This window comes from Ambystoma mexicanum, chromosome 11, assembly GCF_040938575.1.
Source record: "Ambystoma mexicanum isolate Mex_15411 chromosome 11, UKY_AmexF1_1, whole genome shotgun sequence".
NCBI lineage: Eukaryota > Metazoa > Chordata > Amphibia > Caudata > Ambystomatidae > Ambystoma > Ambystoma mexicanum.
Window position 1 is genome coordinate 268,639,045 of NC_090934.1, and position 72,089 is coordinate 268,711,133.

Sequence of the window (72,089 nt, forward strand, 5' to 3'; positions counted from 1 at the left end):
AGTGGTACCACCAGAGTTATCAAATCTCATTAAAGTGCATCAACTGTACGGTTAAAATGTCACACAGATTAATAACGATGAAACCAGCAATAGAGATAGGAAGGAACGCAAGATGGTTGAAACAGTAGGCAGAATACTGGCCCCGTACCCTAGGCACAGTTCTCTGTGGAGATCCCTCCACCTGGGCAACCTGTAAAATAAGATATATCGCACAAGCCCAGTCCATATGTTCAATAGTCTCACTTCTTCCTATTAAGGTTTTTACCCCCCCAATGTACCTGGTGGAGTAGAGCTCTCCGACGATGCGTTGACCGATCCTTCTTGAGTGCCTCCCTTTCAGGCGGGAGCCATGGATCGTCGAAAGGTGTCAGGGAACTTGGCGTTCAGTGTCGGGGAATCAACGGCCCTTCTTGAGTGCCCTCCCTTTAAGGCGGGAGTCACGGGTCGTCGAACGTCCGACGGTGAACAGGTGGAACTACGGCAGTGAAGTGGCAGCTTCGTTCCTAGCGGTGCTCGTCGACGACAGAGCGTTGGCGTCCTGCATGGAAGAGGCGTGCCGGGCACCTCGGTGACGATAGTTCTGGACCGCAAAGAGATGTTGAAGAACTGTGGCCCAGCAAGGGCGTCGAGTCATCGGCGTCTCTGTGGTCCTTAGGTGGCGGGAAACCCACCGGTGGATGCTCCTCGGCGCGTCGACGGTCGGGCCTTCTCCAGCGGGAGACAAGCGGGTGACGATGCAGACGAGAGCGTCCGATGATCAATGGAAGTTCTTAGGCAAACAGGAGCACGGCGGCTCCGGTCGGCGACGGCGGTCATCGACAGTGGCGGACAACAGTCCGGGCGCTTCTCCTTGGAGTTCCGCAGCAGTCCCTGTATCGGGTCGGCAGCCTGTCGAAGGTCTGTCAACCAGGGAGCGTTGGCAAAGATCAGCTGTGCACAATGGTCCCTCGTAGCTCGGGAAGAGGGTGCCTTACCAGGTCCTCTCTGGGTCAGTCCTTGGGAACACAGCAGCCTTCAGATTGCGAGGGAGAGCCACAGCACTCCTTCTCGTCCAGCAGGGGGTTTCAAGGTCAAGCGTCAGTTACTCCAGTTACTCGTCATAGTGGACTTCAGCTTCTGAACACGATTCCTACCATTGAGAGGTCCCCAGATGTACTGTTGATCTCCCATTCATTCCGCTGGGTCACACTCAAGCATCCAATCACGACTACGGGCATTCATGCAGGCAGGCAGCCAATCAGGCACACGAGGTATTCAGGCCATTCACTTCTCTCCAGACACTCACAACAAGTTATGTGTATTGGGACAAGTACCGAGCCATTCAACACTCCAAGCTGCATTCATACCGGTTTCGGGCAGGGTTGTCTCAGTCATTATGTCAACCACCAGATACTAGACACCCACAACACAGAATGCATTTTTCGTCACACACTCTATTCACCCAGGTCCCACCCACAGGAGGTACCCACAACATACATCACCGGGAAGGCTCCAGCTAGTCTGGCTGGGCCTTCACAACAACACCATATATGGTATTTCCACCCAACAGCCAGTCAGGGGGAAGGGACAGAGTCAGGGCTCCCCAGGACTTTGGGAAAACAAGGTAATGGGTAATAGAAAGCAAGAGGCCACCGGGGCCATCTTGTTTTCCATCAGGAATCAACTGTCCCCAATGGCAGGGCTGGGGTATCCCAAAATGGAGGATACTCCGCGCACCTGTCAAATTCAGCATGGAGCTGCCACCAGCCCATACCCTGCTCTGTGGGCCACCCACAGGTGCCCAAAAACATACACTAGGGGTACAGGGTTGTACCCCCACCCATGGGTGCCATAAGGGTATCCCACGGGTCCGTTCACCAAACCAAAAGAAAGAGAGCTGCACCGCCAGGAGTCCCACATGCACTCCTGCGTGGAAAACACGACAGAACACACGATAAAAAGCAGTAAAGGACAAGGATACGGAGGCCCTGTCCCTCCGATGCATTTCCAGCATCACAAACTCGCACGCACTTCACCACATCGCAACAACAACCACACCACACAGACCCACAAGCAACAGCACACAATGGACTCTGAACCCAATAAACCACCAATATGCTCGTTGAACAGTGTTAACCGAACCCGAAGCTGCCAACAGTACTTCACAGCTCCATTGCTCTTCTCCAGACTTTATCCTACTAATACGCCTAACCTACCCCCCCCTTTGTTTCATATCTGCCCGAGCGCCAGGCGACCACTCCAGTGGTTATTGTGCGCAGTACAAATATCCTTTACCAGTAACATTAACATTATTATTATTATTATTATTATTATTATTATTATTATTATTATTATTATTATTATTATTATTATTATTAACAAAGTAGAGAATATAGAAATACCATAGAGAATGGTGGTGGTAAAAAGAAGACTGCCATTCTTTCAGGAAGACTTAGAGAAAGTGACAATGCTTTTATGGACCACAAGCACATATGATGTGGGTCTATTAAAAGTGACAAAAGATGTTAAAATCGAACAAAAACCATGAGCACTTTTGCCACGACAAAAGCAATATCCCATGTCCAGAAAAGCGGATAAAGGTATATTTGAGACCATTTCCGCTTTAATGAAGCAAGGCATATTAGTGGCGTCAGATTCATCATGTAACACAGCTGAGAACCGAGTGAGGAAATCAAAAGGGGGGTTGTGGAGTATTATACAAGACCTTCACCCCCTAAACAAAATAGTTGAAGCTGAGTTTCCTTCAGCTCCAAATCCTGCGACAATATTGTGTAACATCTGATCTAAAGCAATATATTTCACACTTATAGATTTAAAAAATGCATTCTTTTCAATCCCCCTTCATGCATCTTTATTTGCTTCCTTTTTGTATAGAAATACCCTCCTGAAACATACTTGTTTACCCCAGGGGTACTGTGAGTCCCCTTCAATCTTTAACAGAGTCCTTCAGATGGACTTGGGTAATTTCCAACTTTAGAGTGCAGAGTGCAATAATGTAGTACGTGGATGACATTTTGATGTGCAGTTAGACGGAAGGAAGATGCAGAGTAGACTCAGTTAAACTCATGACTATCCTCTCAGAGAAAGGATACAAGTTAGACAAATATAAGTTACAATACTGTCAGGAAGAGGTCTTGTACATAGGACAGTTGATCTCTCACAAGGGGAGAAAAGTCACACCTGAGAGAGCAGAAGCAATCATGAAGACTGTAGTACCTAAAACAGTGAGGGAAATGCAACAGTTTTTAGGCTTATGTAACTACTGCAGGGACTGGGGTTTTGATTGCAGTACATATATTAGGCCACTTTTAAAAGGACTTAAGAAGCACAGGTGGACAAGAGCACAATAACATGGACAGCCAGACGACTGAAGGTTTTGAATAATTAAAAAAGGTAATCAGTACATCTCCTGTGTTAGGGATCCCAGATTATAATGACATATTTTATTTATTTTCCCATTCAAATTGAGAAGTTAGGACAGTAGTCCTCACTCAGAAGATGACATTAGGACATGGACACACACCATTGGTTTACTACAGTGATGAAGGGATACTATCCCTGTGAGCAATCTTTAGCTGCTGATGCATTTGCAATAAAAAATGCTTCAAGCATAACAATGTGGTGTCCAATATTGTTATTTGTAGAGCATGCTTTGTTCACAATTTTAGAGAAACCTAAAAGTATATTGACAACACAAAGAGCCTCAGGGTATGAGGTGATTATTTCCAGCCCTGCGATCAAAATTGTTAGATGTAAGAAAGTAAATCCAGCAACTTTTATAGCAGAATCAGTAGGAGAGGATGATTATGTACATGATTGCACAATGAATACTGAATGTTATAATGATATTCCCCAAGCTAAAGAAAATGTTGGTTTTATTGATGGTTCTTCAATAATTGAACAGACCACTGAGGAAAGACATACTGGATCAGTAGTAGTAGAGCTGAATTGAGAAGGCGAATTCGAGGTAGGGATAAGTATGAGATTATCTTTGAATTTTTCAATACAGGCTGCAGAATTAGTAGCGCTCATCGAAGTGCTGCAGAGATCTGAGGATGAGGAAGTGCCGTGCACTCTGACTCCACCTATGTGACGTCAACTGTACATGCAGATTTGTCATGTTGGAACAGGAGGGGCGTCCTCCATGCATACGGCACTCCAGTACAACATACAGCCAAATTGGATAGGCTTATAGAAGCATCAAGTCTCCCATTGACTCTAGCAGTCATAAAATGTGGAGCACATTCCAAAATAAAGGATTTAATTGCTCACAGAAATAAAGTCACAGATTTAGAGGCTAAAAAGCAGCCTACTAGCCACCCGTATATAGTTTTAAAGTAGACGATGTTAAACACAGGACAGTACGATGCATGTTGGTAAAGGAGGGCTTTAACGTGCTGTCTAACATGCAGTTCATTGAGATACTAGTTGAGCCCCACAAGAACAACAGGACTTATTGAGAAAACAGGGGTGTTCTTTATCCCACACTGAGGCAATTTGGAGACAGGATAACACTGGGAAGCCGGTAATGCCTCTAGCATTATTGAGAGAACCACTGGAGCAGCTTCACTACCCAGCACACAACTCGAGAGAGTCTTTCTGCTACAATTGCAGAAGAATGGTTCTCACCCAATCTGTTAGAACATGTGGCACAGTTCATTGTAAATTGCATTGGAGGGATGTTGGAGAGGGGTGATTCTGTCTTGGAGAAGGTCAATTCCCCTCTACACATAAAAATGTGTTCAACTTGAATCAATGCTAGGACATTCCTTATTGTGTGCAAGTGTATAATGTGAGAAGTGATAATATACAAAGGTGCAAGTAAAGTCATGTGAGATGGTGCTCAGAAGAAATTTCAATCAGTTCCTGGTAAGTCAAGCGCCTCTCCCTAGCCTCGACCTGCTCAGTGCACGCCCCCAGAGCACCCGCAGGCCAGTGGGGATGGCATGTCCTCATCAGTGGGCAGGTGAATGTTGCTCTGACTACATATATTGGGCAACATGCCACATGCAAGTACTATCTGTCCCATCTTTTATTGAATGTACACAAGCACACCTCTGGAGCAGTGCTGGCAGTGGAAATGCACCTTCACAAGACCAAAGGTGTGCTCAGCACACATCCTGGTGCGCGCATGTGAGCTTAAGGCCCTTTATGAACGTGCATGCAATGGATGGGTTTGCCGAATAACTCTGAATAACCGCACCAACTCAGGAAGATGGCAAAGTCCTGTTTTATTAACAATTATCTAAACAGGGAGTTACAACGAGCATCAACGGATGTTCGCCCGATTTCTCTCACCGATATTTTCACAAAACATAGACTTTTTACTAAAAATACGTCAGAGGTGATGCCATACTAAGTGGCAAATAATGAAAAACCTACTAAGGATTGTGATAGGCTTAAGGGCATCTAAGTATCCATTACATAGGACCTAGGAATGTGATTGGCTGACAACTGTCAGGTGGACAATATATGCCTACCTCTAAAACATGTCATCTTCACAACCATTAAGTACACAGTTTTCAATTGGTCTTCAAATGATATGGTCTTGCATTATACAGACCTCTACAATTGGTTGGCACACTTGTGCCATGTCTGGAAAATTCGTTTCACCTAGCAGCACGTAAGCCCAGCCCCAAGTGCAAGGAGGAGGACCTGACTCTATCTCCCCACCCAATTAGCCCAACATCTCTCATCACCCAAGCCTTCTGCCATGAATAATGTCTTTGAACTTGGCCTTGCAAAGTATCCTGGTCTCTGGGAATACATGGGAGTGCGGGCACTCACTATCGTTGTTCTAGGACTCCAAGTTTGACTCTATTTTCATCCTTGGCTCACATGACAGGAGACTACAATTGTATCCATTTTGCAGCTTTTTAAATGTCTTAAATGACTACAACTTGAGATCTTGGTGTTCTTTCCTTGCACCTTAACAAAAGATGATTCATCCTTAGCATGCTCACTCCTTTCAAAAATAGGTAACTGACCTTGGCTGCTTCAGTCTAGACTCCAAGCCAGACAACCTCACCTGGTGGCTTCACGATTTCAGCTTATTCTTGCTGCGACACAATTCTCCCTTCCTACTTCATGGGTCCTGGCTTACCAAATTAGTGATACTGATGTCCAGCTCCTATACAATGGTGGCTTTGTCTGCATTCATCTGCATTCTATTCGCTACGTATAGCCAGCTTCTATGATGACTTAGTCTACCTTGCGTTTCAGCATCTGTACAATTATTGAACGGTCTTCTTTTCACATTTAAAAGTTCACTCGATTCTTTACTTCATCATTAGTTTCTATAGGATCCATCCATACATCATTTTCAGCCAGTATTGTGAGACATCACACATCTCTCTTGTGATGTCACTAGCTTCTCTCTTTCCTCTTTTTCAGATTTGTTCAGGGAGTTCCTCCCTCAGATTGTCATCTCTTCGGGGATACATTCGATAGGGTTGTCTCAATGGGTATTTTCTTTTGAATATAAGCTGCAGTATTGGCACAACTGCTGGTGTAAAACACGGCACGATCCCAGGCTTCCAACATATAGGAGGTAGGGGCGGGATTCCCTGTAGAGGCATGCAGCTGCTCCTCTACACATGTACCTGGTTGTACGTTACCTCCTGTGGTATCTGGGATTTCTGAGTGGAGTCATCAACCATGGGAGTTGGGGGTATCCAGAGTCACATGCAAGGACAAAGAACACTGTTGTCCACCACAATGGACTCCTGATGTGCTTCCTGTAATACCAGCATGTTGATAGACAGTTTCTCCATGCATTTCATATGTCTCTTCACTCAACATGAACTCACATTCCAGTCCTTGCATGTATAGTGAACCACTAAGGGAGTGTGTTATGTCTGATATGGTACATCATGTTCACAGCTCACAGCCAACACTCGTGTCTTTCAGCGTCTGTGCTTGACAGGGCAGCATCCCATAGGGGGTGGTTTGGCCCTGTGCATTGCTCCCATGTATGTTCCCTGATGGGTGGCTGTAGTGTTTCTGGTTGTCATGTGCAGGTCGTATGTGTGGAGTCCATGATGGGTTGATGTCCACGGTAGCCTCTGTACATGCCCCCCAGTTTGCTGCCCAAGGATGTTTACGGATATGTGATGTTGCATTGTGGTACCTGTAGTCCTGTGTGTGTGTGTGGCTTGCCTTATGGAGATATATCACTTGCCCATTTTCTGCAGCATCATGTGTCATGTCATAGTCCTGTGGGTTGCAGTCTGTCATGTGCAAACTCTGTGGGCTGATTGTGCATGTAGATGGCCTAGAGAGGTCATGAAATGTCCTTGTTTGCCCGGCCCCCATATCATACCAATTGCACAGCAATGTTGGTGTTATGGAACTTGTACTCACCCAACATCCAGGTCCGTGGGCCTCTGTGCCTCTCCATGAACCCCGGCAGCATGCTGATCCGCAGGACCATGTCTTCATGGGTAGATCCTGGGAAGCAGGCACAGCAGTGGACATTGAGCGAGTGGTACTGCCTGAGCTTGCGTTATGCCTCCTCTGGTGCCTGGGGTGCCACCAACTCCACATGGGTGAAATTCAGGACGGCCAGTACATTGGGCATGTGTGCCATGGTGTAGGATCTAGCCTTGGTGGCAGTCTCTTGGGCCGGGGTGTTGGGGACTGTGATCGGAAAAGGCTACCTGCGAGATGCCATGCAGCATGCTCCATGCAGCGTGCTCACACTATGCTGGAATTTGCCCGTTGCCAGGAAGTGAAGGGCCAATGCCAGCTTCTCCTGCGGTGGAATGGCTGTGCTGATGTTTATCCTGCTTCCAATGTCTCCCTGGATAAGGGTCAGCAGGTTGGAAATAGTCTCCCTATGAGACGATACAGGGTGAGTATCGGGCTATCTGTTAGGGCCCAGGGTGAGACCCTGACCCGCGGTATGGACGCTCTCCTTGCCCGCCGTCTCCTCCTCACCATCCACCTCCTCCTGCTCTCCTCTGCTGCATGCTCCCTCTGATGTCTTGTCTCCTGCTCCAGCAGGTCAATGTCCAACTGGAGCAGCTGCGTGTTCACCCTCGCACAGACCAGTGACCACATGGTGGTGCTGGGAAGTGTGTTTGGGGTGAGTGTGTCCCTTATGTACCATTCCTGAGTGCATTGCACTTGTGGCCTGTGTTCACTTATCTGTATGCATTTACCTCCAGCGTTCAGCTACAGGTTTTTCTGCCATGCTTTTCCCGGTGTTACCGGCACTATTTGGAGGTGTTACCACCACATTCCAGACTCCTGATACGCCGGTAATACCATTTTGCTGGTAGTTCCATCGCCAGTTGTACCATCGTTGGATATACCGTTGATGGTAATACTGGTGCAGGAATGGCCGGCGGCGGTATTACCGGTGATGGTGTTACCAGCAACAGTGTTAACAGCGACTCATAATTCACTGGTATGGTAAAAGTGGCAGTAACTGGTATTAACACCACTTTTTCCGTATGACGGCTAACTCATAATAAGCCCCAATTAAAAAAAATCATAAAAATGTAACAGTGTTCTTGAAAATAGCCCGTCTTGTAATATGGATGTCCCCAAGCATAATGTGTAACCTATGCATGTCTAAGTTATGACCATTTTCAAGGTTGTGTCACACACTGTTAGGATGCTGTTTGAATCGGGCCATTGTGTTAATAAACAGAGGGGTGGTCATCATTAGATGGAGTAATATACAAATTGGACACTTACTTGTAAAGCTGGCTTGACAAACTGATATCCAGTCATACGTATTCATCATCTTAAATAGTTTATTATGGGCACAAAATAAGATAAAAGAAAAAAGGAAGTGTTCTTATATAGCAAGCTCATCATGCCACCCCTTTTATAGACCGTGGAAGGATGAAGGGCTGAGTGAGACCTGCTGTGGATTCGAATGTGCAAAGGTTGTGCTTAACTTTGAGGTAAGGTCTTTACTCCCGATCTATCCTCCCGGGCAATAGATGTAAGGTTCATTTCTGCTCTGCTGCCCTCCGTAGGAATGCTGGCCATGCTTGATATACTTGTTTGCGGCTTCTTTACCTGAGCATTTCTTCTGCTTTTATATTTTATTATAAACTATGGCAGGACCATTATGGGCGGGTTAAACTACTAGAGTGGTTAACCATATATTTAAAGGGTGATGGGATAACTATGAACTGAGACTTATTTTATCCTGTGACTTTTTGGTGGGTGTGGTGACAGGTTTTGTTTGACTTGTGTTTGCTTCTACACTATTGTATCTGTTGAAGAAGACAAGGCATTGCCTATCACTCATGTCCCCAGGATCCGGCTCCCTCCTCACTTTCCTCACTAACGAGGCTTCCGTTTTCCCATCAGAACCCATATCCACAGATTCTTTTGCTTTCCTCCCCTGCTGGGTGTCACAGACCCCTCCTCTCCTCCTGAGGATAAAGGGGGCGTAGGTACCCAATTCCTGCTTTCCGACCCAATCAACTTGGAGAGACGCCACCCATATGAGAGGGGTGAGAGGGACGTGGGTAGTGTGCCGATGTGTAATGTCGTTTACCCTGCGTAATCTATGCATTCTGCAAGTGAGCCGATCTGCCATTTCATGAAGTTAGTACCTAGGTCAGAGCAGACACTGCTTCAGCCTCTCCTAGTAGCAGTCACTCCTTCCACGTCTCCCCGACTGAAGGCAGTCCTTCTTCATTACGTCTTTTTGCTCGGCTTATTGTGGACATGCACATTGAAAGAGGAAAATCTGTGGGTGCTTTTAAAATCATACACTTATTAAAAAAATAAATCACCAGTGATGTGGGATAGTACGGCTCCTCCCTTTAACAACCTTGGTGTGATGATGTGAACACCCATCTTGCATCATGACAATCTGTTGATTTGCTGGGAACCTCAGAGGCATAGCAATCTAAGGAGCATAGGCCTCTAGTGGCGAGGGCCATTGCGCAAGTGCATGCCATACTCGAGAGGCGGAAGAACACTGTCCATTGTTTTTAAAAGTAAGGATATTTGCCAGAGCCTAAAAACATTCAACGCAAAATTACTCCGAACCTCAGTATTGTGCACTCTGACCTTCACAGTTTGTGCAGTATGCAGTCCTCCTGGCTCAAACAAACAGACAAAAACGAAATGTCGCGTATTTCCCCTCTTGAACAAACCCAAGTCCAGATTGGATCCAGGGAGTGTAACTTTGGACCTGGCAGGGTATGGACCATATAGAAGACCCAGTAGGGTCACCTACACCAGGAAATAGGCTGGAACGACGTCCCTGGGCCACATGACACAAACCATGTAACAAAGCAACAGGAACGTTACTACATCAACCATAATCCCTTTTCCCAACAAATGAAAACCTGGACCAGATTACCAAATCATGCATTTAGATTTAGAACCAGGAGGATAATGGGGAAGACTAGAGTAACCAAAGGGAGTGTTTTCCACCCCACAAAGGGGGTAGTCTTGCAGATCATGCACTACTCATCCATTCAATATCCAAAGTGTCAACAGGAAGCCCCGTCCTCACCCATACAGTTAATGAGCATACAGGCAGCACCCCACATTACCAGGAACACTGGTGAGGTGAGAACCCATGCCTTCTTCACAATTGCCAGCACAAGGCAGACAGAATAACCTGCAGTTATAGCCGCTATTAAAATCAAGTGAAAGGATACCAGCACTGCAACAAACAAAGGAGAATCGTTTTTACCAACAGGAGTAATGCTTAATATGTACCCTACGCTGTTTGACACAGTATGACACCAAAACGAAATTCAGAAAAGAGGAACTTCCCAAACCTGAGACAGAGGAATCAACCAGCAGCTCCTTCCCAGCCAGCAACAAACATAGACTTAAGTTGAATCCGAGATAGTGGCTTCTCCATTGAAAGATTTCCTCTCCTCACTCCCTTACTCTGGACTGCTTTTCTTTTCCCTTTCTGCAGTACTCCCACTATATCTTTATTTAGATCCAACCTCCTAGCTCTCCCCCGTTGTGAAGAACACTTGAATAGCATTCTAAACTACCACATCTCCATGTTCTCCCCTCCTCCTATCTCTCTACAACAACCCTATGGCACTTATTCCTCACCCCTTCATCCTAAAAAGTAGCACTTCTTCCACTATCGCTTTCCTATGCCATGCTCTTCTGTCCTCACCCTGGTTCATGTTTCCACCTCGCCTGCATCACCTGGTCTTTTAGCCACATCCTCTCACACTTGTTAAGGACACTGGTCCACCGCTCTGTAAATCAATGTTACAACTTCAATGTTACTTACTTCCTTACAAAGCCTTCCACCAGAAATTTAAGACAATGTTAAAAACCTGGCTGTTCAATAAATACTAAATAATCATTAAGAATTTTGGATTCTCCATTGTAACGTGAGAATCTCCTATGTAACTATGCATTGTTTATAATATCCTCCGCGTTAACTGTAATGACTGTCTCCCGGTAACCTGAGAATTTATCATGTAACTATGCTCTGATTACATTGTCTTCCGCATAAGCTGTAAATGATGACTGACAACATTATCCTTGTAACCAGAATGTGAATCCTTCTTCACCCAATGCTGTGATACCTCAGAGTTAGGGTGTATATCAAATGTAATAAACAAATAAAATAAATAAATAACAACGTTTTGTAACCAAATATACATTGTTTTCCCTGTAATGTTGATTAAATAAGATAAATAAATTAAATTAATAAAAATAAATGATACAATAAATCAGCGGGAAGCTAGTCAGTTCAAGTACCATATCAGGGCCAGCTCCTATGATGAGTAGAAGGCAGTTTTGTGGTGCACAGAAGAGGAGTTGTGAAATTAAAGGGGAAGAATGTTGCTGGAGCACAGGAAGGTAGCCGAGCTGACTGTAAAACCTGGAGTGGAAGAACAGATTGCAAGACCTATAGATGAGGGGCCAATTGCTGCCACACTATGAGACCTGGAGTGGAGTGGGGAATTGTAACTCCTGCAGAGGAGAGGCTGATTGTAAGAACCTGATAAGAGAGACTGATTGCAAAAACTGGAGACTAAAGACAGAAACCACAAATAGAGAAAAGGAAGGTGACTGAAGCAGAGATCAAACTGCAGGTGAGTAGAGACCTACTCACAGCTCTAGTCAAAAAAGGGCAGAGGAAAAAAGGTGGATGCTTTTGATGAGGGGAATACAGAGATGGGGAAGACAAAGGCTCTGGCCAAGGGGAGGGTAGAGTGGGAAAGGGAATAGGCCCTGAAAAGAGAAAGAAAGGGCAGAGGCCCTGAACATAGAAAAGGAAGAATTACCCCAAATGCTGTAGAGAATGTGTCATGCCTGCTGGTTCCCTTGTCATCACCAGAACCAGGCCATCTGCTACAACACAGGCAAAACGTCTGTCATCTGCCTATAGAATGCCTGCCAGGCCATTCTTCACTCGTTGGGCTCCGGGACACTGCACAGTAACCATGTACTCCAAGGCTCATCGCGGTCACTTGGCACCGGACGCTGCGTATCACATCACGGTCACAATCTAAAGACGCTATTTAAACTGTTCATGTTCACCACTTAGGTTCTTCTGATTGTTGTATCAGCCCGAAGCTCTGTCCGTGAATTACTACGCCGTCTGGCTGCTCCTTGTGATAGTCTATTGCCGACCTTGGCCTTGTTTTTCAGACTTCTCTGTTGTCTCCAACCACGGTAACTGTCATTTCCTGATTTCCTAGGACTCTGGTCTGCAATACGGACAGCCATACACTTTGTAAAATTGTCACGTCTTCTGCCCGCAAGTTGCCCATTGGATTTCTACACAGATTCCTATCCGCACTTTCCGCTCCAAGACTGCACTGACTATACAGTGCGCAGAACTCTTCCGCTCCTACCAGGTGCTGTTCCATGCCGTACTCCACCCCTCAGCACCTGAGGCAATACCGAGCCTCCTACTTGGCCATGTAGTCCCCGCTATCCCTGAATCCACTTCGAGGATCCATTCCAACTGAACTCCTCCTCATTTCCCAATCACCCAACTCAATAAACACTTGAAAACTGTGCACAGGACTTTATGCACGCTTTGCTGCAACTACCAACGTGTGCACCTACCCGACACTAATGCGTCCCTCGTGCTGCCCGGGTCCTAGTCCCTCACTAACCTTCCTTTCTTTCTTTCCCCTAACCCTGCCACCATCCTCTGGACAAGTAATCAGGACCATCATCAAACCTCCCTTACGGTAAGAGAATCATTAGCAGAGGGGCATTATCAAACCCAAGGGCAAAGAGTAAGCGGCCGAGGGTGTTAGACTGACGCCTCTCTATTCTCATTCCATTTTACTTGCCTTCCTAGGGGAGACAAGAATGAGATACATTACCACCCATGAAGGTCTGGATACCCTTACACCCAGGTTAGTTCAGCTTAACTAAGGTTCTGCTTAAATTCTCTTTGAGGATAGTTACCGATGCGTGCCTCTTTATTCCAGCCCCTTTCAATTGATGTACTTCTCTAGCTTTTGTTTGCAGCTAGTGATATGTATCATTGGGAAGTCTTCATTGGTTAAAGAGGTACGGACTGTTCTGGAGTCCGGATCTTCTTCACCAGGGCCACTGAGGTACCCTGTATATCCGCTAGAGGTCTCGAATTTATCCTTGGTCAGTTATTAATTATTCCTTACTTTGAGGTTTGTGATATTTTGACGGAATGAAAGGATAGGGACCCTATACTAGGAGACAGAGAAGGTGATGAGAAGGAGGAGGTGAAAGAAGTAAAGGGGTTAGCCAAAGAAAGAAGAACACTATAACAAACCCCAACCATCTAAACACCTAAATAAAAAGCATTAACTTGAATATCTTTGTTACATCGCTTGTTACAAACTGTGGCAATGGTAAGGGATTTTTTTTTTTTAGAAAAAAACTGTTTTTAGGCTAATATGTATCTCTGTGACGTAAAACAATATATTATAGACATTGATAAATTAATTCAAAAACGCTTACATCATAGGCAAATTCATACCAAACACTTCTTTTCTAAGTTATGATTTCACTGACATGTAATATTTTTCGCCAAAGGCAATATAGTGACTAATCTTCTTCAGGTATACCCTTCTATGCGATCCTGAAAGGTAACCTAATCAGAACAATATTTCTTTCTGAAAATTAAATATAATTACGAGGTTTTAATGGGGTGAATACCATAGTTTTAATTGCATTATTCATTTTGCGATATACAAGCCATGCAGCAGATTATATCATACCTTATGGAGGACATCAGTAAAATCCCAAGAATGACAAGTCTTGTGAAAAAGAAAGTTACATTTTCATCTATTAGATGATAGTTCATCAATAAAGAATGCAATAAATGTATTGCCATATTTAGGATAATAATTGCCAAAGAGAAATTGGGCTTGACTCCATATGGAGTAATATAACGGAAAGTGCCTTATAATAGCATTGCTATATTATTGAACAGAAGAATTCTGGTAACCAGGGTCCAGAGACCAAATAACTAATACATCTACAAGCCTAAATCAATGTCCTGGTGCCTAAACAACTGCAAACTTCAGGGGTCCAAATAATTTGAATGATAATGATGTGTTATTTATATAGCACTTTTGCCAAAGCACTTTTCAGAGAACATATTTACATACACTATCCCCCAGCCGAAGTTGGTACTCATTTATTGACCTCAGAAGGATGAAAAGCTGAGGTGGCCTTGCCGGGGTTCGAACCTGCAGTGAGCATTCAACCTGCTGAGCTATCTTACCCCTCATAAGGGTTAAGGGTGTCACTGATTTTGAAGCCCTCCAATGAATCTGAAAGACAGGGATGCATAAACATGGATCAATAATCAAATGCTCTGTCGCAGCACTCTGCATGGAACCAAGAAATACTCCCAAACCATACGGTGTAGATTGATATCTTTATTTTGGGATTTATTGCAAGAAGGGCCAAATTCAGTGAACATTAGATCCCCCACAACCAAAACGATGGTCAGAATGTTATTCTCCTAGATGGAATCAGGCTTCATTCCCACGCCCATCAACCTTGCCCAAAGATTCTTTGGCTGTTTGCAGGTTCTTAGACCTTCCTGGGCTATGGCTAAACAATCCCAGCTCATATGGTTTACTCACCCCTTCCTGGTATTTCAGGATTTACGGTGACCTGAAACATCCTTCTGTTTTTGATCTAGATGTGAGCTTTCTGGGGTCCTGGACCCAAACACTCAATCAGGCACAAATTCTTTCAAGCAGATGGATCAGTAGATGTAGCTGACAGGTAGAGTTTGAGAGGGGATCCTGGGGTTTGGCCTTGCATTGGCTTCCTCCTTATTCCTCTACCTTCACTTCTCATATCTTACAATAATCTACCTGACCAGGTCTCATTGCCCCTCACAGCTATTGGTCCTGCCTGGGGCCAACAGGGCGCATGGGATCTTTCATTCTCTGGATATCTAAGAGATTGCTCTCTACAGTGCTCCAGATAAGATTTTGAGGAGGGAGTATTGTACTTCCTATTTTTAACCTTTGAGAATAAATGTGATTTCAACGGAGTAAACATTAGTTTTCTTCTTTACAAGAGAGTAAAAGTATATTACATCGAGATGGTGTGCGTAAAAAGTTACAACTGTATGGAAATCATTAGAATTTGCCAGTGGTTCACAATGTGACAAAAACAGAAAGTTCCCCTCCTTTTTAACAAATAAAGCACAGATAAAGCACAGGATCACCCTCTCACAAATGGAACAGATGACAAAAAATACATTGAGCTTCCTTGGTGAACCGTAGAGGCCCTTTTACTCAAGGTAACACATCGTACTATGGATGGGACGGAAAATAACTTCTTACATGAAGCAGTAAGACCGACTCAGGAAGTTGGCAAATAACTGTGTTTTATTCTCAATTGTCTAAAACAGGGAGTACAAAGGACATCAACGGATGTTGCAGAGCATAATCTCAACGCAGTTTGTAAAAAAAACACATTCTTGTACTAAAAGTTCATCATACACGATGTCATACTACGCGGCAAACTAAGAAACCTTATAAGAGATTGTGGTTCTCAAGGGACACATCTAAGTATACTTTCTACATCAGATAGGATCGTGATTGGGTCTCTATGGCCAGGTGCGCATTCATGCCCTTCCTCAGTGCAAGTCATAATGCAAGTCATGCTCAACAGCTATTTGAAACACAACACTTGATTGGCTCTCAAACTATGAGGCTTTTCGTACGGCCTTCTACAATTGGTTGGCATGTTTGTATCCTTCTGGAATATTCAATGCACTAGCAGCACGCAAGCTGGTACCGCAGGTGCTGGTGGGTGAGCCTGACCGTGTCTCCCCACCCAATTAGCCCAACATCTCTCATCACTTAAGCCGTCTGCCATTCACATTGTCTTTGAACTTGTCCTTGTAGTAGCTCCTCGCCTCTGGCAATATAAGGGAGTGCAGGCACTCGCTATCTTCAATCTGGTGCACCATGCTCTTCATCTATTTTCCTCCTCAGCTCACGTGATCAGAGACCAAGAATTTGCTCATATTCTAGCATTTAATAGTCTTTAATGAAGAAACTTGGCACCCATGGTGTTCTCTCCTTGCAACTTAAAATGGGATACTTCGGCATCTCATGTCTACTGTTCTTCACAAGCTGATAACCAGTTCTTGGCTGCTTCCAGCCTTTGACACCAAGGCAGACAGCCTCTTGGTCTTGCTTTGAATTCGAACCTATTATTTGCTGTGACACACATGCATCTTTCAATCCATCTTCCTTTGTGGAGACTCGCTTACTAAATTATGTCATAGAATATCCAGAATTCTATATATATGTTGATGGCACCGCCTGCAGTTTACATTCTACGTATAGCTAGCCTTAAGAATATTTAGTCTACTTGCGTTGCAGCATCTGTACAATTGTAAAATGGCTTGTTTTCCTGCAGTGAACTTCACACGGGCAATCATTCCACACATAAAAACGTACTCGATTCTTTATTTCAACATCAGATTCTCTATCATTTATGCATTTTCTTCTCTGGTCATCTTTTTCAGTGTGTCACGCTTATATCTAGTGAAGTCACCGGCCTCTTTCCTCTCATCTTCATATTCCTTCAGGGATTGTTTCTCTCAGGTCATCATCTCTTCGAGGGTATATCAGATAGAGTCTTCTTAATGGATACCTTGTTTCAAAAACCTTCCTCGGAATTGTCACAGTTGCTGGTATCAATTTTGGTAAAACCTCTGGTCTCCAACATACAGGTAGCAGGGGGCAGGACTTCCTGTACAGGCACTTGGCTCCTCCTCTACACCGGCGTGCAATGTATGGGTGCCGTCTAGTACCACTTACTGTATTGACTCCAAGTTAAGGTTATATGGATGTTTAAACAAGACAAAGCACACTCAAATCAGATAAGGTTTGAGGTGGTAATATTTGACACACTGCTTTTATAACTATAGTGTGAATTAAATGATAACAGTAAAAATGATTTTCCGCAGCAGAAGAGTCTAAAAAGTATGCAACAGGCAACTAAAACATAACTAAACTTGAAAATGAAGACAACACATAAGAAACAAAACAGAGTTGTGTAGAAAAGATGCCTGGCTTCAAACAACAACTTGCATTTGTGGATAACATTCTATATATTAATGTGCATTAACACACCACATGGATGCCTTTAGATGATTAATGTACACAACACAGGAACTCCTAAAACACTTTTGTACAGTGGAAGCAGGCATTCTTGTAAAAAAAAGATACTTCCCAATTGTTACTGTTTTCTATCGTATTACTGTAAGATCCTAAAATGTTATGAAAATACATATGCATGCAAAATAGTTCTCTCCTTCAGCATCTACAGACACAAAACACAACAGAATTTGAACTGAAACCAACCCTCCTTGTCCTACTGTGTGAGCTGTGTGTGCTGAGCCTTTCAGAAACAGCAGAGAATTAATAAACTATTCTATGCATTTCAATTTCATCCATACAGATAAGAATCAAAGAATGTGTTCTGGTTTCTGTCATGTCACCTTCCCTCTGCTCTTAACTGGTGCATAAATGATACGCATGCTAACCTAAAAGGTGTCATGTTTACATGATTGTAATGCATAACAAGTCCCTGTACAACACTTATCTGGAGGTATGGCTCTCTGTCTTTACCTTAGATCCTCATTTGCTATCTGATCTTCTTGCCTCTTTTCCTACCAGTTCTCCTTCCCATACAGATGTTACCCTGTCTTCACTTCTCTGGTGGTTATCACACAGTCTGTGCAGGGGGTCTCCACATTCTGTCACCAGTTCTAACTGCCCTTCTCCTCTGGGATTTATCACTCTCCTTGATGACATAGCTCCAACTTCCTCCATGCCACTTTCTTTACCACCTCCACCTTGTGTATTCCTTCCACCACCTCTGTATCACTCTCTTCAGCTTGTTTTACCTTTTCAGTGTCACTTCCTCCCCCTTTAGGTTATATCCACTGATATTCTCATCTCCTCCTTCTCTTGGTGTTTAACCACTTCCTCCTGAACTTTTCTTCTGACCACTTCCATTTGTCTTCCACACAGTTCTCATGTTCTCACCTCCTCTCCTGATGACCCCCTGATGAACCACTTCCTCTGTCTCCCTGTTAACTTTCACCATCAATTCCTGTCCAACCTCCTGTCAACTGTCTGATGTTACCACATCCTCCTCTATTATCTTGGCTCTCACCCTCTCCTCCTGCTCTTCACTGCTGCCACCTCATCAATCTTCTGTCTCTCCAGCCCCTGCTCCTTCCACCACTCTCCAGTCCCCAGACTTTCCCACACATAAGCCTCCAGTTCTCGCAACGGACACTGTCAAACTGAGGCTGTGTGCTTTTATGCTATGTCCTCTCCTATTCCTGGGTCACATTTTTCAGTGACTGGCTACAGCTGTATCTTGTAAGTGAATGAAGGTGGGGATTGGTTGTTGTCTTGATTGTTGCGCTTGGAACTGCTTTGGGCATATTGGGGTTGACCAAACATATAACTGTCCTGAAATTTTGCAAGTTCGTTTCCCCCGCTGACCTTTCCTGGTGCTGCCTTCACTTAACTGAGGCTTACTGTGCTTCTAGTGTATGAATTAGATGCTGGCAACACACAGTTTAAGCACATAGATACTGTGTTTCTGTTTTCATATTGTGCAGATGATGAAATTGATGAATTGTATCCCCTGCGTGAGAATATGGTGTTGGGGAATTATGCTTTGATAACTTTGCTTGCAGTGGTGTATTCTCAGCATTTGGGAAGCTGCAGATTTCTCACATTGTATTCGTGGAACTTTGGAGCTCACCACATTTCTCACAAACGCTGTGAAATAACTTTGTTCATGTATTGTGTAAAACTGAAATTGTATCTAAAAAAATGGACAGTGATCGGTGGTGTCAAAGGAGAGCCAGCCCCAGGCATACAGACATGGAATGTAACAATTATGCAACAAGTGTTATGCCGAGCAGGAGAATATTCGCATAAGGCGAAGTTGGTGCACACAAGTTACAATACAGACACATAATCGTTCTCATCACCTTGAAAAGTTGCACAGTAAGCTGAGAGCCATTTTGGCTCCCAGGCCTGGGGATATCAGCTCTAGTTAATCACAGTTTACTACCCTACGGGTGGGTAGCAACGGGCAAGAACCAATGGTAAATCCATAACACTGCAACAATGTTATAGTTAGCAAATTGGGGATTGAACAGGCCAGCCACCTGACTTTGAAGAGCCAGTAGAATAAGATGTATAGGTACCAATATAGGTTTTTATTCTCCTGACGGCCTACCCCACATCGCAATCGTTTTCCGGAGAGAGGCCCAAGTAATGTCGGAGCAGTGACGTGTTTCCAAGACAAAAGTGGCATGCACTCCATTTACCGTGTGACATGCTGATATTTTTCAGATATCTTGCATCGATCCCTGTTGGTTTTGGCTGTATTAAACCGCAGTTTGAACTTGCCATTGACTGAGTCCTCTGTGTATTCTGGGGGAGGGTGTTGGGTCCTGCAAGTCTGCAAACATCCACTATCGCTCTGGCATACCTGGGAGTTATCCCCAACAGTGCTCCCAGACCTTTGTATATATGTAATGTTTTTATGCCTTCATTTTGCCCTCCAACCCATTTTCTTGCTGATACAAGGCAGAGGAGTGCACAAAGCAGAGAGAACCTCTCCACTGTGCTTTCCTCCTCAGTGTTGTGTGAGCATTTCTTGTTATGCATTCATGAGATGTTCATGTAGTCAGAAAATGTACGGTTTTCAATGGAATCTGTCTCGCATTAGCACCTGCTAATGAGCATGCAGACTCCATAAGTAAACACTGCCTGCAAAGTGAAATTCACAGGTGGCGTTTACTTTTTTTCAAAGCAGAGGTTAAAAGTAAAGCGTAAAGGTGTTTTTGCTTTGTTTTACTCTTTATTTTTGCACTTAGTCGCGCAAAAGTAAAACATTCCATGTGGAGGACCACACAGCACATAAGTGAAAACGTTTGTGGCTCTCTGCATGCAAGTTACATTTATTTCAAAATGATCCCCCCATCAATTGGACTGCTTTTCACCATTGTTGAAACTTAATGAAGCAGATGAAAAAAGAGCAAAACAGGGGCCAGTGACAGGTTTTCTGTGATTCCACTAAATCTATACCCGGAGTGTTCCCAGTTAAAATTGAATACGAGGAACTTCCCACAAGGAAAGATACACTTATTATATTAGATTATCTCAGGTCAATTTTGACTGATTTTTTTTTACCACAGACCGCTTAGTATGCTCATTAGGTCCTTTCATACGTGATCTCGCTTTTATGAATCCATATGTGTTTCTTCTTGTGGAGCAGATTTGCTATACTAAGGTTTGTTTATAAAAAGTTTTTTGTAAAGATTTCCATGAGTAAAAATTCAACAAACAATTGAATCAAAAAAGACTAACAACAAGCCACTCTGGAACTGAAGGTCTTAGTCAACATCAGTTCCATTTAAACCTACATAACGTCCTCATCTTTTCTGCAAACCCACCCATATTAGGAAAACATAAAAGGAAAGGGAGCATGCAAGACCACACAGAAGGGGTATGGCACACGCCAGTAAACAGATCAAATACGAATCATACATTCAATGAAAGATGACCATATTCAAGATTGACATCTTCACAGAGATCGCTCCACTAATACAACAATTGCTCCATTGCTGAGAAAGTGAGTAGTTCCTAAATCCAGGTCTCAATACCACGGGTGAGTGTTCACTTTGCCTACTTGCAGAATGTATTTCTTCACTATTAGAAAACCTCTAAAACCCCATGTTCTAATAGAAGCTGAGGGAACTGGATTTGGTGAGAAGAGTCCCAGCACCCTAAGGGGAATAGATTTAGGGATGCATAGTTGGAATGTGTCATTCAAAAGGGATCTACGTGATTTTACCGAACCGAAAGGTTCGACCCCCAAAAGTCTGTTTTTTCCTCCAATTTTCCACAAATATATATGTGGGGGGAGACTCCCTAAAGCCCCCCCACCTTACCCCTATACATTTTTCATTTACTTTACCCCCCATGTATATATATGCGGAAAATTGGGGGTCAGACATTTGGGGGTCGAACTTTTGGGAGTAGGTAATTTTGTACAATACCATCCAAAAGATATGTGCAGTAATCCCCTTCTCTCTCTTGCGTGTCTAGCAGCGGTGCTCAGAAAGCAGCTGACATCACAGCATTTCATTAACGCTGCATCCTGACAGAAGCCCAGTATCAGTCATGAATTATGCACTGCGGCATGGAGAGTAATTCTAGATCTACTTTCATCCGGGTCAGGTTGGAGGAGATCTGTCACCATTTTTGTTCAGTGAGTTAATTGCCGGTTTGGCTGTGAAAACCGCGACCCCCTCATGGAAGTACTCAGACGTGGGTTGTCCTGCTTTGTCTTTTACAGCCCGTACACAGTTGACACCAAAATTTGCTTTGAATGAGACAGGCGACAGATGGCTGGAGTTTCATAGATTTGTGTGCAGGAGCACAGTGGAACTAGGTGGCTAGGAGGTCAGTTGATAGTTAAAAGTGAGGTGTTCAAAATCCACCTGTTTGTTTAGAAGCAGAACATCCTTAAGGAGTATGCTTAGTGCTGTTCAGACATTGGTTTTTGAAGATATCTTCTGTCCAACAAAATGGACGCCCATAAAATAAGGACCTTGTGCAACAGTGTGACATTGGGAATATTTCAGCTTTAGACGTATTCACCTGATACATCAAGATCATCCGAAAGTACTGCAGAACCATGAAGAGTCGGGCGGCTGATGAAACTAGATCAGAAATAACAAGCAGCTCATCCGCATACAACATGACTTTTGAGATGAAGTTACCTTCAGTAACCCCCTAGGACCTCTTGTCACTCCTCAAGTAGCAGGCCATGGTTTCTATAAAATATTAGAGGAGTGGTGCCTTGTCATGCATCACCATATATTGGGAAAAAGTCAATATTTCAACACATTTCCTAGGACCTGGGCCCACTTCATAAGGCTATGAACATGTTCTTAAAAAAAAGTCCATCCTCCTTAGACAACCTTCAAATGGAACCAGCAGAGGTGATGGAATGCATTCTCTGTATCCAGAGTGGCTGCCGCTTGTAATCCTATCCGAATCACTCCAAGCACATCCCTCACATTATCTGAGCTGCCCTTAGCTATGAACTGGTCTGATTCTTATGTATCACATGTAGCGTCACCACATCATTCGATTTGCAATGATATTGTCTAGAATTTTGACATTAAAGTTCAAGAGGAAATTTAAGCAGATGTGCTCACATCTAGTTTGGTCTTTTCCATGTTTTGTGAATTAGGAGAACAGCATCACCTCAAAGGACATGTAACATTCAGTATCTATGGGATATGTCATTGTCTAACAAATGGGATATTTAATTATCTAATGTACCAAACTCCCTGTCCTGTATCAAAGGCATACTCACACTATCCAAAAAATCATCCATCAATCAATCAAACTCTCCCTCTCCAGCAATTATTGAATTCACTCTCCTCCTCTCATGGAACACTACCTATCAGTAGCTTGTTGCCCTTTACCCTGCTCTCATAATGCTCAGTAGAAAATACTTCCCTTTCAGCCATCTGAGTCAAGAGAAGACATGGTTTCCCAACTGTATACATACAGCTATTTTTTCCTGATGTGTCCAGCCTGTATACAGATTATGCTTCCCTTAAGCCTTTTTCAGGTACTCCCAGTGCTCTAGATAAGATTTTGAAGTGGGTGTATTGTATTATCAATGTTTTTAAGTTGGGAGTAAAATTACTTTTTAGGGCGTAATAAAATCATGTCCAATTCCCAACTGGAGTATTTTTATCAGCAAATAAATATGTGTTAACTGGAAAACAGAAATGTTTTTGCATTATTTGTTTGCATCTAGGTATGCATGCACATTAAAAGATACATGTTTACCTCTTTGGATCAGGCAGTAATAATAGTTGTTTCTTCCTGTGGTACTATGTGCATTTCTAGTACAAACATATCCATGGAGCTGTGTGGGTGAAAGCAGGGGCACAAGGTCTTGTGTTTCGGTTCTTGTTTTTTGTGTGAGGAGTATTTGTACTCCCTATTTTTATTTTTTGGGAGTATTTGTCTAATTTTACAGAGTAAAATTGGTCGATACACTCCTTATCTGTACGGCTGGGTACTCCAATTCTCTTTTCATCATCTTATTCACCTGAGCGGAATAACTAATAATCCAAACCACAATGTCACCTTCAAAGTGTCCCAAAAGGTGAAATAATCTGGAACTCACCCATTGTTTTTTAGGGTAAAGGAATCTATCTCGCTTTAAGGAGCGGGTCAGACAATAATGAATTTTTGAACCTCTACCTACTATTTTTTATCTGTGCTCCACCTGTCAAGTTCACGACCAGGGACATACCTGCGTGATCTGATTTTACTATTTCTCCTACCTATGCAACCAGAAACTCACCCACTATGGAGGAATAAACCAGGAAAAATTAGGAATTAGGAATTTAGCAGATGTGTTAGGTGCTGTTGAGACAAAAGTGAACAGTTTCTCTTGGAGAAAACAGTACCCCCTAGGTCCACCAGATCCCACACCGCCTTCAGGTCTTGCAGGGACATTGTGAGCTTTGCGCATTCTGTCAATTACAGATCTACTTTACTGGTCATCTTGAAGCACATTAAAATCACCCCCTCGAATAATATATCCATCCCGTAACCTTACCAAATCAATGATATGTCCCATATTTGGTACATACATTTTAGCTAACATATGGGTTGTATGTGAAGGATTATAATGGTATAGAAGCCATAGCTTTTATGTTTTGTATTAATAACACAAGAATGCAGGTAATTCCATCTCAGAAAGGGTGGTCTGCTAACCAGACCTCCCTTTTATCAAACTCCATGCCAAAAGCATTGTGTACACCTGTGCCCTGCTGCATCAGTATCCTGAGCTGTAGCACCTACTCTCCAAGTGGCACAGAGCAGGTTGAGAGGTTCAGGGGTCACAGGTGCCCTCTTGACAGCTGGGGTGACAACAAAGTCACTACAGTGCAAAGGCTGCATTTAAACTCTGCACCTCTTTTCCAAAACTACAGTGAGATTGGTTGAAATACAGAAAGTTCTCACTCCAACCAGCTATAAACTACTACAAAGCTAAAATTGTGCCGTCCCTGACATATGGCATGGACGCCATACCTTCAATCCCTCCCTTACTCTGGCAAAAACTGGAAGGTCATATATGGAGAGCCGTCCTGGGTCTACCTAACTCGACCCCGATCGCTCCGATCAGGCGAGAACTTGGCCTTCTGTCTCTAAAGGCAGTAGCGGACCATAGCTCTCTTCAGCTATATAGGAAAATTATTCACCCTGAGAGTCTCGAAATCTATCAAATAATGGCAACAGAACTGGAAAAAGGTTTCAATCGGACTATGAACCAGTGGGCTGCGGATCAAAAACAAAAATTACAGCAAATAGTGTGTACTGAAGATGAACTGAAGGAAAACCCAACTAGGATAAAAACTAAACTAGAATGCTGGGACTGGATCAACATGACTGATTTAGCATCATCGTACAAACTTCTAGCACACCTTCCAATGAACACTAACAAATTGAAAGAATCGATGGTGTACTGCAAAAAATACCCTTATAAACTACTGATGAGAACTCTTCTAAAAGCACACCTAAATGTCTTACCGACTAGAGAAATCTTAGCTATCAGAGGAGGCTTGGAGAAAAAATCTTGTAGACTCTGTGCAAATCCCGAGGACACTGAATCGATAAAACGTCTACTGATGCGTTGTCCGGCTCTTCAGCCGGCCAGGGTCGCCTATTTCTCCACTTTGACGCCATCTCCTTTGCGGGAAACAAAGATATCTGGTGGAAGCTCCTGATAACAGGAGAAAAGACTCGATGGCACACGGCTGCCGCAAAACTTCAGAACCTGGCCTTGGAAAGAATAAAAACGAAACAGGAAGTTGGGGTCTGATCGCACCATCAACGAATCTAATTGCAAGGCTCGCATCACTTATCAAACAAAATATGAAAGGACTTCATTCAGATTGGAATGCGCTCTTGTAAAAATCTTTTTATGATTAAATACAAGTAAATAAAAAAAAAATAAAAAAAAATACATAATTAGGAAGAATTACCGTTCTGATTGCAGTTTAATCTTTAACCTTAAGCCTTACCTGAGTTGGGGTAAGGGTGACTGGAAATCCACATAATTTTAAACTTTCTTTATTAAAACACTTGGCTACATATATTTCAAACAGGCATTTCATGACACATTACAGTAGATGATTGGCAGAAAAAAAGCTTCATATAGCAAACAGTAAGTAAACAGTACCAATTTAGACATGCATGGGCACATATACCATTTAAATACATATCCCATCTAGTCAGAGCCAGACGAGTGTCTATACTTTATACTGTGGTTGGGCTCACCTGTGCAGCATGTGTCTGTGGCACATGTAGGAGATACACTTTGAAAGGATCCCATATGTCTTTTGGGCAGTTCACAGCAGGCGGCATACTGGTCCAAAGCTTCTCATTTTCATTAGCCCACGTAACTGCCCAAAGTCATTGGTCCTTAGTCAGTACTCTGGAGTTAATCCAGTTAATTAAGATATACTGTTTAGCTAATAATTCACATACTTTTTAATGCTAGATCTGATCTGTATCATGCATGTGTCACACTGTGAGCCAAGGCCAGCCATGGACAGGCTGTGTGTATTCACCCTAGACTGATTGTCTCTGCTGCACAGGAGTGTGACCAGTGGGGGCTGCTTCTATTTTGATCCTTTGTGAGGTCAGGTAACACCTCTCTCCTGCAGGACTGCCTCTTAACAGGAGCTGCTCTCGGAAACCGTAATCAAATAGCACAACCAAAACAAAAGTACTAGCCTCGCACCAGGTGTCTGAGAAGGGGAAGGGTTAGTGTGCTCAGAGCGAGCTCAGCACAGTGGGGAAAGAATTCCACCATCTTTTTGTTCTCTGTACCTCTCCTTCCTTCCTGTCTCTCCCACTTACTTTAGCACAAAACACTTTGGGTAAGATAGATGCAAGAAGGCAAGGTTCCTTGTCACAAGGACAATTATTGGACCCCTTAAAGCAGGCTTGCTTTAAAACAATCACCTGAAGACTTTTGCCTATAAATGAAGGAGTCCCCCACCATTTATTTGATTCACTTTTTGACAATCCAGGACTCAAGAAAGAATTGATTTGGACCACTTTGGTAGATTTGAACTTTCCAAAGACCTGAGCTATTGAGGTGAAGGAGTGCTCCAAGGCAGAGGCAAACTCTGTTCCCTACCTAATTTTATGGCACATTTGGTCTGTCTCTTGTAAAGGTCCAGGACCTACCATTCTGCTGGGTCTCACAGCATCCTGAGAGCCAGAACAGCCAGCATCTCTGTGTTTTGCTGTCAAACTGCGTCATGCATCCGTCAAGCCACATTTGATATGTTCGAACCAAAAGGTGCCCCTGGCATTGCCTTTGACACTCCCTTGACCTTTGAACCACCATGCTTGCATAATCGAGCCAGCTACACACTTCAATGTCCCACTCGAGCCATGTCACCTGTCCAGCTCAACATACCTGTGCACCATGCACACAATCTTGAAGCGCTGCCTCAAACCAAGCATTGAACAGCCAAGATTTTGCCTCGCAGTTCGACTCCAACCACCAGATAGCCCCATAACTCATCAACCCAAACCAGCAATACCCATTGTCTCCGAACCACACTCCATCATGAACCATTCAATCTGCATTGCTCACCACCGCCTCCAGCGCACGGAGCATTCGCTCGAACTCGACACCGGCTCGCCAGCTGGGATCAACATGACTCAATACCTTTGAACCCGTTTCAACCACAGGTACAACAGCTCGAAGCCTGATTCGACACCGTCAAACCATCTAAGAATGGAATAAGGTACTTTGAACTGAGCCAAGTCACCTTTCAGGGACCTACGGAATGGCTAAGTCTCTTTACACTCTTTTTCCAACAAGACAGTATCCTTTTTGAATTCCTTGTTTCATGTATTCTGTTTTTCCTCCATGCTAAATACCCAGAGTGCTGCATCATTTAAGGGTCTGGGTGTTTAGGATTTGTATGACTTGACCGCAAAATAATTGTTCACGGCGGGATTGACCGTAGTAAATTATGCCGCAAACCCAATTTTGCAGTGGCCAAAATCAATTGATCCATTCCCCCCTCGCACCGTCCCAATACATCCTCACCCTCCCACCACTTAGCTGTCAGTGGCTGCTTTCACTCAGAACTGACGCTGCAGGGTCCCTTTCTCTGTTTTTATTTAAGTCCTCCGTTTCCATTGTCCCAGAAGCAGGGGTCACCCCTGCAACCCCTGTTCCCATTATGGGGCGCAAGGGAAACTGGGGTCACCCTAGCAACCCCTGTTCCTCTTGTTAGCTATAATGGAACCGTATGGCCTAGTTGACAGCATTTTTGGCTTTACGATTATTTTGTACAGCCTAAATTCGGTCAACTAAGCAATACGGTAAAATATTTTTGGTCAAATTGGCCAAACCTGTTTCTTTATAGTGTTTTTGATAGCTGAGTGTACAATTGATTTGGGTAGTTAAAAGAATTAATTTTTATAGAAACTTGATTGAGCATTCTTTTATTTTGGTACGGTTGTGCTTTGTTATTTGGTTTTCAACTGGCTAACTTTCACACCCCTTCTGAGAGTATGATCTTCCCTCAGCCCATGTAACTTATAAAAGGCAAAGGAGGTATATCTCTCAAATGCGCCACTTTTACCTTTAGTATTGGGATCACTGTTGGTTTGTAAACGTGTGTGTGCTGATAGGCGGTTTGGCCACTGCTCGCCCTTGTGCTCTGTCACAGTGTACCTTCAGTGTTCACCTCCTTGAGCACATTCTCGACTTAACCATCTACCAACATCCTTCCAACCCAGTATCTCAAGGCCTGTTCTACGGGATGCTCATCCCCTATCTTCAGAGACAAAGCAACTGGAAATATGTTGGTTATGTATCTTATTATCCAACCTGTATGTTTCCTGAGGAAGTCCAGGTTTGCCCTTTTCCCCCGTAACCTAGGCCACCTTTTCTGTTCTTGATGGGGATAGTCATCCCTTTAACATTCCACAGCAGGAATTTCTTGTGAAATTTTGCGTGGAGCATATGAATAGTGTATGAGAATTTAGCTGATAATCATAGCTTTGAAAAGTAGACTGAGGCAGCACCTCAAGATGGGCGCACGTGACATTAAGCAGAAAAAACACAGAAATACATGAAGGGGAAGAGAACATGCAGACCCCAACACACACTGCACCCAACGAGAACCATAACCAGAAAAAAGAGCTTTGAGGAAGACAAGCTCCTCACCTTACATCAACAACCGTTGTTGGGGCTAAAACAAGAAATGTGCAACAGTTGTGGATATGAAGAAATCCTAACCCAATGAATATACTATATAAGCTAATATAGAAAAACAACCCCCACGCCCTTTATTCCAGCGTAGGGATTGCATTGAACATGAAACACCTGTGGTTCTATAACAGGCTAAGCCCACATATTACATTCATGCCACGGCTCATTTTCATTCATTTGCATGGTGGAAAGGAGGGGTGAACGTAACATGCGTTTCTGCTGCTCCCTTCCTGTCTGCCATAGCAATGCTCCAGCACCTGCACCGGCATTGATGTTAATGCCGGCGCAAATCCTGGAGATCCTTATGGGGTCCATCTGCTTTATGCACCATGCGTGCATGGCAGGATACGTGCACAATTACACCCTCCCGACATCCTCACGTGTCGTGGTGAGTTTCATTTAAACTGTTAACACTGGTTATCAGGCACGATTGGTAAGTATTGTTCCCAATTGAAAATAAACCCTCCCCGAGCATGACGTGGTTGGCTTAATTGTAATTGTGAGTGCTGCATGCCGTGCAAGCAAAGCAAGCAGCGATCACAATGAAGAGTAAACGCTGCTTGGCATGCAAACATGCCAGGCAGCGGTTACACGCTTTGCACGGCAGAGTACAAAGGTACAGGGCAAAAAGCACACATGTACAACACCTTTTGTCCTTTACATTTGCACACCACAAAGTGTGAATGACATAAATGTGGTGCGGGGAGCCGTTAACACTGCTGTACAAACGTAACGACTCCCTGACATCAAATTACTGTCAAATGACACATTGTTTTGCAAAATTAGCTCCATAGTGTACAGAAAATAACCTGGCATCAGGGCGGCATCAAACACCTTGAGAGCAGTGGTCTGTGTAGATGGGCAAGAAAAGACAGTGCAGTGAACAATGATGCTGCAGTCACGCTAAAAGCATCATCAGTATCACAACTTCTTATCTTCCGCTCTTCAAAGGGCAGTTCTGTATAAAGGGGCAGGCTGATTATTCTGGCATCTGGTACGAACAGCAGGAATGCAGGCCAGAAGGTACTGCCACCTTACCCATTGAGAGATTCAGGGCAGGCAGTGATGTGAACTGTTTCAGGCTCTTTAGGACGAGGTAACACTCTACAGGGTGGATGGGGATGGAGAAATTACTCAACATTAATAATACAACTCTGATGCTGGAAATGCATCGGAGGGACAGGGCCTTCGTATCCTTGTCCTTTACTGCTTTTTATCATATGTTCTGTCATGTTTTCCGCGCAGGAGTTCATGTGGGACTCCTGGCAGTGCAGCTCTCTCTTTTGGTTTGGTGTACAGACCCATGGGATACCCTTATGGCACCCATGAGTGGGGGTACAAACCTGTGCCACTAGTGTATGTTTGTGGGCACCTCTGTGTGGGCCACAGAGCAGGATATGGGCTGGTGGCAGCTCCGTGCTGAATTTGACAGGTGCTCTGAGTATCCTCCATTTTGAGATACCCAGGCCCTGCCATTGGAATCTGTTGATTGCTAATAGGAAACAAGATGGCCCCCGTGGCCTCTTGCTTTCTATTGCCTATTACCTTGTTTTCCCAAAGTCCTGGGAAGCCCTGACTCTGTCCCTTCCCCCTGACCGGCTGTTGGGTGTAAGTTCCATATAGGGTGTTGTTGTGAAGTCCAGGCCAGACTGGCTGGAACCTTCCCAATGACTGTATGTTGTGGATACGCCTGTGGGTGGCACCTGGGTGAATGGAGTTTGTGACGAATGCGCATTCTGTGTTGTGGGTGTCTAGTATCTGGTGTTTGACACAATGACTGAGACAGCCCTGCCCGAAACTGGTATGAATGCAGTGTGGAGTGTTGAATGGCTGGGTACTTGTCCTAATACACATAACTTGTTGTGAGTGTCTGGAGAGGAGTGAATGGCCTGAATGCACTATGCACCTGATTGGATGCCTGCCTCCCTGAATGCCCTTTTGACCGATTGGTTGCCTGAGTGTGACCCAGCAGAATGAATGGGAGATCAGCTAGTATATCTGGGGCCTCTCACTGCTAGAATTCATGTTCAGAGGCTGAAGAGTAACTTGAGTGAAACTGAAGCTTAACCTTGAAGCCCTGCTGGATGAGAAGAATTGCAGTTGCTCTGCTTCACAATCTGAAAGCTGCTGTGCCTCCAAGAACTGACCCAGAGAGGACCTGGTAAGGCGCCCTCTTCCGATCTACGAGGGACCATCGTGCACCAGCTGATCTTTGCCAAAGCTCCCTGGTAGACAGACCTTCAACAGGCTGCCGACCCGAGACGGGGACTGCTGCAGAATCCCAAGGAGAAGCGCCCGGACTGTTGTCCGCCACTGTCGACGACCGCCGTCACCGACCAGAGCCGCGTCCGGCTCCCGTTTGTCTAAGAACTTAATTTGAGCCAAGGACGCTCTCGTCTGCATCGCCGCCCGTTTTATCCTGCTGGAGAAGGCCCGACCATCAACGCACCGAGGAGCATCTGCCAGTGGGTTTCCCGTCACCCAAAGACCACAGAGACGCCAACAACTCGATGCCCTTGCTGGGCCACAGTTCTTCAAACTCTTTGCGGTCCAGAGCTATCGACACTGAGGTGCTTCGCACGCCTCTTTCTTGCAGGACGTTTACGCTTCCCGTCAATGAGCACCACTAGGAACGAAGCTGCCACTTCCCTGTCATAGCTCACCCTGTTCTCCGTCAGACGTTCGACGACCCGTGACTCCTGCCTTAAAGGGAGGGCACTCAAGAAGGCCGTTGATTCCCCGCTGACGAACGCTACAATTCCAGGTACATTGGGGCTGTAGAACTATTGTAGAGGGAAATAAGACTCGTAGAACAATATATGGACTGGGCTTGTGATACATATTTACTTTACAGGTTGCCCAGGTGGAGGGATCTCCACATAGAGCTGTGTTTAATGGTAGTGACCAGTATTCTGCCAATTGTTCAACCATCTTGCTTTCCTTCCTCTCTCTACTGCTGGTTTCCTCTTTATTGATCTGTGTGACATTTTGACAGTATAGTTGATGCACTTTAATGAGATCTGATAATATTTGTGGTACCACTGTAGAACTGTGTATGTTTACCATTGTTGATTTTCTGAGCACAAAGTGAGTTATTGTGATAGTGTACATAACCTTGAATATTAATTATATAAAGACTGTGTTTTAACCGATACAGTGTGCGGACATTCCTTTGTGGGTGCTAGGGGGCTACACTGTACTTAAGAACCAGCCTGCATCACCTCCTGAGATGATAGGCCTTGATTGCTCAACCACGTACCAACAATAGAGAATCTTGGCTGGGGTCCTCTGTGCCTCTCCTCTACCATATAGAGAGCGGAAGTACAGACACCCCCCTCCGGTGTTTACAACAACCAACTCTGATTATATAGTAAATATTTGTCATCAGTGACGTCATCCTACGTGGCAGACTAGGAAAGGTGCCTGTGGGTCGGCCTTGACAATGCCTCCCCACCCAATTAGTCCATCATCCACCATCACTCAAGCTGTCTGCCATGAGAATAGTCTTTGTACTCAGCCTTGTAAAATAGGACTGCTCCTGGGAATAAAAGGGGATGTGGGTATGACTTTATCTTCTGGTCTCGGTGTAGCTGTCCAAGAGTCTTTTTCCATCTGACGATGTGACTGGGGACCACGTTTGAGTTTCCTTGCTGTATTTAATGGTACTAAATGAATAGAACTTGCCACCCAATGTCCTTCTGCCGCACCTTAACAGGAGCTTGACTCCTTCTCGTACATAGTATCATTCCATTATAATTGACTAGTTTCTTGGCTGCTTCACGCCTTGACACATGGCCAAGTAGACCTCTTGATGCTCCTTCTATTCTCAGCTGAGTTTATCTTGCTGCACTTTTCCAGCCAATCTATTCACAGGGTCCAGTATGCTTAAATATGGTGTAGAACTTCCATATATATACCTTGGCCCATTGCCGCATTCTATTCACTACGTATAGCCATCCTTATGATTACTTCATCTACTTGCGTTACTGCATCTGTATAATTTATAAAATGATTGTCATTTTCTTCCGTGCTTTTCATGCGTGTGATCTTTATTTCGCACATCAACATTTAATCGGTTCTTACTTCGTCATCAGATTCTATATGGTCTATTCCTCTTTTCTCTTGTCATTTCTTCTAAGGTGTGTCACTTTCTTCATGTGACATCACCAATCTCTTCTTTCATCCGTCATTACGAGCTCTTCAGGGATCTTTCCCAAAAGTCTGTCAGGTCTTTGTGGGTACATAAAGAAAGGTCTTCTTAATGTACACTTTGCTTCAAAGGCTGCTCGTGTTATAGGCATCATTACAGGTGTCTTGCTTGTCACTATTTCTGGTTCCCAACATTTAGGGGCGGGACTTCTGGTAGAGGCTTTTAGCTCCTCCTCTACACATGTATGGCGCCAGTCTATGCTAGAAGCGCACTCCACCCTGTGAGGTGCAGAGGCTCTCAGGGGCACCAGTAGATCATTGGAAGACTTTAAATAAAAGTGGAATAGGGCCACTGTTGTGTGCCACCATTTTGGACCTTTAAAAGTCAATGCTGAGGCCATTCACATAAGTAACAAAAAATGAAATCATTGAGTATAGCCACCTGGTGCACTAAGTGGTCTCCAGCAACATTGGGCTGGAATATGGCAGGCTCCCACCACTCAGACTCGCTTATATTAAAACACATCACTGACAGAAAATAATGAAGGGATGTAAAAAGACACACACACACACACACACACACACACTCACACACGCACACACACACACGCACACATATTAAGAGCACAATGCTAACAAGCTCTTTGATAAGCCATTTACAATGTGAAGGGTTTTCCCATGAATTGACCCATAAACCACCAATTTCAGTATGCAAGACAGGGGAGTTGCTAGGTCTGGAAAAGACCCGGGGCTAAGCTGATGTCGGAACAGTTGGGACTGGGGGCTAACTAGTCTTTTGGCTGTAGCTCCTGAGATTCTATCCGGGGCTACAACCAAAAGATCAGGGGCTATAGCCGCCTTAGCCCCCCCCCTAGCAACGCCCCTGATGCAAGATAATCCATTTAATAGTTGCTTTTTGTCCTTGGTCCAGTGATTTACTAACCTGAAAACCTGCATTGTTTCCACTTTCTTCTTCTTTCAGCCATTAAAACCATGTTTTTTTGCTATCCCACTCTCACGGTGCTGTGTGTAAGTTCCTGGTCTTTATTATTATCATGTGTTTTGTGGAGTAGGGAAGGAACATAATCGCAAGCGGCGGGCGGGCTAAGTTTGGGCATGGGGACTAGGGTATCACGCCTACTCACTTTCTAAGGACTGTCCGGGTGGCAGATTCAGAAGCCTGAGTAGGACTCTCTGAAACAAAGTCAATCGGTCTTTCCTTCTCTAAACCTTCTGGGAAACCTGTGACCCGAATATCACAGCTCCTGGAGTAGGTATCCTGATCTGCCAATCTTTTATCAGCCTGACAAGCTGGAGTGTTAAATCTTCGACTTTTTTTCCAAGACTGCCGTCGCAACATCTGTTTTGGAATCTCTGCCCTCTAAAGCCTCAGTGCATCTGCTCCCTCATCTCGATAAAATATTCCTCCTTGCAATACCACTCCCTGGGAGTGAGAGTATGGGTGAGAGTGGGATTGGCCGGTTTCTGTCTCATGCGTGGCATTCCTCCGCAGATAAGAGGCCTTGGTCATCTCCATGTCATCAGCCATCCTTTTCCCTTAAAGTTCACAAACCTGTCAATTTTTATAACAACAACTTCCATGGAATGCAGAAGCTTAGCCCTTAAGCAGCTGCTTCATCCATTGAATCTATATTGTAGTGTTAATAGCCAGGTGTGAGGGCAGACATGGCTGGTAATAGCCTGCTAGCTTGATCCTGGTAGGCCTGAGTGCAGCGAGGGCTTCCCAGATGGCTTAGGTCAATTACTGGTCATGGCTGCCCTCACACCCAGCTATTTGCGCTATTAGCACCATGCCGCAAAAATTGTTTTACTAATTTCCTTTTTTTAATGGACAAATATCCTAGTGGAAGTGTGTGGCGAATTCCCATTGAAAGATACGAGAAATATGCCTGCTGGGAAAAAGAGATAGATGCTCTGTTAGAGTGCCTTTTCTATTTCCATGGCAGTCTGAAGCAGCTGTGAGGTGAACTAGAATGGCACGGGACAGCAGTAATTCAGGAGGTTGCGAGCAGGGTGGGTGGAACTAATGGGGACTGATAGGGAGAGCAAAGCGTGACACCGTAGGGGCAGGTTGAGCGTAAGCAGTCGTCGGCTTGCACAGGCTTGTACCATTAATTCCAGCCCGCTCTCTGAGCAACCTGAATATTCCCTGCACAAAGGCTGGGTGCTAATGAGGTTTCTCCATTCATCACTGTTTCAATTTCAACCCAATGAAGATCATTTGAATTGACAATACACTTCCAACTCGCACAATGACCATTAAGAAAGTGTCCGACTTGTAAGACAACTGATGCCATTTATGCAATCAAATGCCATGCAAGTTGGTATACATAGGCATGGCCATTCGGTCCATGAACAGAAGAGCATCAGAAAAGAGGTCTAAAATTGGATCTATAACATTGGAAGCTCCTATGGGGGAACCCAGGGCATAATGATGCTGACCCCAATTGGGTTTTAATTGAAACAGCAAGAGATGCGGACAGGAACATAAATATAGAACATTTGCTCCACAGGAAGAAACAGATGTGGATTCTAAAAGCGAGATCAGATGTTACAAGACTTAATGAGCAGACTGAATGGCCTATTCTATTAAAATAAATACACATGGAGCCATAAAGCTCTTAGATAATTTACTGTGGTGTGCTTATCTTTCCCGGTGGGAAGCTCCTTGTATTATATTTTACTTTAGCCAAGCACACTTGGGGCATGAGTTTAGTGACAATTTTATGCATAGTTAATTGATCCCATTTTTGCTGCTTTTACAGCTGCTGCTTTTGGTTGAAATTCGTTTAGAAGTTCAATGGGCTATTTCATTTCACTTTACTTTCAGAGCACACAAACCCAAACAAATATGGCATCCATCACTATAAAATAGAAAGAAAACACTCCTATATGTGCCTCCAGTACCAGTCGCTGTTCGAGGTTTAGGTGTAGCACCCGTCTGTGCGCTCAGTTTTAGCAGTTACAAAATGGTGGCATAGAAGATATTGAAGGCCACTAAACAATCAGCATATCTGTCATTGCATGGATCTGCTACCAATAGGGCCACTTCTCACAGTCTAGAGGCTACATGCTGAGCATAAACAATGAAACAATGGCAAACCCTTTAGATACTGAGCAGAGTTTCCATTGTGTGAGCTGCCTCTGGCACCATCTTTTCAAACCTCCTTTCCCTAATGTTGTAAGTTGGGCAAAAACGCGCATTCATTGTCTTATCTACATACTACATGAAATAAAATGTCTTTACTGCAAATCAATACTGGGCCAACTTAATTGTTTGTGCACTGATATGCATCCATGGGGGTCATTACGAGGTTGGAGGTAAGGGGTTAACGTCGCCGGTAAAGGTGCCAGTGCCGTTCACCCCTTACCACCACATTACGCAGTCCTTTAGCGGGTCCCGCTAAGGACGGCTGGTTTTACTAGGCGCCCTTAGTGGGAGCCGCTAAAGGACCAGCATGCTAACAACGGGCCCGTTGTTAGCATGGCCCCATTCCCATTGAGCCGTATAGGTGCTCAAATGGGAATCGGGATGGGATCCCTGAATGGGGAAATACTGGGTCCGCCAAGGTTGGAATGGCCTGGTAATTCCCCATTCAGGGAACCCAGACCCGGTATGCGGTAAGGGGGTAGCCATGGCGCTAATAGCCAACCTCGTAATGACCACCCATGTCTTTCAGAATTTGAGGAATGTATCAAAATCAGTGAAATCCTAAAGATTGCGCGGGGCTCCTGGGGGTTTGTAGTTGTTTAGGAACCAGGGCATTTACATTAACTTTTAGATTTAATAACGTTTGGATTCTAGTCGCTGGTGAACAGAATTAATGCATTCCATATATTGACAAGTACAAACGTGAATATTAGAATATATGTATTCGATTCTGTGCAGACGTAGTGGAATGAATGAAAAGAAATTCATATTTCTTATCCCATACACTGGGATAAGACTTGTCGTCTTTTGGGGGGGGGTGGTTGCCGATGTTCTTCTTAGGGTAACATAGAATCTACTGCGCGCTATTGTCCCTTGAGTCATAAATAATAGAATTTGAAGTTTGTCACTCAGCACACTAAAACTTCTTCTTTATATATCATTTACAAAAAGAAGTACTCTTCCAGTTAGGATACCTTTCAGGCTGACATAGATTGAACAAAGCATGCCTCCTGAAGAAGACTTGCCAACATAAAGCGGGTCGCAACATGCTATATGGCGGGGTTAGCTACACAATGTAGCAAATCGTAACCTAGAAAATAAGTGCTTGCCATGCATGTAGCTGTGTTTATAGTGATTTCTGCTCGTTTGTGTCTAATGTAGAAACTTCTGTAATGTGATCACTATGCGTTTGCTCTATTTTCTTTTTAAAGTATTACTATATATAACAAAACATATTTCAAGGATACGAATATGTTATAAAGGAGTGCGATTGTGGATATTTTATGACGATCGACTATGATATAATGTTTTATGTCACATTCAAATTATTTTGATGAAATAAATACCTTTCCGTTCACGGGAAAGAGTAGAAATAGAGTGTTTGGGTGTGAACTGTGTATGGGCAACACGTAAATAATGTGTCGAAAATATGTAAAGATTTTGTGAATCTCCGGACGATTTCCTTGTAAGTCTACATGAAATAGCACTCATCACAGAACCAGCCCAGAGATCACCCGAGGTTCCAGTAGACAGGCTATTGAGCTGGCCAGTAGAGGATTAGATCATCAGTGGTTCTTCAGCATTTTAGGAATAAGTTCCGGGATCAGACTGACCCTTAGGGCAGCACCCAGAGGGGCAGCTTCCCGGCTGTTGAGCGCTGTATTTGTCAGCCAATGCTGAACATTTTGGCAAATAAGTGCACCGTGCTGCTTGCAGTGTTGCCCAGTGTTACTACCCCGAAGAGATTTAAAATGTACAATTTTTCATGATTTATTTCTACAAAAATGCAACTCGGGAAGAGCACAGTTAAGAAATCTGTTAATTTCGAGTTTGCAAATATTTTGTGTGGGAGCGACTACACATTGCAAAGCTGGCATAAAATCAAGTTGAAACTGTTTACGTTCCTGAGGGTTTTACATTGTTCTTGACATTAGCTTGTGCCTGTCCTCCCCTCCCTAAGAACTCTACAGCTTCCATTTGATGTCCCGTGGGCTGCATCAGTTGGAAACGTTATCTGCATTGCTTGCATTATCTCCCCGATCTGAAGCTGTGTTCCCTGGGGATCATTCTTTGAAGCTCCAGCCAGGGGTGTTGCTAGGTTTGGAAAAGATCCGAGGCTACGCTAATTTTGGGAATGTCAGGACTGAGGGCTAGCTAACCTTTTTGGTTGTGAGCTGTAAGTGATTTCAATGCGGCACACACCCAAGTCAATACCCCAGCATGTAGTGCACAAGCGAAATCCTTATTTATTTTTTTGTCTAAAAGTTCAATATTCTGAACGATATACCACTCATATCACACCCTTCTCCTGGAACCCCACCCCCCCTGGTCACACTGAACCAGGAATCAAGTTGGTTTGCAAAGGTAAATATTTATTATGTATTTAAAATGTAATTACAATATGTTTTAATAGATATGCAACAATCACCAATGGGGTGACAGAACACTGAATAATATCTTTAGTGCACTAGGAATAAGTAATGAGCAAAACAAATGCAGCACAGAAAATAATACTTTTGTGTTGGTTCAGATCAGATAGCACTGTGGTTAGCAGTTCCCCCTGAAACACCCCTCAAACCCCCAATAAGCAATGTAAAGAGATAGGAGGAGAGAGCAGGTATTCGGGAATGGAACAAATCAAACAGAATATAGTTCCACTTTCCCCCTTTCTCCCTTTCCCCCTTCCCCCCTTCAAACAAAAGACAAAACGGAATTGACTGTCCAGCTGTCTGAATGGCTTTTAAGATTGTCGTTAGAATGGACTGGGCAAAAACACCAAATGGGGTCAAAAACACTTAAATTGCTCTAAATTCTTTTGGGAGACGCTTTGAATAGTTGCACACAAACACAAGCAATGATTTAATCCAAAGCAAACATTTGAAATCTTAAAATCCAAGTTGGAAGCAGTTTAGAGCTTTTTTACACGTGTAAAATCTTTCAAATCTTTAAATTCGCTGCAAACTTTTAATTGCGCGATATTCGCGATAACGGGAGAATCGCACTGAGTTGGGTTCTATGGATAGCTATGGATCTTGGCTACAAAAATGTGTTTCTATCACAAAAACTGAGGGAGTTACAGATGTTTTAGTAAAGGTCAGTTTTCCGAGATAGGTGTGAGAATGGAAAACAGGAATGCACTTTGAATTGACAGATAGGTTTTCTTATGCTATATTAAAGACTACCAAAAAGTAGAATGCCACACAGGAAGGTCATTCACGGCCGCTCATAAGAGTTCAGGTGTGATACTCTACTTTCTGTTTGGTTTGGGAATTACTTTCTTAATCAATCAATAGGAAGTTACGGTTTAGGAACACATGAGAGAATAGTCCATGCAAAGATAATTCTAACAATACTAGTTCTAGATGAAAGATAGGATGGGTATAAGCTAGGGACAAGACTATGCAAAGTACATATGCTATGGGACACAATTCTTCCTATTATACTCACAGGATAAGTTTTTAAATGGGATAGTCAGCTCTGGTCAAGATTGGCTCTGATGTAGGAAAAACAGCACATCAGGCAAGGGACTGGATCCTCCAGGCCGGTCGCCGGATTGGCACAGGATCTGCTCTCCTGGTCTGTGGGTATTTGGATCAGCTGGATGGCAAGTTCCTCAGGCAAGCCTAATGGTGGCAAGCCAGAGAATTTCTGGCTTATGGGTTAAAAATGGCCTTCTCACACCACACAGCGCTTTACTGAGTGGAGAGAATACATTTGAAGTTTTGGGGTCTTGCTGGAAATCAATAGTCTCTATTGTTGGCAAGAGTGTTTGCATCTGGATTTGGAAGAATATTTAAAGCTGGATGTAGAATGCTGGATCAGAGTGTTTCACCGGAATTAGGAAGGTGGCTGGATCAGTGAGTCCCTATGTGCTCTCAGCTGTCTCAATTTATGCCTTAAAAATTACATCACAAAGGGGTGTATGGGCCGGCTTAGCTAAGCTCGCCCCTGTGAAAGGTGATTGGGCCAGAGTCTACCCTCTGCCTTGATAGGAGGAGAGAAACAGAGTGTCATCTTTATGGTGTAATTTTATGATGCTGAGAATCCACCCCTAGCCACTGGAATACGAAGCCTAATTTTGGCAAAATACATATTTACACATAAGCAGCCTCTATAAAAGTCCCATACAGAGATTGCATAGTTTACATAGCAGCTATTTCTCAAAAACCTGTAGCTGTGCGATCTTGTCTCTGCTTCCTACAGCATTTTGCCCTTTTCACAATGAACACACTTTCCAATTTGTCCGCAAATTTCCACCAATAAGCGTGTTTAACTTAGGGATATGCATGTACATTTTCACAATTCTAACAGTAATACATTTTGCGTAAAATCACATATCTTGCCATTCCTGTCCAGAACATGTCACACAGTTCTGCCGCCTCTTCACACATGCAGCCAGAAATTAAATGAACAACTCTGTCATTTTTATATTTTTCACCATTTTGAATAGCAGGCTATAAGTCTTTTAAAAAGTGTTCTCTGTTCATGTTTAGTAACAGATGGTCGCTTGGCTTCACCTCTTTTTGTCTCCCTGCAGTCCAGGAGTATGCTCCTCCTTGCTTGTTCCTTTCAGAGGCCATTTACGACCTGCTTCACACTTTTAATTTCCTATGCTGCAGCTTGGTCATTGTTCCTTTGCTCTCTGTAGACCAGATTCTGTCCTAGCCTGCAATTCACACCTCCCCGTGAGTTTCTGCTGAGGGGAAGGCCCTCCTTATGGGAAGAAACCTGCTTTCCCAGTTTTTTTCAACTTTAGCCAAGTTAATTACTTCTTAAACTTAACAAAACCCACATTTGTTGCATCACATACAAATACATTTCTTCCTTGGCCTTAAAATCTGTGGAATCAAAAACAACTAAAATCTGTATTCCTTTTTGGCAACAATCCTGTTTATGTTTATTAATTCAGCAGACCTTTGAGTTTTAGGTTATTTTAAAGCTGCCTTAGTACTCCTCTGACAGCTGTAATTCAGGCAGCACCGGGTACTGCATTCAGATTTTGGCATAGAGGCTGTCAGTTTTTCAGACTTTGTATGTTTCACAATGCTTCATTTGATACATGAAATTTAGCACCAGGCAAGGTTGTGAATGTTGAAAACGGTTGTGTTATAAGCATTTAAGAGTTTTTGGCAACATAGCAAACGTCATTTGTTGGCACATTTTTTGGGTTTCATTTGAAAAGTGCTGCTTTTCTCTATGCACTCCGATTGCTGGTCATGGGACCCACTGGCACATTTTTGCAGGGTGTGCTCTATTCCACTGCACAAGCACCATGGGTCGCAGGTTGTGCATCCTTCTTTTTGTGTGCTGAAGCACAGAGTTTTTGTAGGTTTTTGGCGCTCACAAGGTTTTTGCCACCATTGTTGCTGTTTCTTTCCCCACAGCTGGCAGATTGATGCCGCATAGCATAGCGCAGTGGGTCAATAAATCCCACAGACCCCTGAGCTTCTATCCGGGGCAACAACCAAAAGACTATAGCCCCATCAGCCCACCCTCCCCCATCAACGCCTCTTGCTCCAGGTACATGTTTGTCTGAGGGAGGTGCTTCATGTTGCAGGGGTCAGAAACCCCAAAGATTCCCAACGCCTTTCTCTTATGCCATTTCCTCACTGGTCTAATTTAAGGTGGAGTCTATGATTTCATGGGACTAGTGGGGCTGATGCCTCATCAATACTCTAAACATAACATAACATAACATTTCTGTCTCTCAGGCAAATCCTGCTTTAACACGAGCCTTCCCTGGCCCACCTGGCAACTTCAAAGGCTACTTTGATCCCTGAGAGACAACATCAAGAACTGCCAGTGGACAGGAGACAGGATTCTACTTTGAACCGCTAGGCTGCAAAGGTGGTGCTCAGGCAGAGGCCACCTCTTCCGGCAGATGAGATCTCCAAACCACTATTTTATTTATTCATTGTTGATTTGAATAGCGCCGACCACGAAACAAGTTTTCTTTGTGGAACACCAAGAAGGGGTGGAGACAAGGGTGAGGTGAAGTTAAGGGGACAACATAAACATTGATAATGTGCAGGTCTCGGTACATTCGATCAGCATATGTGCCGAGGCAAGTGCATAGGTAGTAAAGTGAAGAAATGTGCAGATATTGGAAATAAACAAGGTAAGACCAATTATACTGTGTACCAGGAGTGGTTGCAAGAAGCCAGGAACAGTGAGGATAACAAAGTCGCAGTTTAAAGCAGTACAAAAATTTTACAGCCGGTGCTATGGAGAAAACCACAGTGCAGGTTCAGAGTCTAACAGGCAGGAAAGATTATGTGGAAAGAAATGGTTTGAGTTTGTGCCTAAAAGACAGCTGTTTTTGTGCAGTAGATTAAGATGATGTTCCAGAAGCATGCACTGTGATTCTGGAAATGCTTCGGAGGGAAAGGGGCCTCCTCGTCCTTGTCCCACTACTTCCCTGTATGTGTTTTCCTGTATGTTGTTTGCACAGGATTCCAGTTTGGACCCCTGAAAGTGCAGCTTTTCATCTTTTTCTTTTAGTGAACAATGGGATACAACTATGGCACCCATGAGTAGGGTTGCCCCTTGGTACCTCTAGTGTTTGTTTTTGGGCACCTGTGTGTTGCCTACAGATCAGTGTATGAGCTGGGGGCAGCACCATGCTGACTTAACAGTGGCTCTGGGCGTCCTCCATTTTTGGGACACCAAAGCCCTGCCATAGGAATCAATGAATTCCTAAAGAAAGGCAAGAGGGCCATTGAAAGCCTCATGCTTCCTGCCTTTCCAGTCCTGTTTCTCAAAGTCCTGAGAAGCCATGTGAAAGGCTGGGAGTTGCCTCCAATACTCATTCACTGTTTTGGGCGTCTAGTTTTGGGTGAATGGCCTGAATGCCTGTGAGCCTGATTGGATGTTGCCTGCATGAATGCACTAGTATGTGATGGGTTGACCAAGCCTGGCTCAGCTGGGTAAATGGGGGACATTTGTGTATAACAAGCGAACCCTCACTTACCTCTGAGTCAGAAGCTGAAGTCAGAATCCAGAAGAAGAAACCTGGAGTATTCAGATCCAGATGGAGGATGAGGTCCTGGACAGACAACCTCACCCCTTAGCTATGAGGGGACATTGTGAAACTGCTGCTCTTCACCCGAAGTGTCCTGGAAGCCAGTCCTATGTTCCTGATGTCCTGCAGAGGTATCTTTGTGGGTCCTGAAGAAGAGTCCAGACACCATGAGCCCAAGAAGTCCACCAGCATCGTCCAGGATCCAGAGGCAGTTCATGACAACTGGGAAGCCAGATTGCTGTGTATTGCCCAGAAGAGGCATAGTGCTTGTATAGTGTTGCCCGATGCCAGGTGCTTGCCAAGTTCCAACCAACCAAAGAAATCCTGAAGGGGCACGAAAAGCACAACATCTGTCCATTTTTACATGGCTGAGGAAGTCCAGTGTCGCCTCCTGTAGAGGAGTACCTGCCACTGGACTTCCCAAGACACCAAACCGAATATCAAGTCCTGAGTGTCCAGACTTGGTGCTGGTCTGCAGAAAAGTCTAGTGCTTGGGTTCAACTCACCTGAAGTCATCCTGTCATCTGTGCTGCGGATGCAGCACCAAAGAGGCGAATGGCAAAAAACTGCAAACTGAAGAAATGAGACACCTACTTCTGCGCCTGCATCTGCCACCACTGAAGCTTATCCACAGTATCTTCACCCCCAAGCCTTCTCAGGGTCTACAGCAAGTTAATCTTTGAGGGATAGCCACAGCCAGTGTAACAACCCAACCAAGGAGACCACTGCGACAGACCTTTACTGCTGCCTTTCCAACACTACTTGGTTCCCTTCTCCAGCTCGACACTGACATCCTAGCGACTCCTTCTTCCAGAGTTGGTACATCCTTGAGGGGCATCGCCGAGTAAAACTGAGAAACTCCACCACTTTGCCTCCCAAGGCACCCATGGTACTGTGAGGAGGAAGAACATATCCCATCCTCAAGGGTCATCCAAGGATTCCAGATTAATTTCCATCCTGTACTCCTGTGACTTCCCAGGTACTTTGGGGTGATGGGATCTGTAGAAACAAAACAAGAAAATTACTGAACAGACAAGGACTGGGCATTGTTTTGAAAGCAACGTGCAACTTACCTTTTTTTACAGGTTTCCCAGGTGTGGGATCCTCATACAGTATTGCATTTTCTATTCTCAAAGAAAACATACTGTCAATGTTCTATGTATTACCTGCATTTCTATTTTAATGTCTATGAGGTTAAATAGGCCTAATAATGTTCATGTTTTTTAATAACTGTCAGCAGTTGGTGCATTATAACTGAATCTAAGGGTAACTGTGGTACCACATAGAACTGTATATATTGAGTTCACTATTTGATTAGATGTCTGAGTACAAAGTGAGTCTTATTTATTTGTATATATCCACATAACTTTTATGTTAGTAAATAAAATAATCCATACATTATGTTAGGGTAGCACCTAACATAATGTATGGATATTCCTTTTTGGGGGATTGGAGATTTACTGTACCTAATAACCAGCCTGCATCACCTCCTTTGAGTCTCAGCCTTGGCTGCTCGCCCAATGTCACCAATTGAGAGCCTTGGCTGGGGTGTTTCTGTACCTCTACCCTAGTCATATAGTGGGTAGTAGTACAGATAATCCCTCCAGTCTTTGCAGACACCACTAAAGCAGTTAGCCTTTCAGCAGAAACATTTTCTGGAAGTGATTGGTGATAGTTTTTCAGTAGCTGAGGACCTTGGCATTCTCATTGGAAGATGTCTTTTGAAGAGGGTGGCAAGGTATTCTGGAGCCTTACTGCAACAAGCCTTGTTGATGAAGCATAGATACTTAAATTCAATAATTTTCTACACAAGAATCCAGCACTGAGTCTTCTGGGTTGAATTGATGAGCCTGGCAGCTTTATTTTAGAACAGTCGCATGAGGTCAAGGAGATGTGTTGGGTAGTCAAGGTATAGGCTGTCCCAATAACCAAGCCTACCTAATATCATGGCCCTCATAACCTCAGCTATGGTGCATATATAGGAGCCACAGACTTTGCTTCAGCTTGAGCAGGCAGAAGGGGCATGCTTTGGATAGTTCACCGATCTGGCTGTGAAGGAGAGCTTTCCTTTGAGACCCAGGGTAGGTGGGGGGTTACGAAGGAGGGCCTTGTGAAAGGGAGGGAATATGGGATGTCCATACCAATATGAATATTCTCTGTTTTAGCTGCATTTAGACACAGGTGGTTGTCCATTGTCCAGTCATGAATGAAGACCAGACATTTTGGGATGTAATGAGATGCCCAAGATGAATTTTCGGTAATCCCATTGTCACTGCATACAGCAGGAATTAAGTATTGAAGGAAATCAGCAAATCTGGAAGAGGCTTCATGTAACAGATAAAGAGCAGTGATGTGAGCTGGGTGGAAAGCTGACAGAATTTTCTGGAAGTGGTTTTAGTTTCAAAAGAATTCACCAGCTTTTTTGTTTCCATTTTTTCAGGATCTCTTGGAAATTGGTTCGGAGAAACTGGCCAAAGATTTGCCAGAACGGTGGGGTCTACTGGTGTGCTTTTAGTAAGGGTACAACTGTGGTTATCATAGCTCTTTAGGAACTTCGCTGTGTGAAAAGTAGCAGTTTATAAGGGCATTCCAGGAGGGAGGAAGGTGATTACATGTTTTTTTTAATAGTTCTCCTCATTATGGGCAACATTTGGGGAGAGGAGGCATTACTTTTGATAACTGCTTTGAGCAGGTCTTCTGATGTAATCGGTTAAGAGCTCAGAAGGATTTAGTGCAAGGGGGCAGAGGCTGCCAGGGAAGATTAGAACTAGATTTTCTGAGAAGGAGCTTGTGCAAAAGGGCAGATGCTGCTGGGGCAGGCTAGAAGTAGAGTGACTGAAAATGAGCTAGTGAAAAAGGGGCAGAGGCTGCTTGGGCAGGTTAGAACGAGACAGTCTGAGAAGGAGCTAGTGCAAAGGGGCAGAGGCTGCCAAGGCAGGTTAGAACTAGACTGGCTGAGAAGGAGCAAGTGCAAGGGTCAGAGGCTCCTGGGGCAGGTTAAAACAAGACTGGCTGAGAAGGAGCTAGTGCAAAGGGGCAGAGGCTGCCGGGGCAGGCTAGAACTAGAGTGAAAGAGAATGAGCTGGTGAAAAAGGGGCAGAGGCTGCCGGGGCAGGTTAGAACTAGACTGGCTGAGAAGGAGCTAGTTCAAAGGGGCAGAGGCTGTCAAGGCAGGTTCGAACTACAGTGACTTAGAAGCAGCTAGCACAAAGGGGCAGAGGCTACCGGGGCAGGTTAGAACTAGACTGGCTGAGAAGGAGCTATTGTAAAGGGGCAGAGGCTTCCAAGGCAGGCTAGAACTAGATTGACTGAGAAGGAGCTAGTGTAAAGGGGCAGAGGCTGCCAGGGCTGTTTAGAACTAGACTGGCTGAGAAGGAACAAGTGCAAAGGAGCAGAGGCTGCCGTGGCAGGTTAGAACTAGGCTGCCTGAGAAGGAGCTAGTGAAAAGGGGCAGAGGCTGCCAGGGCAGCTTACAACTGGGCTGGCTAAGAATGCCTTGTGAGATTGCCTTGATCTTGTCATGATAAAAGGTGGTAATGTTGCCCACTTGTGGCTGAGTGTAGGTTATCGGGGTACCATATTAAGCAGGGTTACTGTGTTCACGGCACATTTTGAGAACTTCAGCTGGTTTGGTGGGGTCTAGCATAAAGCAATTATTGAGAAAAGCCTTATTTTGTCTAATCATAATGATAGCCTCTTTGGTGTCTGGAGCAGTTTTCCCAATCTGACTTGTCTCCCCTTTTCTGATATTTCTGTTCCAGCAGCCAACTTTTTCTGTTTAGGTGGGCCAGTCTGCTGCCATACCACCTGTTATTATTTTTTGCTCTTTTTCCCCACAAGTGGTGCTAAGATGTTGAGGGTACGGGAGATGTCATCCTCGAGGGAACTAAATGCAGCGAGCAGTGAGGAGATGTCCAAGTGGGAGGTAGTGAATCATTGTGAGAACTTTTCTGTAGTAACAAAGAACTATTTCAGGACTCACTGGGCTTGCATTAGTATGTTAATAATATTGGCTGGGGGAATAATAAGTGTATAACTCATAAAACTGACCTTAAAAAATCATTTTTGAATGTATAGCTGCCACTGAGATGTCACTTGGCTGAGTTTCATTAATTGTGAGAATTAAATCTGGTGCTGTGTCTGCATGCTAAGCAACAAGTCATACAAAATAGACATGGCAAAGAACACGTGACATTTCCACATTATGTGTGTGTGAAGATTACATGGACCGAGCACAGTCAGTGTATTCCGCTTCAATCCTGGAACAGAGATCCACTTCATTTTCCACTAACAGCGAGTGGTTGAACAAACTGGGCCAATACTGGCTGGAGTGGCCAAAACATTACGGATTTCTAATTGACATGAACACCGTGGATTCTAGCCAATCAGGGTGCACTGCATGTTCTGGACCTGTGGATGCCAGATAGTCTCAGGCTGTGGTTTGATATTAAAAACGATTTGGAAATATGTACAACCTATTCCTTCAACCATTGACTAAAGGAATGCTAGCCTTTTTAGAGGATACACTTGATGTAATCACATTGGTAAATTGGCTGCCGTTTGAAAAAGGTCAAGAACCCACTTTGGATTCAGCTACTTTATACACAAACATCCCTCAAACTCAAACTTTGAGGGTAGTTGAATGAGCATTGAATATTCATGATACACCAATCTGAGCACCTACAGATTTTCTTGTAGATCTCCTCATGATTGCTGCGGGGGAAAGTCTGGAAGTGAAAATTGTATGCACTCCTCTAGTTTACTTCTGCATTATAATATTGAGTAGGTTTTGCAAACTGACATGTTTAAACAACTGTTTATTCCTTGTACGAGGTTAGGCTTTAAGCTTTACTGCGCATGTCTTTGTGATGAAGGCTCTTCGCCTAGTGTGTAGCTATGCTCGCCTTCATATCCCTTGCTTCTGACATGTTTCCTTTTGGCATATGTCGGTGTGTTTTAGGCTCCCACTTTCTTAGGAAAAGTGGCTTTAGTAGACAGAAGTCAAACTGTAAGCATGCTTGCCTGTCTCAGACATGTGTGAATCTTTGAGGAGTAAATTCATCGCCACTAAATGTATCACTTTATACTGTACTTCCTGGTAACATTGTCTTACGTGTAAGAACACAGCTGGTATCAAAGACTTGGATAGATGGGCTTTGTTCCCTGCTTGTAACATTGTTTCAATATGATTCCTTGCCCTGTCTGGACCTCCTCTTCCATTGAAATGCACGTATTCCTTTGGCTATTAGAGAACAATGCTCAGATGGAGGTGGTTCTCACTTGTGTGAAAGTCTCGTACTGTTGTTGGTTTGTTTTTGTCCTGTTGTTTACTTTTTGCTAATAAATTGTTCACCAATACACCAGAATAGTCAGTGGTAATTGTTTCCATGACATGTTTGGTGGCTGCAACCTTGGATTCCTGCTGCCCTGCAACCAAATTCAAGGGTCGTCGCGTTGAACCGACCAGTTATCCCTGTGGGCCCAGGAGAGATGATTTCATCAGAGGGGAGAAATGGAGGGAGCACCTGGAGACTCTGGGAAGAGGAACAGAGCAAATGCGGAAGAGCCAACCGAAAATCGTGGGTTGGTGAACACAGGTAATTTGCATCACTGTATTGTCATGTCATGTATAGTATTGTCTGTATTGTTGCAACAGAGTTGGGGTAAATGTTTGTCTCTGGTTAAAGAATTCTGAAATCTGTTGTGATTATCCAAGGATACAGGAGGGAAGGTAGCCTGCCTACAGAACTGTTTATCTGAATAAGAAAATGTTGGCCACCGCAGTTTAGTATAAAGAAAGTAAAAGCAGCACATCCATGCTCCCTACTGACTTAAGATAATATGAGACTGCTGCGCTAGTCAGAGTAGTGGAGTATGAATCAGGGACTAGGATGGATGTGTTCTGTATAAGTGTGAAGAAAGTATTTTGGATGAGAGCCTCATGATTGTCCTGTCGGAGCCCATTCCTTGACACTTGAAACCCTACATGTGCAACTCAGATACAACCCTGCTTTAAATTTCACACTCTCCTCTATCCTAGTACAGTAGCTGTAAGAGGCTTTGTTTCTACCGATTATGTCTTGTTTTGACTCTCACCTACCCAAGTCTCTGAAACGAGCTGAATTACTGCTCTCTGGGGGTTATAGGCTGTGAACCAGCAGTCATCTGGGAGGAACAGAGGTCAGGTTTCATACCTGAGCCTCCGGATCGATATGGCATAATGGTCAGCTATGAGTCATACCAACTCCACCAGTCAGAGAACACAATAGCATCCCAAGGCAGACGAAGTTAGGAACAGATTTGAATCTGTAAGAAGTCATACCTTGTCTTACCCCTATGAGAACATGTTCAGGTCAGTCTAGACAAGTGCCACTTGCACAGATGTCTTCTGGAAGAAGACATATAATGGTTAAATATTACAAAAGCTGATGTAGGACATGTCTAGTAGTAAAGTAATCACTCATGCTGCAATTACTTTACTACGAGATGGAGAGGGAAAAACTGTCGAAAAAAAGAATCTTTGATGAAAAATAAAATGAATAAAATCAGCTAATATCAATGCCTTTTGACGATCCAGATAGTATACACATTGAATCTAAAGACGGTTAAATAAATAAACACACTTACCCCAAAGAAACAAGATTGCTAAGTCTGACCCTTTAAATGGCCAAAAAATCTGCTCTTCTTATTGACGGCCATGTTCAGCCTCCCATATTAGTTGGATTTCTGGCCAATCTTATTGGCCTACAGTAGCCAACATTCAAATTCCGCACTGAGGGTGGAAAGTGCAGTGTGTTTTTGAGCACAATCTGCTATCCTGATCCAGAGAAGGAAAAACTGTTACTTTTTACTCACCCCTGTTCCTCTTTGGGGTCGAGAGAGAGTGAGAGAAGAGGGAAAGGTAGAAGAGTGAAAGGGAGGGTGAGAGAGAGAGAAGAGAGATAAGAGTGAGAGCTAGGAGAGTGATAGGGGTGAGGGAGAGGGAGAAGAGCGAGAAGATAGAGAAGAGTGAGACATAAAAGAGAGAAAGGGGGCTGTGAAGAGAGAGAAGAGTGATGGAAGCGTGACAGGGGGTGAGAGAGAGGGAGAAGTGAGAGAAGAGAGAGAAGAGTGAGAGATAGAAGGGAGAAAAGGGGCGGTGAAGAGTGAGAAGTGAGAGAAGAGTGAGAGATCGAAGAGTGAAAGAGGATGAGAGAAGAAGTGAGAGAAGAGAGAGAGAGAGAGAGAGTGAAAGATAAAAGAGTAAAAGGGGCAAGAAAGAGGGAGACGAGATAGAGAAGAGTGAGAGACAGAAGGGTGAAAGGGGACGAAAGACAGGAAGTAGAGAGAGACTCAAAGGCATAAGATTGAAAGGGGAGAGAGAGAGGAGAGAGACGTGAGTGAGAATAGTGAGTGGTAGAAGAGTGAAAGGGGTGCGAGAAGGAGAAGCGAGAGAAGAGTGAGAGATACAAGAGAGAAAAGAGGTGGGAGAGAGGGAGAAGAGCGAGAAGAGAGAGAGAAGAAGGAGAGATACAAGAGTGAAAGGGTTGAGAGGGAGGGAGAAGAGAGCGAGAAGAGTGAGAGATAGAAGAGCGAAAGGGGCGACAGGGAGGAAGAAGAGCAAGAGGAGAGAGAGAGAAGAGTGAGAGGTAGAAGAGGGAAAGGGGGCGAGAGAGAGAGAGAAGAGGGAGAAGAGTGGGAGATAGAAAAGAGAAAGGAGATGAGAGAGGGGGATCAGAGTGAGAAGAGAGAAAGAGAAGAGTGAGAGAAAGAAGAGTGAAAGGGGGCAAGAGAGAGGGAGACGAGATAGAGAAGAGTGAGAGATAGAAGAGTTATAGGGGATGAAGGAGAAGAAGAAGAGAGAGAGAGAAGAGTCGGAGTCAGACTAGTGAAAGGGGGCGCGAGGGAGGGAGAAGAGGGAGAAGAGAGAGAGAAGAGTGAGAGATAGAAGAGTGAAAGGGGACGAGAGAGGAGACGAGAGAGAAGAGTGAGAGATAGAAGAATTAAAGGGGACAAGGGAGAGGAAGTAGAGCGGGAAGAGAGGAAGGGAGAAGAGTGAGAGGTAGAAGAGGGAAAGGGGCGACAGATAGAGAGAAAAGAGAGAAGAGTGAGGAATAGAAGAGAGAAAGGGGGCCAGCGAAGGGGGAAAGAAGAGAGAGAAGAGTAAGAGATAGAAGAATGAAAGGGGGCGGGAGAGGCAGATAAGAGAGAAGAGAGAGGGAAGAGTGAGAGATAGAAAAGTCAAAGGGGCGAGGCAGTGAGAAGAGAGAGAAGGGAGAGATGAGTTGAGAGGTACATGCGCAAATGGGGAGAGAGAGAGGGAGAATAGAGAGTGCAAAGAGTGACAGATAGAAGAGTGAAAGGGGGCGAGAGTGAGGCAGAAGAAGAGAGAAGAGTGAGAGAAAGAAGAGTGAAAGAGGCAAGAGAGGGAGAACAGAGAGAAAAATGAGAGGTAGAAGAGTGAAAGTCCCGGCCACACTTTTCCCCTTCCCCTGCAATTGTGCGATCTCAATGACACTTGGCCTAGTAGGATTGCTGTCTCTGTCTTTCCTCTGTATCCCCTCCCTTGCCTCGTCGCGCCTTGAAACACTTGTGTATAGGCACCTTATAAATGCTATATCATATTATAAAGGGTGCGAGAGAGGGAGAAGAGAGAGAAGAGTGAGAGATAGAAGAGAGAATGGGGACAAGAGCGAGGGAGATGAGAGAGAAAGAAAGAAGAGTGAGAGATAGAAGAGTTAAAGGGGAGAAAGGAGAGGAAGTAGAGCGAGAAGAGAGAGAGGGAGAAGAGTGAGAGGTAGAAGAGGGAAAGGGGCGACAGAGAGAGAGAAAAGAGAGAAGAGTGAGGAATAGAAGAGAGAAAGGGGGCCAGTGAAGGGAGAGATGAGTTGAGGTAGATGCGCAAATGGGGAGAGAGAGGGGGAGAAGAGAGTGTGAAAAGAGTGAGAAATAGAAGAGTGAAAGGGGCGACAGAGAGGGAGAAGGGTGAGAAGAGAGAGAGAGAGAAGAGTGAGAGATAGAAGAGTGAAAGGGGGCGAGAGTGAGGCAGAAGAGAGAGAGAAGAGTGAGAGACAGAGAGTGAAAGAGGCAAGAGAGAGAAAAGAGCGAGAAGAATGGGAGGTAGAAGAGTAAAAGTCCCTGCCACACTTTTCCTCTTACCCCTTCCCCTGCAATTACGCGATCTCAATGTCACCTGGCCTAGTAGGTTCACTGTCTCTGTCTTCCCTCTGTATCCCCTCCCTTGCCTCATCGTGCCTTGAAACACTTGTGTATAAGCGCCTTATAAATGCTATATCATATCATAAAGGGTGCGAGAGAGGGAGAAGAGGGAGAAGAGTGAGAGATAGAAGAGAGAATGGGGGCGAGAGAGAGGAGAGAAGAGAGAGAGAAGAGTTAGGGATAGAAGAGTGAAATGGGGCGAGACAGGCAGAAGAGAGAGAAGAATGAGAGATAGAAGAGTGAAAGGGGGTGAAAGAGGAAGGCGAGAGAGAAGAGAGAAAAGAGTGAGAGGTAGAAGAGTGAAAGGGGGTGAGAGAGGCAGAAGAGAGAGAGAAGAGTGAGACAGAAGAGTGAAAGGTGCAAGAGAGGGAGAAGAGAGAGAAGAGAGCGAGTGATAGAAGAGTGAAAGGAGGCAAGAGGCAGGGAGAAGAGAGAGAGAAGAGTTGAGAGGTAGAAAAGTGAAAGGGGTGAGTGAGGGAGAAGAGAGAGAGAAGAGAGAGGAGAGTAAGAGAAAGAAGAGAGAATGGGGCAAGAGAGAGGGAAGAGATAGAAGCAGGTCCGGCTCTAGCAGGGGGGGCAGGAGGGCCAGGGGGGCCAGGCCTCCCCAAGACCACCCTCTGGCCCCCCTAGAAAGTAGGCCATGCCAGTGGAACCTGAGGTAATATGGGTGTGGGGGTAGATTTCATCTACACATGCAGCAGCAACCTCAGAGATATTCTGAGAGGTTGAACAGCAGGAGGTCGGCCAGGATTTGTTTTCATGCCCTAGACAATGATGTATGCCCCACAGCCATGACATGACCAGGGAGATGGAGGGCCATTCACATCTATAAGTGAGGTAGCATACTTATTCAAGCTGGCTGCCTACACATATTTTCTCAAACCTAAAATCACTGTTTTGCTTTCTGTAATTTAAAGCATGTTTATCTTTTGTGGGAATATAGCGTTTTTTCGCTTTTTCACATCATGCTTAATAAAATGGTTAACTCTATCAAACAATAAATGACAGCTGATGTTGCTTGAACACAGATTTCTGAAGAAGGTCCATCATCTGACATGGGGACCTTACGAATTCCATTCTTTATTTTTTTTATTGCGATTTCTGAAGAAGGTGCATCATCTGACATGGGGATCTTACGAATTCCATTCTTTATTTTTTTTATTGCATTAGTTGAAAAATCAACCTTTCAATAGAAAAGTAAATAATACAGCTTTAAGTTAAGACAATAAATTCATCGTAAAACATGTTCACTTGAGAAGAAAAAAAAAACCAATCACAATTAGCGGAAAAGTAAATAGCCATGGAAATTAATAATCACAATTAGCAACATTAAAGAAAGCATGAATGAATACATATTATAACCAGAAAGTACATTCAAGCAAACGTGTTACATTGAAATATTATTCCCGGCTTCATGTATTCCAGCATATTAGACAGATGATAGTCGCAGATGTGAATTCTGGCCCGGGAGACAACTATTTACATCAGTTCCAGTGAAAACATTTACAACAGCTAATTTCATTGAAATGTTTCAACGGTTAAAAAACATTTCCCATAGAAATCGTGTTGTAACATTATTATATTCCATAACAAAAAGTTTTTTTTTTAATTTTTTTTATTTTTGTTGGCAGAAGCAGATGACAAACACACACATCAGAGCAGCTATACAGAGACAATCTGGATATTTTAGCAGAGTTCAGTGGCCCATATGAATAGTGAGAAGTAATAACATGGAGATCGCAGCACTATAGAGCATCAAGTAACAAAGCACGCAGTAGCCATAATTACGGTGAATTCTCCATAGAGGAGCCGGCATCAAGGCCATTCAGGTAACTATTAAAGGCAGTCCAAATGTTTTTAGGCCGGGACCGTGCCGGGAGGGTGCTAATGTATTCCTCCTCGCAGTTCCGAGACCAGGTCAACAGGTTCAGCCATTTCCAGAAGGTAGGGGGGCAGTGCGCTTCCAGTCCTGTAAGATACATTTTTGGCAATTACACAGCACACATTTAAGAATTTAGCAGCCCCTCTGGCTCCCTCATCCCCCCAATCCCCAAACAGTACACTCAGCAGGTCAGGCTCGATGACAGTATCACAGATTTCAGACAAAGTTTTCAGGATTTCCTCCCAGAATGGGGTTAGCCGTGGGCAGTCCCAGAACATGTGTAAGTGGCCTGCATCTACCGCGCCACAGCGAGGACATAGCCGTGGGTCGGAGCGGGCAGATTTGGAGAGCCTGCGCGGGGTGTAGTAGAGCCTGTTCAACAGTTTACACTGTATGGTGCAGTATCGGAAATTCAGGTAGACCCTATTAGTGTGAGAGCACATTTTCCCCCACAGCTGTTCCGTGAGTTCTACCTCCAGTTCGGAGGCCCAGTCATCCCGTACCCTAGGGAGCTGCGGTGTAGCAGTTGTGAGAAGGAGTTTGTATAGTGATGACACCACCCTGCGGGCCCCACCCGAGTTGTCGATGTACAAAATCCCAGGGGAGTCAGGGGGCTTGTGGGGAAACTCAGGCCACGTGTCACGGAATGCAGCTCGGTGTCTGTAATATTGCAGCAGTTCCATTGGTGATTCCGAGTGACCCGGTTTCCAGGTCTGTGGTGTAATGAATAGCCCATCCGGGTAAAAGTCGGTTAGTGCCAGGTACCCCAGGGACCGCCAATGTCGGGCCAAGGCCATGTCGTTTGTAGGTTCTAATCCGGGGAACTGCCAGGCGGCGAGCCACTTGTAGTATGGGCGTTCCTCCACACCCGCAGCAAATATCCGCCTCCAAGCCGTTATGGTGGTTTGGACTGGGTCTATGGGCGAGTCTGGTTCATATTGTTGATGTAGGATCAAGGTCATTATATTGGTGCCAGAAGCTGCAAGGGCCTCTAGCTTGACATGCGGGCGAGGCCCAGGGTACCAGTAGATGACAAACTGCGCCTGCGCGGCGATCCAGTACCGCATTAGGTCAGGAGCAGTAAACCCGCCTTTCTCATAAGGAAGAGTCATGGCAGCCCATTGTTTCCGCACCGCACCAGAATGCCACAGGAACTGAGCGCACAGCTTGTGTAGATCAGCAAAGTACTTCTTGCCGGGCCATATGGGGACATTTGTGAATGGGTACAGCAGTTTGGGGAGTAAAAACATTTTAACCAGTGATAATCTACCCGCCAAAAACAACGGGAGAGAGCGCTAGCACACTATCTTGGACTCAGCCAGTTCTGCCGCGGCCAGGTAGTTTTTAGTTAAGAGAGCTTCTTTGGTCAAGGACACCTGGACTCCCAGATATTTAATCCCGTCGGGAGACCAACGAAGCGGGTACTCTGTGGCAGGTTGAATCGTGGAGCCCGTGAGGGGGAAGAGTTCGGATTTGGCATAATTGATGGTGAATCCAGAGTATGTACCGATACGAGTAATGTCGCGCAGAATAGGGTCGAGGTGGAGGTCTGTGTTTCTGACGAACAGTAGTACGTCGTCTGCATAAAGTGAAATAATCTCGGGGGTACCCTGTAGCCGTATCCCTTTGCGTGAGTGGCGCTCCCTGACAAAGTCCGCCATAGGCTCAATGGCCAGTGCGAACAGGATCGGGGAGAACGGGCATCCCTGGCGGGTGCCTCTGAAAAGAGGGAACAAGGCAGACGTTTGAGAGTTGACTCGGACCCTGGCAACCGGAGAGGTGTACAGCAGTTTAATATATGCAATCATCCTAGGCCCAATGCCCATGGTCTCCAGGACCAGCCACATGTACCTACAAGACACCATATCAAAGGCCTTCTGGGCATCCAGGGTGACCGCAACTGCACTCACGTCCTGTTTGATTCGTGCCAGGACGTTAAGGAGCCTCCTGATATTATGTGATTTGGATCTCCCGGGCACAAAACCCGACTGGTCGTCGTGCACCATATATGGCATAACAGGTAGGAAGCGATTGGCGATCACTTTGGCAAATATTTTTGTATCCAGGTTCATAAGTGAAAGGGGCCGATATGATCCACACTCGTCAGCAGGTTTGCCAGGCTTGAGCAGAACCGTAATAACGGCCTTGCGTAATGCTGGGGGAAGGGATCCCAGCCTGAGAGACTCGTTCCACACCCCAAGCAGTTCGGGGGCTAGTATAGCCACATGTTCCTGATAGAACTCCGCCGTCAGCCCATCAGGGCCCGGCGCCTTTCCTCTTGGGAGACTAGAGATAGCCTCCACTATCTCATCCAGTGTAACGGGGGAGTCTAGCTGGTCTCTTGTAGCGGGGGAAACGATGGTGGTGGGAATCTGTTCCAGGAGTTTCCGCATCTGGGAGTCACCATGTTCGGGAGGATGAGAGTATAAATCAGAGTAGAAGCCTGTGAAGACCTCCAGGATATGCTGATCAGACCACTGTATCGCCCCCAGACTGTCCTTAACACAAGTAATTTGGGATTGACCCCACTCCCCCCTCGCCAGAGCGGCCAGTGTTTTGCCTGGTCTGTCACCCTCGCCGTATTTCCGTGCCGCCTGTGGGCGGCTGAAGTACTGGACTTCCCTATTGGCCTGCTTGTTGAAGATCTTGAGCTCCTCGCTGATCTGGGAGAGGACTCCTGGATCAATGGAGGCTGGGTGTGCTCGCTCCAGGTCCCTTAATTTAGTTTCAGTGCGGGATAGGGTAGCTCTTTTGGTTTTAAGGATGCCTGATTCCCTAGAAATGGACGCCCCCCTGATGAAGGCCTTGAAGGCATCCCAGCGGACCCCCAGGGTGGTGGTCTGTGGCAGATTGTGCTCAAAGTACGACTGAATGTCAGCAAGGATGTCCGCCCTAAACACAATGTCCTGCAGAGCGGCCGATTTGAAGCGCCATGTATTGATGGTGGGAGCCGGAATACCTAGTTCTAGGGATAACGCAATCGGCGAGTGGTCAGATAGTGTGCGTGCAAGTATGCATGTTTCCGCCACCCTGCCCAGAAAAGGGCCGGACAGTAGGAAAAGATCAATCCTGGAAGAACTGTTGTGTACTGATTAGTAGTAGGTGTATTCCCGCGCTTGCGGATGTAATGCCCTCCATACATCATGAATGTCGAGTGTCGCGCAATGAGTCAGGAGTCTACGCGCTGCGCCTGGCAGGGGCCTGTGGGCTGTGTTAGTCCTGTCCATCATAGTATCAAGGACAAAGTTCATATCCCCACCCCAGATGATCTGCACCCCCATGCACCCTAGTAATATGGATATCACCTGATCAACAAACTCAGGAGAGTCAATATTGGGGCCATAGGTATTCACCAGCAAATAATCACTGTTGGCAATGGCGCAGTACAACACTATGTATCTCCCCTCCGGGTCTATGTAGCTCTTGTGGAGGACAAACTTGAGTGACTTATGGATCAATGTCACCACTCCTCTGGCACGAGTGGAGTATGAAGTGAAATATCTGTGAGGCCCCCCGGTTGGCGCAATGCTCCTAGCCAGTGGGCCTGTGGAGTGTGTCTCCTGTAGGAGCAGAATGTTGCATCCGTGCCTGCTGGCATATGCCATAATCTTGCGACCCTTGGTATAGTTGCTTAGGCCCCAAACATTCCAGGACATTATAGTTACAGGCATTCTAATGATCTAGATAAGATACACTTAACTGGAGAGCCCATGGGGTGCGTTTCTTGCACAGGTAACATTTGCACCCATGCCTATCAACGAGTGCCACAACCTCCGGAACCCCAACAAGGTTGCTCAGTCCCTGCGGGTCGCTACACATCGCAGTTATAGGCAGCACAAAAGTCTAATGTACATCCACCACTGTTGTCGTAAACCAGATGCGAGACAAAGTCCCCTCCGATGCGGATGCCCCAATGCGATGCGGTCTGCCAATCCGCCTCCACCTTTTACCATAACACTTTTACATTCCCCAACCAATCCCCCCCACTCTCACTGCCCACCCCCAACTTGCAGTGCAGTCCCCCCTCCCTCCAAAGCTGATAAAACAAAAGATGACGAGGGACAACATCCAACGGGGATGTGCCCCCACCATGGCCCAACTGGGGCCAGCCATCGAAAACACCCAATCAAACATTAACATTGCCATTGCAGTGGGGTGTGCTGTTGCTGTGAGGACGGCCGCTTAAGTAGGACAGCAACAGCCGTCTGGTGTAGGTTCTGCGGTAAACGGATCTTGTGTCAGGTCCCAGGGTCAGCTGGCCATTGTACGTAGGATGGGAACCGAGGAGAACTAAGTAGTCATGTTCAATTCCAAGCACTGAAGGCACACAGAGATCAGTGTCCAAAGTTCCAGCGGTGAGCCAGGGGCCAGAGGGCCATAGATGGGGCCAAGCGTGGTGAGCTTGCGGTAGATTATTGCTAGTTACACATGTAGACTGACGAGGAAGAGGGGATTTTGCTAGATAGGTTAATTAGGTCCCATTAGGACGCGGCGCGTTGGGTCAGTCTCCTTCGGGGTGTCCACCATCTGGATCATGGAGAGGGATGAGTGCTTCAATAAATTTCACCGCCTCGTCAGGTACACTGAAGAAATATAGTTTGCCACTGTATGTGATTTTAAGACGAGCGGGGAACAAAATGGCGTATGGGATATTGCGCTCCCTGAGCAACTTCTTGACTCCGAGGAATTGGCGCCTCTCCTGCTGTACAGCTATTGAAAAGTCAGGGAAAATCCTAATGGTATTGGCCTCAAAGCATAGCTCGCCCTTCTCACGTGCCAGGCGCAGGATAAGGTCTCTATCGCGGTAGTTTAAAATTCTGGTGATGATGGGCCTGGGAATGTCCACTGGTTTGGGGTGCGGTGAGAGGGCCAGATGGGCGCGCTCCACCGTAAAGTAGGGCGAGAGGGCCGGGTTGCCGAGGAGATCTTTGAGCAATGTTTCAATGGCGTCTTCCATGCGCCATTTCAGGGCCTTTTTCGGGAACACCAATGATTTGCAGGTTATTTCTGCGAGAGCGCGATTCCAAGTCGTCGCACTTAGCTTTCACACTTTTCATGTCACGGGATAGGGAGGTGACCGTGTTCTGCAAGGCTAAAATGTCATCTTCGTTTGTCGAAATTCTGCTCTCCGCGTCGGAGATTCTGGTGGCTGCTTGGTCCACGCGTGTCTTCAGGGAGGCCACATTGGTGTTAATGTCATCCAGTTTCTCGTGGAACGAGGCAAAGTTTTTAGCCATGGTTTCCATGAGTGTAGTTAGATCGGGGGCAGTTGCAAGGGGATGAGGGGCCGGATCTGGTTCCTCCTGTAAGGATGATGTATGGGCGGATTTCGACCTCGGGACAGATTTGGTAAATTTGTCCATGGCTCCCCCTTTCGAAATTCCCTCTGGATTTGGTGGGCATAGCCGGTCGAATTTCCGATGAGGCATGCGCCTGTGGCAGCGGAATGGTAATGGAGGCCAAACACTCAGATGGTCAAAGGGGGAAACCCAGGTACGGTCAGGAGCTCCAAGCAAGGAGGCACCGGCGTGTCCAGCAGCCAGGGTCTACAGAGGCCCCCTCCGGCGTAGGTGATCCGGGCACGGCGCCCCTTTCCAGAGCGTAGGCCTGGGCTCCGGGCCTCTTAGGCAGCAAGACTAGGTGATGTAGGCCACAAGTGACTCGGTTCGGGTCTCCCCAGCTCCTCACCTGGGCGTCGGTTCGGGAGCTGCAGATATCGGGTGGGCAACCAGGCTCCTGCCCAGTCACCCCACAGCTCAGTGAAAACAGGGCCCCAGCGCCGCCACGAGGGAGAGCAGCGGCGTTATCTGGGGGGGGGTATGGAGCGAGCGCTGCGGCACCATTGTGTGGGGAGGGGTGGGGCGTGTGCCAGCGCAGGCCCCCCACGGTGATCGCTGGTGCGGTGGCGTGCCCCAGGGAGGGGCGGCCGGAGCCGATGGCAGAGTCCCCCTCACAGGGGGGGTGCAAGGCGGGCGCCACAGAGCTGGTGTGTCGATGAAGAGTGGGGGCGCTCTCCAGCGCAGGCCCCCGCAGCGGCCGCCCGAGTTACAGCGTACTCCAGGAGGGAGGCCGCAGGCGATGACGGATTCGGTCCACAGGGGGGACTGGTGTAGGCTGCGAGCTGGAGGGCCCCGGGCAGTGATCAGGGGCTGCAGGTCCCGCACCCAGCATTCACCGCTGGCCTCCACGGGATCCGGCAGGGAGGAGGAGGCGGGAGCCGGGCACGTGCGGAGGCCCAGTCAGGAGGCCGCCAGCCGGCAGGGACACCCGATTCGACTGATTCCTGAGACCGTTTCAGACCGGGATTGCTGTGGCACATGCAGAAAGGTTGCCCAAGTGAATCCAAGAAGTATTGGGTCGCGAGGATATTTAATACCGCAGTTGATGGCGGATTTCGGCCGGAGCCCCACGGGGCTCAAAGACTAGGCAGCCATCTTGGGCTGGTCAACAGCGCCACCCTAGCCCCATAACAAAAAGTTGAAAATACATCTTTCTCTTACTTAACAAAGGCAAACAGGCAGTTAACAAATGCTGCAAAGTTTCCGGCTGGCTTGGTGTTTGGCAAAATCTACAGACATTGTTTTCTTTGCGTATAATATTCCACCTTGCTAAAACATCTCTAGTGGGCCATAAATCAAGCCTTAACCTCAGAAACTGCTTTCTGTATTTCGGGTCCAGAAATCTTGCAAGATTGAATATAGTGTTGAGTTTATTGGGCAGAAGTATATGATCTTGCAAGAGATGCCGTTCCATTCATTGGTCCCTCGTGTTGATCCAGTCAAATAGCCACAATTTAGCATTGGCCCTGTTTGGATTAGTTATCAATAATTCTGCAATTATACCAGCATTATGTTTTGTACTTGGAGTTTCCACTGTTGTATTGTTTTATGAAGTGATTCGTTTATATAGATGGCAAGAATATTTATTAATGAACCCTCCTTTGATGGAAGGATGCATTTCCATAAAAGGAACATAGCTTCCACATATTTATTTATTTATTTATTTATTTATTTTTATTTGTTGAGCGCACTGCAGCCCACAGGCATTGAGGTGCTATGAGACAACTTAAGAAGGCTTCATTCAAGGTTACATGAATGCGGCTTGAACAGAAAAAGCTTGGTACATGGCAATCATGGATGGAAGGCCCAGTTCATGCCTCAGCATGCTAATTTGATGAACTCTGAGGGAGCATGATAACGGTTTTCCAAAAGTAAACCTCGAGTCGTGTCCAGAAGGTCCCAAGGCGCCATGTCCTTGATTCTGCACTTTAAGTGACAGTAGGGATGACCTTCTGTTTATAAAAGGCCAAAACAGATGTCAAAGAAAATTCTCCATACCTTGCCTGTAGCAGCCGCTGTCCTGATTTTCTTTAGCAGTTCTACAAGGTAAGGGTGATTTGAAATTTGGTTGTTTGTATTCAGACCGAGATACTTGCAATCAACAAGTGCCTCAACCCTGCAGTGCCCATCTGGAAAAAACTCTCTTCTTATACTGCTTAGACAAACATATCAGTATGTTACATTTTGACTTGTTTGCAGTAAGTAAGTTTGCTTCAAGATATCTACCTAATTGGACTTGAAGCGACAGCAGGCCCTTGGGAGTTTTTGCCAAAAGAACAAGATCGTCGCATTAAAACAACTAGGGGACTGAATGTTTGCCAAGCTTAGGTGAGTCCGAAATGACCTTGCTGAAGGAATGTCTCATGTTTGCAATGAAGAAATTAAAAAGGGCTGAGGACAAAATGCAGTTTTTTTTAATCCGCTATAGGTGGATATGGGGGCCGATAGATTTCCATCAAGAGTTAACCGCACTTGAATAGAGGTGTCCGAGTAGAACTGATGAATCCAATATTGTATGTATGCCGGGCATGATGATTTAATTAATGAGTAGCTCTCTGGATATCGAATCAAATGCTGCTCCAAAGCCTACAAATGCAAAATAAACTGGTTGCCTCATTTGGAATTACATTCAAAGTATTTATTGTGCTGCATTAACTACTTGAGTATAAGTAAAAAGATAAGGTTGATAGATGACAAATGTACTTCTGTTATGTAGTAAAATAAAAAGTGATAGATGCAAGGCTTTGAATTAAACATTACCACTACCGTTGCTCTGCGCAACAATCCATCCCATAATACTGTAGTATGTCTGTGCCATTACAGAAGAGGACAAGCCATTAGCAAATCACTCTTGGCGCTACCACCAAAAGGTGCAGTCCAATCTCAATTGCTAGGTCATGGACCCTCTGCAGTGGAACACAGCAATCACATGCATGTTTAGGCCTTGTGGTCTAGCAGTTTGGGAAGGGCTTCTAGCATTGGTGAATGGGAGAAGACTGATTTGCAAACAATGGTAAAGAAGGCTGGCCAGTGCAATGCCAGTGGTTATAATTGATTCAGACTTTTTCCTATTAGGTTCAAGACAGAACTCATGCTGTAAAAACACAGATAGGATGGAGATGCAATGTAAGGAGAAACACACATCCTATGGGTGTATTTAGTCATTTACCCACCCAACGACTAGCCAGGGCTATGTTAGAGCCCATGGAATTACCACCAACTACCTGTCTCTCGCCACCAAAATGTAACCTTTCTGGAACTCTTTGAGCAAGCTCTATTACAAAGTAACACCAAACGTGTTGCTATATAGGGCCTGCCAGTGTTATATCTAAGCATTCTTTTAGTGTTTAATTTCTTAATTGCCACTGTAAATGAGCTCCTGGTAGGATTAAAAAAAAATAACTCTTAATGTGTGTCTTCAGCCAGTTGATTTAATAAACAATATCTTTGTCAATGTCTCTGCCTAAAGTAATGTCTTAAACAAGCAATTGCAAAGCCAACAGTTTTTGCTTGCGTATAGGTATTAGACATTTGTCAGGCAATGCCATCATATGCCCAGGTACTTGCACTAATTTCCAGCTGTTCCCATTTTATGGCCAGGTGGTACCCTTATGACAGTGCCTGGCAAATGCCTACCCATGCCTAATCAAAGGCCCAAGCTGTTTGCTTTGTCAATGCATGTTGGTTTCAGTTTGTCTCCCGAAATGAACATGTATATGCCATAGATGTGAGTGTCTTGCTTGCTATGCCTAGGGAATCTAAGCTGAACCTCACAGAGGTGGTCCAAAAAGGCCCTAACTGAAAATGATAAGGCTAGGATGGCAAGTATGAACCAGTTTCAAATCTTCTCATGCATACTGAACAGTGGGGTTTCGACCTAAACAGAATGTATCTTTGTCTGTGTGGAAGCCTAGGCTAGTCTGCCAGAACGTTTCATGATTCATACTAAGTACCGACTTGATAAGCTCACACTGTTTGAGCAACTTAACATAGTTTGCATTGCAACAGAATACATTGTGCATTATGGGTCTTGTTTGGAAAGTATAATGTAAATCCTGGGTGATGGGTGTTTAGGCTGTGCCGGAATTCTTTAAAGAGCACCTTTAAAATAACACGAGAGAAGAGCATTTGGATGTAAGACCCTTTTAGGGTTGTATCCTATGAAGTGATGTTGGGATGCGTAATGTGACTAGAATTGCAAATAGAATGTACAACTTTGCTTTGATTACTATTTGTTCTATATGGTGCATTAAGGAACTAGGCGAAGAAGCGTGATGACTGAGATTTAACGCTCGATTATGTAATTTTCGGGATTTTTTATTCTTTTTGTTTTAAAAAAATCTGAAGTAAATGTATATATCTGTTGGTATTTTGTATGATGTTATATGTATCTAGAAGTTTTATTCAAATACTGGTAATGTAATGTGTTTTGGAATGTTTTAATCAGAAAAAAACTTTTTTTGTAAAGATGTAAATTAATTTTTACTACCAAAAACAAAAATAAATTTAAAAAAAGAAGAGCATTTCCTATAATGTTGGGTGCAAAATATAAAAGGTGTACATCTTTTCAAACTAATAAGCAGTATTTAAATAGTTCCTAAAGAGTGCAATCAGAGGTGGGTTTAACATTTGGACCTTGGACAAATGCCCATGCCCCCCTGCTCTGCCTCTCGCTCCCAAATACAAACAGCCAGGGCTGCGTAGCCCCTCCCACTGAGGTCGTATCTTTTTAACGTGTCTCAGAGCCAACTTATTTACAACAGGAAGTGATTAACAGAAAGTAATTAGAGATGAGACAAGGTAACAGGTAGTGACCATTGCTGTGGCACTTTTTTCTTTAAATTATATACGGTTTTAACAAACTATTTAAGTGTGATTGTTGGGTGATTATGATACAGAACAAGCGATGTGAAACAATGATCTTGTCATGCATTTCATTTCACTTTGTGTCTGTATGATATTTTTCTAAATTGAGGTTGCTTCCTGGTACGTCATGTCTACCCGTAGTATCAAAATGTTATATGCTGTGGCTTCCTGTTGTAATGCAGCATCCGGAGACAAGCTTTGCTTAAACACAGGCAGAAGCTCTTCTCTCTCTGGCCACAAGACAGATTGACCAGAATTAATTCACAAGTAAGTTAGCAAACATGATGCCTAAAAATAGGATATTTTGTTACCACCTAGATACTTACCTTTCATATAACATTTTGATACTAGGGATAGACAAGATGTTCCAGGAAGCAACGTCATCCTTGCCCCCCCCCAACCCCCTGCTGAACTGAATATAGCGCTGTAGTAGGTTACACAGAACTACATAAATTGGAGAAACCAGTTCCCAATCGCTTTAAACTCGAGTAAGTCAGCTATTTTCTCATGCATTAATAGGCCTTGTAAGGACCATAATACAGTAACCTCAATTGATCATTGGAAGGTTATACTTACAAAGTCTTTATTGCATTAGTAAGAACATATTTATCCTTTGTTTCACTATTTTATCACGATTAGTCCAGAACATTCCTTTGATTTAATGTATAAATTCATGAGTGCTGTTCCCCAGCCAGGCTAAGAAAGACAGGCTGGGGGCTGGTTGGAGTAGGTGGGAGTGGAGGTAAATGGGAATGGTGATTAAGAGAGGTGACTGGGGGTGAAAGGTGGAGGAGGATATGACATAATAGCAAGGGAAGAGCAGATAGGAAGGGGAGACAGGTAGATTGATTTTGCAACACTATGTTCCTTGCTTCTCCTTTTGCTCTGCACTGTTTCTTTATAGAGCGGTGCAAATGTATTTTTCCATATCTGGGAAGAAGTTTTTGCAGGATCACAGATCAGTGATATCTGGATCAACGCCAGCACTTTCTTTAAGGTGCTCCTAGTGCCAAACCCAATGGAATTTGGGCCCCCCCTTATCACAAAACTGGCCCACCCAGATTACTACTCCTGGAGCCCGGCCTGGATAGAAGGGTGAAAGGGGAGAGAGAGGGAGAAGAGAGAAAAGACAGAGAAAAGACAGAGAGAAGATTGAGAGGTAGAAGAGTGAAAGGGGCGATAGAGGGAGAAGAGAGAGAGGCGAGTGAGTTATAGAAGAGTGAAAGAGGCAAGAGAAAGGGAGAAGAGAGAGAGGGGAGTGAGAGACAGATGGGAGAGAGACAGAGAGGGAGAGGGAGAGACATGTAGAAGAGAAGAGAGCGAGAAAAGAAGGATAGAAACAAGAGGAAGAGAGAGGTGAGGCGAGAGAAAAGAGAGCTAGGGAGTGAGGTAGCTGGGGAGCAAGATGGAGTGAGAGAGAGGGTAAGTGGGTATAATGAAGGATAGAGCAAAGGGGGACAAACACACAGGCAGAAACAGAAACAGAAAGAGAGCCCACACGGGATAGAGGAAACGAAAGGGAACGAGAGAGGCATGAAGAGGGTGGGGTAAATTACACAGAGACAAACATATGTGGAATGGACAGACGGAGACATAGAGCAAAATGGAGATAAGAAATAGAAGTTATAATTGTCAAAGAGCAAGAACAGTTAAGGGGACGCACGAGAAGGAGAAAAGAAAACATTGCAACATGAAATCGATAAAGTAACGAAAAATAAAAAAACGAGAAAAGAGACAGAAAATAGATATGAGAACATTCTGGGCCTGCTTGATGCAGATACCGAAACGATGCCGCGTTACATATTATTGGGAGCTTGATGCCAGCTACGCTGTACCTGAGGCCGTTTAATAGGTGCTTTCATCTGCAAATTAGTAACACGCGCGCAAGTAACCGAGGCATGACAGGGCCCAGTGACGAGAGAGCAACTACAGAGAGAGTGCGTCCCCATGCCAGAGCAAGGACACCAAGCGATGTAACAACTGGCACGTAGCTCAGTGGGTTTAGCGCCCGTACCTTAATCTCTGCAAGGCGGAAGCCCTAGTTCATCGCTGTGTAAACAACATGAGTAGCGCTAACTGATAATTCATATGTCTAACATTTAAACACTGCATATGAATTCAGCGTGCTGTATGTTCCTGTAAAATACTATTGATGTTATATTAGTGCAAGAGGATGGATTGATTGACTGAAATGGGAAAATAGGGTAGAGAAAGCAGAGGGAATAGAAGAGAGATGGCCATGACACAGAAATTACTTGAGACAGAGGAGTGAGGGTGGAGAGAGAAAGAAAAATAAACACAAGTAAGATATGGGGGCGAGGCAGAGCAAGGTGAGGGAGGGGTGAATTGAGAAAGAAAGCAAGAAAAACAATGGGAGAAAGAAAGAAAGAAAGAGAGAAGGAAGGAAAGAAAGAAAGAAAGAAAGAAAGAAAGAAAGAAAGAAAGAAAGAAAGAAAGAAAGAAAGAAAGAAAGAAAGAAAGAAAGAAAGAAAGATGAAAATAGGAAGGCTGAGAGAGAGACGGCGTGAGAGTGAGAGCAAGAGAGAGGGAAAGAACGAGACGTGTATTGCGAGAGCGGATGATCATCGCTAACCAACACTGCAGCAGGTGCCACATCAAAAGTCCATTAGCCGTGCAGCCCGGGCCAGCACTGTCATGCGGCTCTGGCTGACACTTGGCTGTACGTTATGTGTGGTTGGTGGTGAGGAATGCCTTCCCCTCTGGCGACAGGTGAGTCACGTGGGGCCCCGGGGCGAGCACACTTTGCTGAGGGAGATGCGTGTCTCTCACAGACTGAGATTCGATCCATAGGAAGGCCAGGGGGCCTGTCCCGGGTAGATCATGGGCCTGCATAGAAAGCAGGTCAGGTCTGGGTGGAAGAGCAGGACTGCTCAGCACGTCTGTGCACAGGGCGCCGGGAGTCCGTGAAGGCCCCATGCTGACATTCACCTGTTGTTAGATGGCGTCTTAAAGTCAAACCCTTCTTCTGGAACTCTAAAGACTTCCATACTCACAATGTAATGAGTAAATGCCCGAGTGCTACTTTTGATATTCACTACGGGGGCAACAGATTTCTCTCCTCAAGGTCCCCTTCCGGGTGGCGACGAGACAGTGCCTCTTAGAGCACATTTTACAGGATTTTTAAAAACCAAACGAGTTTACAGTTTCACCTCTACAAATAATATCTCAACAAGAGTCGCCTAACCACCTGTGCTACCTTGCAGCTTTCTACTTTCGCGGCTGCCACACAACTTAGAATTCCGCATTGGTGGTGGATCCCTAATGCTGCTCAAAGTCACCACCGCACTAGCAAGAGTGCACTTCAAGCAAAGCACATGGCTTACTTGCCAACCAAGCTCCTGGAGCAGTCACAATGCATGCAGGCTAATTTAGGAAATACAGGGGGCAGCTGTAAACTGTAAACATCTCCATCGGGGCAAAGTGTGCTTCCTGGGATTTACCCGTTGCAATGTTGAGACCGAAGAAACAAGGCGACCCCCCCCGTCCCCCTGTACTGAGCGTGTGTGAGTTAAATGTCTTCTGCGACTTCGCAATGTAAGCCAATCTGTAAGCAGACAGGTTGCATGTATTCTCCTGCCTTCAATTTTGCAAGACCGAGAATTTGGTGGAAATTGACTTTTTTTTACTGGGGGAACCCACCTAGCGCAGGGATAAGGGGCGTGGAAATTTCAGCACAGTGTGGGGTTTTTATTTTAGTCACCCCCATAAATATTTGCCTCTCAGCCCCTCAGAGGATGAATCATTAACGTCTGGAAAATAGCAGAATTTCTTATAATGTTGTCAGCAAAGTACGAAATCTCCACACCTTTTAAACTGCCCTAAAACTGGACATCAACATTTCCTGTACAATGCAACATTGACAAGAGATTTCAGAGCACTCCTACTCAGACCCTCAAGTGGGCTTGTGCCAAAGTGTCTTGCCTCTTTGTGTGGAATTCGACCATCCACACAGGAAGACTGCGCTGGCCTGGACTATTTGATTTTTTGTATATTTAGAATGAATGATGGGAGATGAACCTCCGGAAAATATGTGGAGACAAACCCCGCACATATTTTCCACGCTCACTGCACAGCAGAAAAATAGTCATGTACTGTGGGAGGACACAGCTTACCAGCTGTAAGTGACTTCAATCCCGCAATCCAACTAAGTCAATGCCTAGTCTGGGATGCCCTATGGAAGCCCTTATTAATATATTTTTATGTCAAATACTTTGAATCTGGATGATGAACCCTTATATAACGCCCCCGGTGGCAGAATTAAGGCAAAGGGCCCAGTTTGCAGCACCTGACACAGGGCCCTAGGTGGGCGGGTCATGGACCATGTGCCATAAACCTTTTGAACCAATGGCCACAGTGGACCTCAAGTACCTATCCTGGAAAGTGTCCTTTCTGGTCGCCGTTACGTCAGCGAGGAGAGTGAGTGAGCACCAGGCCTTGTCACTGGAGCATCCTTTCTTGGTCTTTCACAAGGACAAGGTCGTCCTACGGGTAAACCCGGCCTTTCTACCAAAGGTGGTAACTGAATTCCATCTGAATCAGTCGATCTCCCTACCGGTCTTTTTTCCGAACCCTGCCTCAGAGGCTGAAAGGGTTCTGCACTGCCTTGATGTCAGAAGGGCTCTTAAGTTCTACCTTGACAGGACTTCCGAGCTTAGGAGTTCTTCTCAACTTTTTGTGACCTTCCGTAAACCTTAGGGTAAGCAGGAGTCTAAGGCGACTATTTCTCTGTGGATCGCCGCCTGCATCTCAGAGTCTTTCACCGTCCAAGGGCTGAAACCTCCTAAGGGTATTCATGCACACCTGGTGCGGGGCAAGGCAGCCGTGGTTGCTTTTCAGAAATATGTCCCCTGGAAGTCCATCGGTAGGGCAGCTACTTGGGCCTCCCCATCTGCTTTTTGTAAGCATTATTGTCTTTGTCTTGACATGAGCTCAAGAGCTGATGCTCAGAGCTCAAGAGCTTTGGGTGGGCGGAGTTAATTGTGGGCACAGGTGCACAATGGCAAACATTAGGGACAAAAGCTATTTTTTATTGCGTTGTCTTTATTACAGTTACCTAGGGGTCTGAGTAACTGCAAACAGGCAATGCTCGGTATTAGTCCAGTAACATGGCGTAACATGCTCTTTCTGCTACCCTGTTGTTGCAGCCTTTCCTGGATGTGTCTTTGTGGGGATTAGGTCTGGTGGTATTCCGGATGTGAGCGCGGTAGAAGTTGTTCGAATGTCAGAGAGTATTATGCATCATTTCTATGGGGGATAGAGTATGGCTGTGAAAAAACGCTCCCTTTAAGAGAAACACATACAGGCCGTATGTGTTTCTCTTAAAGGGAGCGTTTTTTCACGATTCACGATTTGAATCAGCGATTTACACACAGTTTTTTTTAATACTGGAAAGTCCCAATGAAAACATGTTTTGTAAAACCGGCCCTTAGAAAATAAATCACTATTTTAAAAGCATTGTGGATAACTACTACAAAATTTAATTTGAAGTGGCTAATTTATAAGTTTTTTAAACACGTATTCCAAACTGTAATTTGAAAGGGGCACGACAATGCTGTCTGTGGCCAAAGGCCACCTTGTATTTGGGAACCGTGTAAAATACATGCGTTAAAATATTACACGAGCAAGTTGGCGCTAATATATTACACCTTTAAAGTGCTTCAGATCGAGATACAAATTATTTTAAACACATGCTTTTTAGTAGTAAAAACGGTGTCTAGGGCAATATTCATTTTCATATGTGCGGACAATTATATTCGAAGGAAATAAGCACATTTAATTGTAAACATGCCCATATAAATTGCTTAACTAGAGCAGTAAACGGGGTTTATAAAAAAATACACTTGTCGAGGGCATGCTTTAAAGGCTCCCCGTCTTTCAGCGAGTAGGTGCCCTTGGGCAATCTGAGCTCAATCTGTTCCCATCACAGTAGGACCGTAGCCAAAAAATTGGACTTATACAGGATAAACCGAGCAGCTTCTAAGGCAAGGGCATTGAGCAGAAGAGCCGACCCAAGCACTTAAAAGGGGCTTTCACGTTTTCCAAACACACGTTGAGCAAATCAGCCCACTAACAGATTGCCACACTGCTCTCCTCTGCACTTATAATAGTGCCTCAGAGAAACAGGACCCTGCTGAGAGTCAGGCAATGGTCTATAAAACTGCTGAGCTGCAACTACAACAATACACATTCCTCTATAAAAGGAAGCACCGAAGCAGCAGCAAATCACTGCCCTTTAAATATGTCTAAACAGAAGTTTGATCAGAGGGATCAAGTCCAGTGAGCTGGATGTCACAACAGAAAGGGCCCTGTGCTGTGTGGAAGGGGCAGGGCCTGGCAAAGGGGCCCGCTCGCCATTTGTCTGTCTGGCGAGGGTTAAATCCGCCTCTGAACGCCCCTCTCTTTGAATCCCCCTGACCTCACTGAGCCAAGAAGGAAGTTTGTTTTGCAAATTAAAAGATTTATTTGAGGAATAAAACAATATATATATATATATATATATATATATATATATATATATATATATATATATATATATCACTTTTATGAATAAATTCATATTTGATAGCACACTTATGAATATAATAGTGATCAACAATGGATAATATTACAATAGCACAATTCTTTGATCACTTAGGAGTTGGTATAGAAAGAATAAGGTAGCAGAGAATGCTTTGTATGGTTCCAAGGAAATGCAAGATGGGAAAGAATGCAACCCAGAAATAAACTTGATATGAATTAAATAAAGAAGATAATATAATCACTTTTTCCCCTGTGGCTACTCACTCCCCCCCCCATGCAATATGGAGAGATGGAAAGAAGGGCACACAGGTTTCCAGAATCCAATCAAATGCAGTTCAGTTCCAGTTCCCCCCAGCAAGCTTAGAGAAAACCAGAATGATTTTAAACAGGCAAAATACTTTTAAATGTGATTGCAATGAAGTGGAAAATATGCTAAAAATGATTTTAATTCACTAAGGGAGATTCAGGGTAGGTGATAGTTACTTTAGATTGGTACAGGACAACACTAGCAATGATTCATGAGTGATTATCAGGTTGAAAACGAATTTCAGCAGTGGAAAGCCAGAAGCAGCTATTTTTACAAGTGGTGAAATGAAGCTAATTTTCAATTTGCGGCACTTTTACCGCGTGCGTATATCGCGATCTCTCCAGATATCTAACTCAGTTGCAGTGACCTGTTGTGTGATTGATCGCAACCACACATTCTGGTCCTGCCCCGTCCATTCGCCTCTCACAAATAGCTTATGTAAGAGGTGCTCTCTGGCTATTTTGATATCTACCAATGTCGTCATTCTGGAAATTGATTTCCTCCCTGACTTACAGAAGTTTGTATTTTATCTTGCAAAACAGACCGTTTCCTGAGAGTGTTCCTTTTTGAGGGGTGCTTTCACAGTGTAACACAGCATGGTGATCCAACAGGATTTATGTATCCTATCAGTTAGCACACTGTATTAAGCTGCGCAAGTGGTAGGTCTAATCCAGATGTCCCGTTATGAGCCCCCACTCTGTAAGTGACTTCAATCCCGTAATCCAACTAAGTCAATGCCTAGTCTGTGATGCCCGATGGAAGCCCTTATTAATATATTTTGATGTCAA